At 46.0% G+C, this 56,953-nt stretch overlaps 2 protein-coding genes across 14 annotated transcripts; one reads left to right on the top strand and one right to left on the bottom strand.

Moving 5' to 3' along the window:
* The first annotated feature begins 566 nt into the window (after positions 1–566).
* CAPN10 (calpain 10) lies at positions 567–28,066 on the top strand. Of its 13 annotated transcripts, XR_006283743.1 has the most exons (16): positions 639–742; positions 3,419–3,495; positions 3,584–3,785; positions 5,793–5,924; positions 6,190–6,386; positions 9,546–9,763; positions 10,155–10,296; positions 12,523–12,689; positions 15,571–15,854; positions 17,865–18,067; positions 19,961–20,013; positions 20,131–20,216; positions 20,839–21,038; positions 21,479–21,524; positions 25,856–25,956; positions 27,208–28,066. XR_006283743.1 is itself a non-coding variant. In XM_027830770.3 (15 exons), the coding sequence occupies exons 3-15, from the start codon at positions 3,642–3,644 to the stop codon at positions 27,235–27,237; spliced, it is 1,902 nt and encodes a 633-aa protein (XP_027686571.2). In that variant the 5' UTR covers positions 641–742; positions 3,419–3,495; positions 3,584–3,641; the 3' UTR covers positions 27,238–28,066. The 13 variants fall into 13 exon arrangements, 11 of the variants coding, with proteins under 11 accessions (XP_043378318.1, XP_027686570.2, XP_037764585.1 ...); XR_003566012.3 differs by having other exon boundaries at positions 19,961–20,216; XM_027830770.3 differs by lacking the exon at positions 25,856–25,956 and having other exon boundaries at positions 641–742.
* Positions 28,067–29,355: 1,289 nt separating this feature from the next.
* LOC102935704 (cytochrome P450 2J5) lies at positions 29,356–56,086 on the bottom strand. Its single transcript, XM_007068622.4, is given in 10 exon segments — positions 29,356–29,534; positions 29,914–30,055; positions 33,178–33,365; positions 34,151–34,292; positions 35,703–35,879; positions 39,580–39,740; positions 46,754–46,903; positions 47,512–47,674; positions 55,843–56,049; positions 56,051–56,086. Coding segments are annotated over 10 exon segments (1,545 nt in total).
* Positions 56,087–56,953: the final 867 nt, after the last annotated feature.

Below are 56,953 nucleotides of genomic sequence, written 5' to 3'. Positions count from 1 at the left end.
TCGACAGCAGCTTCATCAGCCGAACGAAGGGCCCGAAGGTAGGGTGACCCGATGTCCTGGTTTTATAGGGACAGTCTCGCTAGGTGGGGATTTTTCTCATAGTGGCACTGATTGCCCCCCACCCTACCCTGGTTTTTCACATTTGCCGGCTGGCCACCCTCCCCGCAGGCCACCGTGAAGTCTGGGTAGCTGGCGCTCTGCGGCAGCGCCCGCCCTGGACCCATGGAGGCTGCATTGACAAGCAGGTCGTCGGGCGGCCCCCGCACGTGGAGGTCGGCTGCCTGTATTGCTTGGCCAATCTGGAATCTGTCCCGCAGGGTCCAAAGGTGACAGGCCCCTGGGCTGACTCTCCCCCAGCCTCCCCAAGGCCCAGGCTGTAGGACCCCCCCCCCCTTCCCCCGCACAAGGGCTCCCTGCAGGAGGAGCTGGACACGTTTCACACGAGGCAGCTGCAGAGGGCCGGGCCCTCAGCCCCCCCCCCCCGTACCCCACGTGACGGAAGGGGGTGGAGCGAGCGAGCCCGCTGGCAATGCATGCTGGGGGCTGTAGTCTTTCTGCCCCGCAGCGCATGCTGGGATCGGTAGTCAGCCGGCCCCCTCTTGGGGTGCTAGGATCAGGAGTCGCCCGCCTAGAGGGTTATAATTGGTCGTACGCTGTCACGTGCTCCGATCCTGGCTCCTGGTTGGCTGGTGGTCCAGTCGGCTGTCTCCGGCCCGGGGAGAGCGGACGGAATGTAGCCCAGGTAACGGGTCGGCAGCGGGTGGGTCCCGGGATAGCAGCTGAGAGCCCGGGGTGGGGCGCTGGGTTTGCGGGGTGGGAACCCTGAAGGGAGGGGATGTGAATGGTTTGCGGGGGGAGGGGTCGCGGGGGCAGGTGTCCGGGAGCGGCTGGGGGGGGGGGGGCGGGAGGGGTCGCGGGGGCAGGTGTCCGGGAGCGGCTGGGGGGAGGGGTCGCGGGGGCAGGTGTCTGGGAGCGGCTGGGGGGGGGAGGGGTCGCGGGGGCAGCTGTCTGGGAGCGGCTGTGGGGGGGGGAGGGGTCTCGGGGGCAGGTGTCTGGGAGCGGCTGTGGGGGGGGGAGGGGTCGCGGGGGCAGGTGTCTGGGAGCGGCTGTGGGGGGGGAGGGGTCGCGGGGGCAGGTGTCCGGGAGCGGCTCGGGGGGGGGGAGGGGTCGCGGGGGCAGGTGTCCGGGAGCGGCTCGGGGGGCAGGTGTCTGGGAGCGGCTGTGGGGGGGGGAGGGGTCTCGGGGGCAGGTGTCTGGGAGCGGCTGTGGGGGGGGGAGGGGTCGCGGGGGCAGGTGTCCGGGAGCGGCTGTGGGGGGGGGAGGGGTCGCGGGGGCAGGTGTCCGGGAGCGGCTGTGGGGGGGGGGAGGGGTCGCGGGGGCAGGTGTCCGGGAGCGGCTGTGGGGGGGGGAGGGGTCGCGGGGGCAGGTGTCCGGGAGCGGCTCGGGGGGGGGGAGGGGTCGCGGGGGCAGGTGTCCGGGAGCGGCTCGGGGGGGGGAGGGGTCGCGGGGGCAGGTGTCCGGGAGCGGCTCGGGGGGGGAGGGGTCGCGGGGGCAGGTGTCCGGGAGCGGCTCGGGGGGCAGGTGTCTGGGAGCGGCTGTGGGGGGGGAGGGGTCGCGGGGGCAGGTGTCTGGGAGCGGCTGGGGGGGGGGGGAGGGGTCGCGGGGGCAGGTGTCCGGGAGTGGCTGTGTGGAAGAGGGAGGGATTTGGGGAGGGGTCTAGGCAAGTACTGGGGGGGGTGAAGAATCTGGGTGGGAGGGACAGAGGGAGGGTTCTGAGAGGGGTGGGGGAAGGATCTGAGAGGGCAGGGTTCTGGGAGGGTAGTTGTGAGGGACACTGGGTAAGAAAAAACTAGGCCGGCAGGTCTCTGGGGAATGTGTGTGGATGGACTGGTCTGAGGGGGGATTGTGAAGGTTGGGGCTGGGTTGGCATGTTTGTTGGGGAAGGGTCTTGGAAGTTTTAGGAGAAAAACTCTGGGGAGGCGTCTGGCCAGGGATGTGCAGAGAGGAGGATTAACAGGGCATGACTGAGAGGGGAGTGGGTATTGCTCCAAATACTTTGTGAGATCATATCCTGAGCAGTAGCAGGTGTCTACTCACATTGAGGTTTACCTCGGTTTCATACTTCTCTCTGTCTGGCCTGTCATTTAATGGTGAGATTACTTATAAGAGATGAAGGTGTCAGGCTGCACTGGGATAACTTATTCCTGGGGGAATTTTGCGCCGCTGTGCGTGCGCAGAATTCATGTCGTCTCCCCCCCAGATTTCTTTGCTTCCCTGCAGAAAAATGACTTTCTGATAGGGAAGCAAAGGGAAGCTCCAAGAGCACATCACTCCCCAGCTGCACAGGTACATGGTTTCAGGCATCCGGAGCAGCCAGTGGAGAGGTAAATCACCGCAGGGCTGGGGACACCCCAACCAGTGGCTCTTACCCTGAGTTAGGATCAGCTGCTAGTCCCAGCTGTGCTGGAGGCAGGAGAGGGTGGAATTTCCTCTTCCCCTGCAAGGAGTGGCTGGGGCTGTGTCAGACCCATCCCCAGAAAGCTCAGCATCCTCCCCTGCTTCCTGCCTCCATCGTTCCTCAGCTGCTGGAGGAGAGGTCACTGTATGGGGAGCTGCTCCCCCATCCTCCCAACCCCAGACACCCATACCCGGGACTTCCCATACTCAGACACCCCCGCCAAGCCTCACCCCGTACACCCAGAACCTCCATACCTAAACCACACCCCACTGAACCTCAACCCCTGCACTCGGATCCCCCTGCACTCAGATCTGCTGCCTGCGGCCCCCCACCACTCCACCCAGACCAACCCCACTGAGCTCCCTGCACTCAAACCCCCGCCTTGATGAGCCCCCAGGCCACTGACTCCCAACTAGCTGCACCCAGACCAAGCCCCACTCCCCCAGCACTCAGATCCCCCTGCTGAGACCCCCATATCCAGACCCCTCCACTAAGGCCCAAACACTTTCACCTGGAAGCCCCTGCAGAGTCCCATTGCCCCTACATCCCAGCCTCTGTGCATCCAGATCCCCCCACACCTAGACTACCCACTGAGCCTCTCCACACTTGGATCCTGCCTGGTTGAGCCTGCCTGCCCCATACCTGGGCACCTGGCACAGAGGGGCAGGGCCCCAGGGTGTTTCTGGGGTAGGCCCAGGCCTTGTGCTCTGTCAGGGTCAGGTGCAGCCTCACCACTGAGTCCATGTCCCGAGGGTGGGGAGGCTGTAGGGTGATCTCCCACCTTTATACAGCCACTGGCCTGTGCTCCTCACTGCCATGCTGGAGCTTCTGCATTTATTTATTGACAAATACATTTTGCAGAATTTTAAAATACTGTGCACAGAATTTTTAATTTTTTGGCGCAGAATGTCCTCAGGAGTAATAACTACTCAGACAGTTTGATGTGTTCTTTTTTTGCAGTATTGGATTCTTCAGGGCCAACAACTGATTTTGAATAAAATTTCAGCTAATATGGTTCAAGCGATTAAGTGGAAACGGTTAGTGACTTTTCGCTTATGAGTTTATCAGCCTCACTCACCCACTCCCAAAGTTATGATTCCTGGTTCATTTTAATTTATATTATAGATTTCAGTTAGAGACGTAAAGTCTTGGAGTGGCCGACAGAGCTTCAGTTGTGTTGAAAATGCTGGGAGACAGAGGGCAGTCAGCTACAAAAGAAAATCTTTACAAAGACCCCACATTTCCAGCAAGCGACAGCTCCCTCTTTTTTAACTGTTCCACCCCACTCTCACAATTCAGAGGGGAGATTTCCTGGCTGAGACCTCAGGTGAGTTTTGAGATGGGATAGCTTAATGGTTTAGCAAAATTTGACTTTCCATTAACAAGGGGATGACTTAGTGTTCAGTTACTGTTTCTCGTTCTTTGTATGGTTCTGAAATACAAAAATGACAAAAGTGGTGTGCTGTGGTTGCTGGGCTAACTGTATCTTTGGCCACTTTGAGTGAGAGCCTTTAGTACTCTGTGTATCAAATGTGTTTACCCAGCAAGTCTGACTAAGTTTGACACCTGTGATTCTTCCCTTTAGGAATCTGTCACTAGTGGTGAATGTGATAATTTGATGGCCTTCTTAAAAAACAAAGTATTGTTTAATTTCCCCTTTTTTCTTCCTCTACACTTTATCCTAGATAATCTGATTTGCAAACACAAATTCAACTCTATCTCTATGCTAAAGACTCACAGGTATATCTCTCTACTCCAGATCAGTGCCCTTCGGTCCAGACTAAGATCTTGGCCTATCTCTCTGAAGTCTCCTTGTGGATGTCTAGCCATCAGTTCAAACTCAACATGGCTAAAACAGAGCTCTTAGTCTCCCCCCCCCCCCATCCCATCCTTTCTCAGTCAGTGTGGACATCACCACCATCCTGCCTGTCACTCAGGACCATAATTTGGGTAGCATCTTCAGGTTAGGCCTCTCTGTAGGTCTTCAAGTCAAGGCTATGTCTAAATCTTGCCCAATCTTTCTGTACAACATCTCAAACATACGGTCTTTCCTGTCCATCCACACAGCTGAACTCTCATGCAGGCTTTCATCAGCTCACATCTTGATTACAGCAACATCCTTTTCTATGGCCTTGACAAATGCTATCTTGCCCTGCCCGTATCCATTCAGAACACTGCTGCAAAGATTATTCTTCTTGTTTGTCACTTTGACGATGTCACCCTTCTCTTTGAATCCCTCCACTAGCTTCCCCTTCTCTGTCTCATCAAACATAAGTTACTTGTCTTCAGTTTCGAAGGCCTTCATGCCCTATCACCACCCTATTCCCCCACAATAATCTCTCATTCAGTATTGAAAAGTTGATGCCAATCTCCATAGCCCATTTGTTAAATTTTCAAACTAGCACCTTTATGCTTTCTCCTGTGCTTGCCTCCATGCTTGGAAGGAGCACACCATAAATACTGCAAAGCTATCTAATTACTTTTCTTTGCTGACAAAAACCTGACAAGCTGCTGGTGTGCTGAGACCACTATCTGTTGTGTCTCATTGTTTCCTTGTATTCCCTTGTCTTCTATATTCATCTGTTGTTTCTTGTATATTTAGAGTGTAAGCTCTTTGCAGCAGGGACTACCTTTTTGATCTTTGCTTGTACAGCATCTAGCACAATGGGATCCTGATCCATGACGGGGGCTTCTAGACCATATGGTAAAACAAATAACTAATAAGCATATTTCCCAGAGTAAAGTGTGGGGCTCAGCTAGCCAAGGAGAAAAGTAACAAAGCAGCAGCTCAGGGCTAATTCATTCAGTTTTCTGCCCGCTGTAAAGTTTACAAGAAAAAGTGTTTTGCGGTTTAGATCAATAGCTTGCTTAGCAATGGCAAACTGAGTTTTGCTTGGCCAGACAAGGGTGGGTTTTTTTTGTTCTGGGATGTTGAATTCTCTCATAGCTTGTATCTCATGCTGCCCTGCTAATGTACCTCAACCTTGCTTGTGAGTTGTGACCTGCACAACTACTAGGGAGTGGGTTATTTCTCTCTCTGTTCATTCACTTCTTGTCTCTTTGCTGAGATTATCAATAGTAATGTATTATTGATGATGGAATCTATCTACCAAGATCTGGGCTGAGACCCACCAGTCTTATTTCACATAGGTCACCTACTGAATAGTCATACTGTAACAACTCTCAATAAGTGGTAACCTGTGCTGTATTCAAACAAGAACGAAAGGTCCCTTATTGTGTTAATTGTCTTGTGAGCCATCCGATCCGACAAAACATAGCGTGTTTGGCTTAGACTGTCATACAGGATTTAACCTTAACGTTTGCTTTGTTTTAGGAAATTTGTTCTGCTCCTCAATTGTTTTCAGACAATCCACAGGAGGTGCAAGTGAAGCAAGGGATTTTGGGAGATTGTTGGTTCCTGTGTGCCTGTGTTGCTTTGCAGAAGAGTAAATACCTGCTAAGTAAGGTATAGAACAGCTTCTTGTAATGTTTCATGTCCTAGCAGATTCTCCTGTATGCTCCATTAATATTTTTTTCCCCTAGTCTTTTCCAACTCAGTGAAACTTCTAAGATGTACTCTGATGCTCTGTCTTTACTCTTTGATGTTATGACATATTATTTCTATCTACGCTATGATGTAGAATAGCTGGAATTGACCATGTTTTAAGTGGTGGTTTCTTCAAAAGAAAGTCCCTGTTTGTCTTGATTTTGCTAATATTGTCTTCTTCCAGGTAATCCCTCCAGGTCAGCCCAGCTGGACAGATGAGACGTACACAGGCTGTTTCACTTGTCAAGTCTGGCAGTTTGGACACTGGGTGGAGGTAACCATTGATGATCGCCTGCCTTGCCTTGGGGGTAAACTCTGTTTCTCCCAGTGTCAGACAGAAGATGTGTTTTGGCTTCCCTTACTGGAAAAGGTCTATGCCAAGTAAGTGAACTTCATTGGAGGAGGAGATTTAAATTGCAGTAATGACTAGCACATATTCTACATAGTGCTTTGTTTGATTGGATTTCATGCCATGTGGGCTTCCAGAGCCCTCTCTAGGACTTGAGCTCTTTATATCTGAAACCTGTATATAGACTGATAGTTTCCAGAGTTTTTCCTATATTGGATTCTGTAGAGGTCCAATGTTTATCCTGGATCACCCAGATACATTTCCGCCTTCATACAGGGTGAGATTTTCTTACTGAAAGGAATTGTGAAAAAAATAAGAGTTTTATAATGACGCAGCAGCTGCTAGACTGCAGTGATGCTCAGCTAGCTACTCGCTGCAGATCACCTAGCTCAGTAAGACTGAAATAAAGTTTTCCCTGGTGCATTATTTGAGAAGATTTTAAGAGAGACATCAATGGTCAGATCTTCAGCTGTTGAAAATCTATGTTGCTCCACTGAAATAATGAAGCTACACCAATTTATGTTAGTTGAGGCTCAGGCCCTGAATATTTCTTTCCTGCATACTTCTGCCTAACCATCCCTTGCCACTCATTTGCTGGTTTTATCAGGAGTTATGGACCCTGGAATATTATTATTGTTGTTGTTTTGTTTTATATCTGGCAGTGGGGCCATTGTTTTATAAAACAAGCACCAAAATACGATCTCAGCCCAGTATACAGTGTAGACCGACAAAGCAGTTCAGAGACCAAATGCTTTGGACAAGGACACCAAACAGTTACAAGATCTTAGAGAAGGGTTTGTTTAGCCCCCAGCAGAGGACAAACACCTTTTAAGGTGAAGTTATTCAGCTAGTAGTAGATATGCTGAAGTTAAGGTACATGTTTCTGTCAAGGCACCTTTGGCACATTAACTTTTTCTTCTTACTGTGGGTTTGCCAGGCAAATGTTGTTTTGACCATTTCTTACAGAAATTTTATGAATCTGGCTTAGTATTCTTTCAGTGTGTTCATTCACTCTGCTTTGTAGTTACCGCAAATAATAACACAACGTCCCTGACCCCACAAAATGAAACAGCTGGGAGAAAAAACTAGTTTGACTGTGTTTAGCAAACAAAGAATATATTAAGGGGAGGTATGTTAGAAATGTTATTTTTTAAACATTACTAGCTATATTGTGCTTCATGAAGGGTGATGAAAATTCAAAGATGAGATGCAAATGACAAGCAGCGAGCAGTTTCTATACAGGAAAGGATTGTATCAAGCTTTCCATAAGGCAGTGTGATATCTTATTTTTCTTTCCCTTTTCCCATCTAGTTGGAGTCAGGTAGCCTATCAGTGTTTCCAGGTTTGCTGGTCCAACGCTCACTCCATATCTACTTCATCCTCCCGTACACCGTCTATTGGCTGTTTTCTTGGTCATCCTCTTGTTCTCAGCCTGTGAACTCTAGTCCCAAATGTCTCCGGTTAGGGAGCTTATTCCTTCACTCACTTACTTCCCTGGTCCTTCTCATATGAACAGAGAGCAACAATACCCGTAGTCCAAAGTTGCAAACAATTTGATGTTTATTGGGGTGAACTTCCAGCAAGCATGATTCCAGTTTCCTTCCTTAGTGTCCCCCTTCCCAGCTCTGACACCACAGAGCCTTACACCTGTGTCCCTGTTCCCATTCCTGCCCTTAGCCAAACATGATTCCAATTTCCCTACCCCCATTCCCTGTTCCCATTTCCACCCCAAACACCCACTCACTTCGTGATTGACTGCAGACTATATAGTAAAACTTGAGTTCTGCTTAGCTATACCTTAACCGATCATTTTCCTGAAATTTAACTAACCAATCCTAACATATTGTAACATGATTATGTAACCAATTATATCCCACCACCTTAGTTTACACGCAGCAAAATTAATTATACAGCAGACAGAAACAATCACAGAACCAGACAGAGATTATACAGACAAACAATAGAAGAGTGGGAACTATAATGACAAAACAATACAGACGTGAGGATTTCACATCCCATTTATTGATAAGTGAGTTCTTGCCAGACAGGATGCTATCAAACTAAGTTTCCTTTTACATTTTCTAGGCACTTCTCTTTCTCTGGAGGTGATAGGCACTATCAGGACAGGATTGTATTCCGAACAGCCCAATAGCACCTTATTTCAATGTGACTAGTTTGGACTCCCTTATCCATCCTTCAAACATGCCCATACCGTCTCAGCTTCCTCTCCTGCAGCTTCTGTCTGATACCACAGACCTTAGTCTCACTCCTGATGTCATCATTCCACATGTGTTCCAGCAATGTCAGCTCTTTCACTGCCCTCAAACATCTCATTTCAATGGCTTCTCTTCGGTCACCCATTTCTCTGATCTGTAGAGAAGAGCTGATCTTACCAAACTTTTGTATAGTTGTCTCTTAAGTAGTCATAAATCACACCACTTATCTTTGTCAGTTTTGTCTCACGCGCAGTTCACTGTTGACTACTTTGTTTGCTGCTAACCAGCCACCAAAGTACTTGAATTCAGAAACCTGATTTAGTTGCTGGCCCTCAATGTTAATATTTATCTATTTTGGTCCCGGGTGAATTACCCACATGACTTCAGTCTTTTCTTTAGTCATTTTGGGGTCATAATTTGTTAGTTTCCTGTTCCAGGCATCAATTGCCTGGACCAAATCTTCTGCACTATCGGCCATGAGTGCAATATGGTCTCCATACATCAACTTTGGACCACCACCTATTTGGATTTTCTTACTTATGAAGTCCATCACAGTTATGGTCATCTTGGACTAGATGACCTTCTGGGGTCCCTTCCAACCCTGATATTCTATGATTCTATGAATACTAATAGTTTAAGCACTGATCCCTGGTGGAGCCCAACCTTCACCTCAAAACACTCTGTTACACCGAAGTGTGTCCACTTGTCATGAAACTGTCATACAAACCTGTCACCATCTGGACAAGGTCCTCTGGTACGTCACAGAATCTTAGGAGAGGCACCAGCAGTCACCTAGATACTTTGCTGAATACGTGAGGTGTCTGATTGCCTAAATATTCTATAGCTGCAGGGGCACCTTTTATGTCATACTAACATCGGGCTCCCAATGGGGACATATGTGTGATTAAAATAAAGCCAAAATGATGTTCATTTAAGTTTGAAATATGTGCCACTGTTTCTTTTTTGTTTTTATAGGGTGCATGGGTCTTATGAGCAGTTATGGGCAGGGCAGGTGGCAGATGCTTTAGTTGACTTGACTGGAGGTCTAGCTGAGAGATGGATCCTAAAAGACCCTGGAAGAAGCATGGAAAGAGAGAGGACTGGTAAAGTTTTGGAGAAGATGGTATTTAGGAGACTGATGAACCTGAAGGAACAATGTGTGATAAGTTGCTCAGTCCTCAGCTCCAGGCAAGGTAATATGAGTATTCCAGAGATTCTTAAATATGGCAGGTGTGTCTTTCTCTTCCCATAAAAGGGAAAAAGTAAGGGAAAGTAGTGCTTCAGCACCACTGGTCTGTGGATACTCAAAGCTAACTAGCATGTTTCTAGGGATTCTGGTGATCAGCATTTCTCTTCACTCTTCTAATCATAGATGTATAAACCAGGCAGTTATCTGTCTCTGTGTACAGGGTGGGTTGCATGTTCCTCCGTTGTGTTCACAGGCAGAGCAGTTGACTTGTAGCAACTTTCTTCAGTACAAAGTGAATCTTCTTCACAGGGGATAGAGAGTTTACTTCCTCTTGCCTTGAAAAAGAATGCTGGGTAGTTTTCTACCTCCTAACGATGGTTATCTTTCCTGTACAGGTGCCAGTGAACTGGGAGAATTTCATGCCTTTATTGTCTCAGATATGCTTCATCTCTCCAGAGTCTCGGGCAACGAAATCATCTTGCTACGGATACGAAACCCTTGGGGGAGGCGGTGTTGGAAAGGACGCTGGAGGGAAGGGTAAGTGGCTTGTTTTCATTTAGAATACTCTCTTTTTAAGGTTCTACCATAAAGATGAAGATATTTACTGTGTGTGAGCACAAAATGTGTGTGTATATTACAGAGTAGTATTCCTAATAGGCTACAACAGAGGAGAGTTGCAGAGTACGGTAGCCTTATTCCTCAGAACCTTTTTATGAGTTCAGCATACAACATTATGGTTCTTGTGGTCTTGATTTTTTGGGGTTTTGGGTCTGGCAATCCAGATTTCCAAATACATGATACATTGATAGGAAATATGTTTTTTGGGGGTGGGGATTTAATTGGGTTACAGATTGTTGTAATAAGCCATAAATGCAGTGTCAATTCAGTCTGTGATTTTTGGTATCTAGAAAATGTATGAATTTAAGCTCCAGGCTCATCTTTTGAAGGGATTGTGCAGGTTTCCTTTGAGGATGAGGACGGAGAGGTCAGATATAGAGTGATCGCTTTGTGAAAAGTGTTCACCCACAGGTGATATGGGGCTTGTCGTCTTTTATCATATTTCTGTATGAGTTCTTCTGAGAGCATAGTGGTGGTCTTATCTCACCTACGTCAGTGGTTTTCAACCTTTTTAAATTTGCGGAGCCCTACACGTATTTTGAGTGGAGTTGTGAACTCCTTTGGAAAGTCAGCCTGTGGTCTGTGGACCCCTCCTATAGACCTCTTAGAAGACTGAAAACTGACTGAACAGAATTCAACCATACATGTTGCACATGCTCAGCACGGCATTTGACACAGCATGAGAAAGGGTTCTAGACAGTGGACTTATATGGTAATGACAACACTTCCAGGTTTTGATCTGTAGGTGGGGATATTTACATACTTTTGATTGATCAGAAAAACAAAATGCCTTTTCTGGATCTGAAATTTTATTTTCATAAAAAGAAAAGGAGTACTCGTGGCACCTTAGAGACTAACAAATTTATTTGAGCATAGCTCACGAAAGCTTATGCTCAAATAAATTTGTTAGTCTCTAAGGTGCCACAGGTACTCCTTTTCTTTTTGCGAATACAGACTAACACGGCTGTTACTCTGAAACCTTTATTTTCATAGTCACCTTTTGTAGACCCCTTAGACATAGTCCGCAGACCATAGGTTGAAAACCACTGACCTAAATAGTTGTTGCCTGTAATCCACTTAACTCCCTGCCCCCAGATTCTTTTTCTTCTTTTTGTGACAGGAAAGGTATGTTATCGGGCCACTGGTCCCTTGAAATATGTATTAACTATTTATGCTAAACAATCTGTTCCATCTTGTTCTACCTTGTATTTAAAGGCGGTAGTCTGAGTACATTTCCCAGACCTGAAGAAGAGCTCTATGTAAGCTCAAAAGTTTCTCTCCCACCAACAGAAGTTGGTCCAGTAGAAGATATTTCCTCACTCACCTTGTCTCTAATATCCTGGGACCAACACAGCTACAACAACACTGCATAGAGAAAAAGACAGGCTGATTTAAAGATTAGTGTTGTGCTGGACACCGCATAAAACATAAAGGAAGACACACTCTCCTGGCCTCAAAGTACTTAAAGCTGTAGTACCCTGTTCTGTGAAGTGCAGAATGTTTTTCATTCTCAGTAAAATTAATGGGAGTTGAAGGTGCCCAGCAATTAGTAGGACCCTAAATAATTAGTCGTGGCTCACATCTTCAACTTGTAGTAACTTTGAAGCCAACATGCTAAAAAGGTCTTGCCCTACTGCTCTATGGAAATGGTGTGTCGCTGATGTAAGGGGCTCAGTAAGTGGCACCAGAAAAACCTTCCAAAACAGCCATATTTAATTTTATTTGTTTAACCACTTTCTTGTGTTTTGGAGTTGTGTTTTTCACTTCCTCTTTCCATCATGCACAAATTCTAACACCTGCTTTTTTTTTTTTAAACGATAAACAAAGGTACAAATACTTTGCACATTGTTCAGTATTCATTGCAAATAAACTATTTGTTTTACCTGGGAGTATGTTCCATAATCCCTTACTCTCTGGTGTAGCTGGTTTCTAGGTCTTCCTGCAAGGAGATTGCCTATCTATAATTTCTGTTTCCAGTCCCAATTGATTAATAACTAGAGGAAATGTTGTATGGATGAACACAACAGTAAAACGAAAAAATCTTTTTTTCCCTCACGAAGCAATTTTTGTAGAAGATTTTTGTAGAACTCTATTGGGAGTGTGAGCAAAGAGCCTAGACATTGACTTTTGTGCATTTATTTGCAGTGGTCAAGGGTGGAGCCAATTGGATCCAATAGTTGCTTCAGAATTGCTTTCCCAGATCCAGGAAGGAGAATTCTGGGTTGAGGAGGAGGAGTTTTTCAAGGAGTTTGATGAGATTACCATTGGGTTTCCAGTCACTGAAGAGGGACAGCTTCAGAGCCTCTATACAGGTACAATGTGGACAAAGGGACTATTGGTAACAAATCAGATTAGTTTAATGGGGAAGTCTGATTTGAATTAAAAAGGGCCAAAATTAGACTTGTTTAGCACTATATCAGGGGTGGGCAAACTTTTTGGCCCTAGGGCCACATCGGGTACAGAACTTGTATGGATGGCAGGGTAGGGAAGGCTGGGGGAGGCTATGCCTCCCCAAACAGTGAGGCGTGGCCTGGCCTCTGCCCCCATTCAGGCCCCCGAGAACTCCCACCCTCATCCAACCCCCCCGCTCCCAACCCCTGACTGCCCCCTGGGACTCCTGCATCCTATCCAAACACCCCTGCTCTCTGCCCCCTGACCACCCTCCCCCCCCAGATGCCCGTACCCTATCCAATCCCCCCTGCTCCCCACCGCCTGACCACCCCCAGGACCCCCGCCCCTATCCAACCCTCCCTGCTCTCCCTGCCCCACGTTACCTGTGGAGTGGGGGAAGGGGGGCTCGGTCCTTTTCCCTGTGTGTTTCCCCTGCTTGTTTGGCTGCTCTCCCTGGCAGTCGGGCAGGGCTCGCTCCCTGTCTGGGCTTGGCTGCTGGGGACAGGGGCCAAGCATGCTGGAGGTGGAGGGGGCCCCTGGCTTGCTCTCCCCCTGTCCCCAGCAGTGGGCCGAGGCCCCTTGATCCCTGCAACCCTCCCTGCTCCTCGCCTCCCCACCTGAACTCCCCCTGACCGTGCTGCCCTGGAGCACCAGGTCTGGCGACTCTATAGCCGGGCTGCCCGACCGGAGCTGCAGCCACGCTGCCCAGGTAACTGTGACTGCAAAGGAGGGAGGCAGGGGAGCAGAAGGAGAGGGGCCAAGGGCTAGCCTCCACCCCGCTCACCACGCTGCGGGGTAGTTAGGCTTGCAGAGGAGCCAGCCCGTCCTGACCCCACTCCCTGGCAGGAGCTCGGGGGCCACAGGGAAGGGTCCTGCGGGCCGGATGTGGCCCGCAGGCCGTAGTTTGCCCCCCTCTACACTAGACCTTTGTGGTTTCCAAAACGTTTTCCAAATTTTATTGAGTATGCCCTGAATGCGTACTCTGGGAGAGGTTGGAGAACAGAACTGGTGTCTACTGGGTAATTAAATTAAACTTCTTATTAACTTTTCTCTTTCTCTACATTTCTCTGATTTACTGGAAAAATCCTCTTCCTTATTTGCCAATAATTTTAAGAGTTGTAAGTGAAAATGCTTATGCAAAGCTCAGGGACTCACGTACTTTGAGGCTGTGGAGTTTGCTGCAGAGCTGACCTGCCTGATGTAGAATTATGCTCTGAAATCTCATCATTTAAAAAAATGTTTCTAGCCCTTATGGTTACAGTGCATACTCCATGCACTATTCCATGCAGCCCAGACATCAGGAGGTTTGGGAGTGATAGCTGGAGTCCAGCTTGCAGGCAGCGAAGGGGTAAAACAGAAGTGTAAGCTGTCAAGCTAGGTTGTCTGGAGAACAGTGCAGTAGCTGAGGCCTGGGGAGATAAGTTGCTCATGCCATCTACAAACTCTCACCTTCCCTGGCACACATGGGGAGAATCTGGTTCTGAATTGGGTCATCTGAACAGCACCAGAGGAACAGAAACCTGGGGAATGGAGCCAGATATCCTTAATCCTGCCTCAGTGTAGGAAGCTGGACTTGATGACTCCTCAAGGTCTCTTCTGCCCTTCATTTCTATGATTCTGTGCTTATTCCAGAGAAAGACCAGTAGGAGGCATTTTGGCCTTGATTTGGCAAAACACATAAACGTATTTGTAAGTAAATTCCTATTCACCAAAGTATTAAATCGTGTTTAAATGTGAAGTAGGTGCTTTGTGGAATACAGATTGTTTGCTACATTAAGTAGTGTAGCAAGTTCTCCTCCTCCTGCTCCTCCACACCCCCAGAGGTGTAGGTGTCGCAGTTACTCCTTCATCCCATCTCAAGATGATCTATGGAGAATTGGAATTCTGACCTACGCTTGCTGTAAAGTTCTTATCAGCCCATGTTTGCAGATGAGATGATCTCTATGTAGGTTATTTTATGGTCCTCGTTTGCTGCAGTATCAGACACAAAATATTTAAAACAGAAATACCAGTATTTTACTCTCTTCCTTCCCAAACTCTAGGCCCAGGATCGGCAACCTTTGGCACGTGGCCCATCAGGGAAAGCCGCTGGTGGGCCGGGACTGTTTGTTCACCTGCAGCGTTCACAGGTTCGGCCTGTCGCAGCTCCCACTGGCTGCGGTTCACCGTTCTAGGCCAAATGGGGGCTGTTGGAAGCGGTGTGGGCCAAGGGGTGTGCTGGCCGCCACTTCCCGCAGCCCCCATTGGCCTAGAATGGTGAACCGCAGCCAGTGGGAGTTGCGATTGGCCAAACCTGCGGATGCTGCAAGTGAACAAACTGTCCCAGCCCACCAGTGGCTTTCCCTGATGGGCCACATGCCAGAGGTTGCCAATCCCTGCTGTAGGCCTTTCCTGTGTCTGTTGCTGCTGGGAGGAAAGAAGGAGATTTCACAGGAGTTTTTAAGCCTTTTTTTTTTTTTTTTCAGACTAAAGAATTGTTTGCTATGTTTGCCCCCTTGGTCTGGGAGTTAGTCGTTTCCTGAAGAAAGTTTTATTGGGGAGCCCTGTAATGTTCTCTTCCAACTGGGAGACAAATTTGAGGTTTCAGACTTGTAGAAATAGTCTGCATATGATCTTTAAGGATAAAGTTCTTCAGCGTCCCACTCTGACTTGGATTTTATACCTCTTGGGATATCTTGGCCGTGAACATTAGCTCACAGAAAGTGGCACTGCCACAGGACTGCTTTCAGTCTGGAGACTCTTGAGCCACAAAAATGAATTGTTTCCAGTTGCTGATGTGTGGTACCGGTTTTTTTTTCTTAGAGAAAGTGCTGAGTCATACTCAGAATCTCTGTGGATCCTGGGTGAAAGGCCAGTCTGCAGGTGGTTGCCGTAACAACAACAGCTTCCCTATGAACCCCAAGTTCTGGCTGAGGATATGTGAGCAGAGTGAGGTGTGCATTGCTCTTCAGCAGAAACCCAGGAAGTATTGTGCTGATTGGGCTGGAAGAACTCAGAATCTGACCCACTTAGCAGAGAAAGGTCCATCTCTGACTGAAGGCATTCAAGGGCAGAATTACCAGGCTGTGGGACTGCATGTCTGGAAGGTAATTGGGGGTAACTTTTCAAACTTCTAGTTGGGCCAAGAAGAAAAGTTTCCAGAAAAACAGGAGTATCTGACATAGTCATTCATTTGTTACTGCAATGCCATGAGTCCATTGTTCATGGAAGTCAGGGTGTAAAAGACCTTTTAGATGAGCCTTCCCATCTCACAGGGTCATTGAAGGATCGTTGCCTATAGTACATATACCAGGGCTTTATTCAGTTTATTTTTAAACATTCTAAGCAATGAAGCTTCCACTACTTCTCTTTGGAGACTGTTCACACAGTCAGTTACATTGCAGTATTAGAAAGATTTGCCTGATAATTTTTCCCTTTCTTAATGTTAACTCCTTTCTCTTAGTTCAACCCCCTTGTACTATCCTAAGAAGTTCTTCTCTCGCTTTGGTGTCTACACTCTTCACATGTTTGTATACTGTTATGTCCCTTCCTTAATTATCACCTCTTATATATGTATTAATCTTTTAAAATCTCTGTTAAACTTTTTCTCATAAGTCAGTCCTTTCACCAACCTACTTGTTTTTGTTGCTTTTCTCTGGGTTCTTTCTAGTTTGTTAAACTCTGTCTAATAATGTGTGTACCCAGAATACAACACAATGTGCATAGGAAAAAAACTAATTTCAGAAATGCCTAGTGCAACTGAAAATAATTCTACTCATTTGTAGATACAATTTTGTGCAACTCTATTTTTGCATACTCAAGCTATCATCGAGGTGTTCAAAAACTTCAGAAATGTGTGTTTATGCTTGCAGTTGCACAGTGATCAGTGCCCCTGGGTTCATTAATATAATTTCACCTCCAAGTTTAATTTGCACTATGAAAATATCTTCTAACAACTTTTTTCTTCTTAATTACTTTTGTAAACAAGAACATAATTAGTAGTGGATGAAGGCTTATTTTACTGATGCTCGGGCCAAACGCTTTAACTCAAAATATGAACAGTATTTTTCTCCTAATCTCCTTTCATTCCCCACAGATCTCTGTTACACTTGTTGTACCTAAAATATTGTGAAAGAATTAAAATGTTTGCCCTTCGCTGAAAACGTTTAATTTCAGCTGAAATGTGGCAGACAGGTTTTCAGTCTGGGCCTGGTTTGCTCCAGCCTGTTCCTTTTTTTTGTTTTGAAGAGAGCAAATTAAAACAAATTGTTTTCACTTTTTTTGATAACAGTTGCTCACTTTTACAAAATGTGCTCAGAGTCTGGTAGGTGCTGAGCTTTAACCTGCCCTGAGACTACATGAGATTTCCAAAAAAGAATTGGTTTGAAAAAGTAGCTATTGTACATGAGCAAGGTTCAGCACCACTGAACTTTGTATGAAAAATGAGAGCTTCCCATGGTTTATGATCTGACCATGTTGGCTTCTGGGTAAATCTAATCTGAATGAAAACACAACAGTGTATCAGAATTTTGTGTTTCCTTTGGGCAAAATTCTGCCCTGAGGCATGCTACTTCGGTTCTGCATGGGGCTGGTTTGTAACTGATGCCCCCAAGAGCAATTCTAGCTGGGACAGAATTCTTCCTGGGAATGCCCAGGATAAATATGCCAGAGGAATGTTCTGTGACCTTTTGAGATGTATAATGTGCTATATGTGTGGTCTGCTCCATTGGCTGATGCATAGATGGTGGACCATTTCCCTATACTCATCTCACGCTTTCTTGCCCACTTACTGGCATTAACTTCCACAGGGAAGCTATGTGGGAGAAGGGACTACAGTCCCCAGTGAAATTCTGTCCAGCACTGCTCCAGGGCACAAGAAGGGGGAAGCAGCTTTCATTTTCCCACCCCGAATTGCTCACCCTCATGAGTGCGATCCTGAATCTGACCCTTCGAGACAGGTTTGGAAATAATACCTGCATGGTCTGCCAGATGGCAAAGCACACACTTGTGGTACTATGGATTTGGAGTTTGTTGACTGAATATTTGACCCCATTTAACTTTGCTATAATCTTGTCAACTTTCCTACAATGCTATGCTACATTATGTGTCTATTTTAGGTGGAGAAGAGGCGCTTTAACCTACCAAAGACCCTCTCTGCTCCTCCAGTTGTAGGTACCATTTGTCATTCTTATGACAGAGAAGTACATCTGCGCTGTGACCTTGCCCCTGGTTATTACCTTATTGTCCCTAGCACCTTTCTGAAGAATGCAGAGAGCGACTTCCTGCTTCGTGTATTCTCAACAGGAAGAATCTGCCTCAGGTATGGTCAAAAAGGAGGAGAAGTAGCAAATCCCACAAAAACCCTGTTCACAGTTTATGTAAAGCCTTATGCCCTTTACGAGGGCTTGCTGTGACCTGAACTATGGTTAGGAGAGGTACATGTAAAGAAGGTGCTAAATCTTTTGAGTTCAGGTAATTAGTGTGGCTGTATAATGGGCACCTCTTCTGGCTCTTTGAATGGGGTCTCGGAGATGCTTGAAGTCCTTCCTATAGTACAGGGGTGGGTAACCTCCAGCCCGCTGCTTCATTTCGTCTGGCCTGCGGCAAGTCTCTGTGCCATGGGCCGAAAGCCCCGAGCCTTGGCGCCCCCCTGCCCCCACTGGCCTGAAGCCATGAGCGCTGGATCACCGGCATGTCCTTGTGGCCCCTAGGTGGAGGGGCGATCAGGGCAGCTCTGCATGCTGCCCCTGCCCCCAGTGCTGGCTCCGCAGCTCCCATTGGCCAGGAACTGTGGCCAATGGGCGCTGGTCGCGTGCACTGCACTGAGCCGCCTGGCCCCTCTGCCTAGGGGCCGGACATGCCAGCTGCTTCCGGGAGCAGTGCAGAGCCCGGGTAGGCAGGGAGCCAGCTTTGCTCCTGCTGCGCCACCAACCAGGAGCCTCCTGAGGTAAGCGCTCCCCCGACTGGAGCCCACACCCCAAACCCGCTCCTACACGCCAACCTTCTGCCCCAGGTCAGGCCCTGCTCCCGCACCCTAACTCCCTCCCAGAGCCCACGCCCTAAACCCCTGCCGCAGCCCTGAGCCCGCTCCTGCACTTCAAACCCCTTTGCCCCTCCTGGAGCCCCCTCCTGCACCCCAAACCCTTCAGCCCTCCAGCCAGAGCCCTCACCCCCTCCCGCAACCCAAACCCCTCATTTCTGGCCCCATCCCAAAGCCTAGGGGAAGCCACGAGACTCGGTGCCACCCCCCACGGGGCTAGAGCTGCGACTACTTGCTTGAGCCTCTGCTCCCACCCCAGAGCTGTGTGTGGCCCCTGACTGATTTTTTCTGTGGGTCAGTGGTCCCTGATAAAAAAAAGATTCCCCACCCCTGCTATAGTACCTCAAGGGACCTGGGGGGTGGTCATCTAAATCCTTTTTTGATCCAAGAGAGCCCCAGTGTCTGGAAGAAGTGCACACTGTTCAGAGGTGAACTGGTGTAGTTCTTTGCGGTGTGTACATTGTGGAGAATATACTTCATACAAGGTGTGGTGTGTTTTATACAAGAATGTTACTGCTGCACAATTACTGCAGGCATCAGTACATTTTGGATGTTGCACAGGTCTGTGATGTGCTCACTTCATCCAGGGTAGATGTTTCCTGGAGCTCTGTGGGTGGTGGGGAAGGCCTCAGAGAGCTACATTGTTTTCATATTTCTTTCTTTTCCTCCTTGCCTTATTTGCGGGGGCGGGGGACCCTAGGGAAATTAAATGCAAAAATGTAAATTCATGGAACATTAAGGTTAAGAAACTAAATGCATCAATGTTAGGAAATTCAAAAGATAAATTTAATCAATAAACTAATGCAGCATGTTGTATTTTCTATTGCTATGTCTTAAATACATATTTTAATGTGTTTATACTTTAAATTTATATTGTGCAATGTGGCGAGATTCAAGGTGCTGTAGAGATCTTAATTTTTACTTTATTTATTTTCTCTGTTCCACAAATGTTCAGGTTTTGCATTTAATTATACTTATATGTGGCAATGATTGGCATTGAATTGACAGTTAATGGGAATGCTTGACTGGTAAGAGTTTGCATTTCTTGACACTTATTTCATTACTAGTATTTGTCCATATTTTGACAGCTGAGCACTAAGGATGGTGAATTGCAGTCATGGAAACCTTTCACCTTTTGTACACTACTTTCCCTTTCTTTCTTACATTTGATAGTGAGATAAAACCACCACCCACTGATGCTGCCCTCTGTGAAGAGCTCCCACCAGGTGAATGGGAGACAGTGCAGCTACAGGGATGCTGGAAAAATGGCCAAAGTGCTGGAGGTAGCAGGAACTTCCACTCCTTCCATACCAATCCCTGCTTTCCCCTCTCCGTCCCTGCAGGAACAGAAGAGCGCAGCATGAAAGTCACCCTCCGCCAGCACTGTCAAGATAGCAAGTGTCGTCCAATAGGGTTTCATATCTTCCAGGTATGATTTACCCCAGTCAGTCAGATTAGTTGATTCTTGTAAATGAAACAAATCCATCACTTATTCAGGTGCCTCTTACCTTGGAGAATGGAAATGCACCCTATAAATGATTATATTTGGGCCAATACAAGTAGACATTTGAGCTGTATTAGTTCACAGGTACAGTAGGTATAACAATGCATGAGTGGATAGCACAGCAACCAAATTTCTGGTTCCACTGAACCCTTGTCATATTCCGGTTTAGAAGTCATGCAGCAGCCAGTATTTATAGATTTTTCTGAATGTTTGAAGGGTTTTATTTAACACTAAGACTATAGCCAGGTAACTCAATATTAAATGATACGCTTTTTTTAAAAATGAGCTGATTTTTTTTTCATTTTAACACAGATGCAAATGATTGGGCATGCTTGGTGACTAAGACCCAAGCTTGGTAGTTGGGCTTGACTCTCTCCTGCCCTTCTCCCCTAACAATTTTTTTTCCCCCCTGACAACTGATAAGTGACCCTGAGCGAACCGTGATCACTCTATGAAATAGGGCGTGTATTTGGAGGAGTGGGTTATTTGTGGACCACACTGATTTGTTTTAAAGGTGTGAGATCTGAAATTATTTTAATCTCTTCAGGTGCCTAACAACAGTTGGAAACCACAGAGTTGTTCTTTTCTGCACTTGGAGCCATTGGTTAGCTGTGTACCTCATTGCTACTCACAGGAAGTGAGCCAACTGTGCAGACTCTCTGCAGGGAATTATGTAATTGTACCTTCAACGTACTTGCCTAATACTGAAGGCAATTTCACAGTGGTCATAACAACTAAAATAGACAGGTAAAAATATATAGGTATCTGTTTGGGTTTACACTGTTTCTAAATTCACATGTAACAGAGCATAGGACAACACTACACAATAATTTATAATAGTAATGTTTCCATATTTATTATAACGTCTTTGTACCACTACCACAGGGTAACTGGGATGACTAGCCCTTTAAGGGAAGTAGGGCTGGCTCCATCTGTGCCATAATTACCAGCCCGCAATCTGAGGGGGTGATACTAATGGGATCAGATGTTAACCTGATGAACAATTGGTCGTCAGAAAGAGGAACTAAAGGAAGTAGGTTAGGCCTGTGGGAGGCTCTGATCGAAGGTCTGCAGGAAGTAGGGAGGTTAAGTCTTGAGAGAGACAGGTAGAGTTCCCTGGGAGATGAGACAGTAGGAAACTATTTATGCTTTGCACTGAAGTAATATTTTCTTTCCTTTTCAAATAGGAAACGCATTCAGAGCCAGGAGACCCTTGGACAAATATTGCAAGAAGTAGGTGGCATTTGAATTTCAGTGGCACTGAGATTGAGGTACACTGGAAGTCAGAGAGGCAAACACATAAGCATTAGCTAATGATTTGTACCAGGGACTGGGAGACAAGAATTTGAAAGTTCTAATTCCACTCCGTTGCTAACTGTTTGTTCTTGGGCACATCAGTGAACCTCTCTTTTCGTTTTTCCAGTCTGCAAAGTAGCAATTATACTATAACTCTTTGTCTTCTCTCATGCTGCCTCGTACACAGGGAATCCCCTCTCTGAAATGATCTATAAAGCCAAACTGACTCCTTCAAATCCATCCTCAATACCCACCTCTGCTGTAAAGCCTGTGAGAAGCTGGTGGACTAATAGCTGTGATGGGCTTATGGCAATAATTGACACTTATATTTGCATTTTAAAAGTTATTAATATTCATAGAATCATAGAATATCAGGGTTGGAAGGGACCTCAGGAGGTCATCTAGTCCAACCCCCTGCTCAAAGCAGGACCAGTCCCCAACTAAATCATCCCAGCCAGGGCTTTGTCAAGCCTGACCTTAAAAATATCTAAGGAAGGAGATTCCACCACCTCCCTAGGTAACGCATTCCAGTGTTTCACCACCCTCCTAGTGAAAAAGTTTTTCCTAATATCCAACCTAAACCTCCCCCACTGCAACTTGAGACCATTACTCCTTGTTCTGTCATCTGGTGCCACTGAGAACAGTCTAGATCCATCCTCTTTGGAACCCCCTTTCAGGTAGTTGAAAGCAGCTATCAAATCCCCCCTCATTCTTCTCTTCTGCAGACTAATTAATCTCAGTCCCCTCAGCCTCTCCTCATAAATCGTGTGCTCCAGACCCCTAATCATTTTTGGTGGCCTTCTCTGGACTCTTCCCAGTTTTTCCACATCCTTCTTGTAGTGTGGGGCCCAAAACTGGACACTCCAGATGAGGCCTCACCAACGTTGAACAGAGGGGAACGATCACGTCTCTCAGTCTGCTGGCAGTGCCCCTACATATACATCCCAAAATGCCATTGGCCTTGGCAACAAGGGCACACTGTTGACTCATATCCAGCTTCTCGTCCACTGTAACCCCTAGGTCCTTTTCTGCAGAACTGCTGCCGAGCCATTTGGTCCCTAGTCTGTAGCGGTGCATGGGGTTCTTCTGTCCTAAATGCAGGACTCTGCACTTGTCCTTGTTGAACCTCATCAGATTTCTTTTAGCCCAATCCTCTAATTTGTCTAGGTCCCTCTGTATCCTATCCCTACCCTCCAGCGTTTCTACCTCTCCTCCCAGTTTAGTGTCATCTGCAAACTTGCTGAGGGTGCAATCCACATCATCCTCCAGATCATTTATGAAGATATTGAACAAAACTGGCCCGAGGACCGACCCTTGGGGCACTCCACTTGATACCGGCTGCCAACTAGACACGGAGCCGTTGATCACTACCCGTTGAGCCCGACAATCTAGCCAACTTTCTGTCAACCTTATAGTCCATTCATCCAGCCCATACTTCTTTAACTTGCTGGCAAGAATACTGTGGGAGACCATGTCAAAAGCTTTGCTAAAGTCCAGGAACATGTTCACCGCTTTCCCCTCATCCACAGAGCCAGTTATCTCATCATAGAAGGCAATTAGATTAGTCAAGCATGACTTGCCCTTGGTGAATCCATGCTGACTGTTCCTGATCACTTTCCTCTCCTCTAAGTGCTTCAGAATTGATTCCTTGAGGACCTGCTCCATGATTTTTCCAGGGACTGAGGTGAGGCTGACTGGCCTGTAGTTCCCAGGATCCTCCTCCTTCCCTTTTTTAAAGATGGGCACTACATTAGCCTTTTTCCAGTCGTCCGGGACTTCCCCGGATCGCCATGAGTTTTCAAAGATAATGGCCAATGGCTCTGCAATCACATCCGCCCACTCCTTTAGCACTCTCGGATGCAACGCATCTGGCCCCATGGACTTGTGCTCGTCCAGCTTTTCTAAATAGTCCCGAACCACTTCTTTCTTCACAGAGGGCTGGTCACCTCCTCCCCATGCTGTGCTGCCCAGTGCAGCAGTCTGGGAGCTGACTTTGTTCGTGAAGACAGAGGCAAAAAAAGCATTGAGTACATTAGCTTTTTCCACATCCTCTGTCACTAGGTTGCCTCCCTCATTCAGTAAGGGGCCCACACTTTCCTTGACTTTCTTCTTGTTGCTAACATACCTGAAGAAACCCTTCTTGTTACTCTTAACATCTCTTGCTAGCTGCAACTCCAGGTGTGATCTGGCCTTCCTGATTTCACTCCTGCATCCACGAGCAATATTTTTATACTCTTCCCTGGTCATTTGTCCAATCTTCCACTTCTTGTAAGCTTCTTTTTTGTGTTCAAGATCAGCAAGGATTTCGCTGTTAAGCCAAGCTGGTCGCCTGCCATATTTACTATTCTTTCTACACATCGGGATGGTTTGTCCCTGTAACGTCAATAAAGATTCTTTAAAATACAGCCAGCTCTCCTGGACTCCTTTCCCCCTCATGTTATTCTCCCAGGGGATCCTGCCCATCAGTTCCCTGAGGGGGTCAAAGTCTGCTTTTCTGAAGTCCAGGGTCTGTATTCTGCTGCTCTCCTTTCTTCTCTGTGTCAGGATCCTGAACTCAACCATCTCATGGTCACTGCCTCCCAGGTTCCCATCCACTTTAGCTTCCTCTACTAATTCTTCCCGGTTTGTGAGCAGCAGGTCAAGAAGAGCTCTGCCCCTAGTTGGTTCCTCCAGCACTTGCACCAGGAAATTGTCCCATACCCTTTCTATTGTCCATTGGATTGTCTGTGCACCCCTGTATTGCTCTCCCAGCAGATATCAGGGTGATTGAAGTCTCCCATGAGAACCAGGGCAATGCAATCTAGTAACTTCTGTGAGTTGCCGGAAGAAAGCCTCATCCACTTCATCCCCCTGGTCCGGTGGTCTATAGTAGACTCCCACCATGACATCACCCTTGTTGCTCACACTTCTAAACTTAATCCAGAGACGCTCAGGTTTTTCTGCAGTTTCATACTTGAGCTCTGAGCAGTCATACTGCTCCCTTATATGCAGTGCAACTCCCCCACCTTTTCTGCCATGCCTGTCCTTCCTGAACAGTTTATATCCATCCATGACAGTACTCCAGTCATGTGAGTTATCCCACCAAGTCTCTGTTATTCCAATCACATCATAATTCCTTGACTGTGCCAGGACTTCCAGTTCTCCCTGCTTGTTTCCCAGGCTTCTTGCATTTGTGTATAGGCACTTGAGATAACTCGCTGATCATCCCTCTTTCTCAGTATGAGGCAGGAGCGCTGCCCTCTCACGTGCTCCTGCTTCCTCCCGGTATCCCACTTCCCCACTTACCTGAGGGCTTTGGTCTCCTTCCCCTGGTGAACCTAGTTTAAAGCCCTCCTCACTAGGTTAGCCAGCCTGCTTGCGAAGATGCTCTTCCCTCTCTTCGTTAGGTGGAGCCCATCTCTGCCTAGCACTCCTCCTTTTTGGAACACCATCCCATGGTCAAAGAATCCAAAGCCTTCTCTCCGACACCACCTGCATAGCCATTTTTTGACTTCCACGATTCGACGGTCTCTACCCAGGCCTTTTCCTTCCATGGGGAGGATGGACGAGAAGACCACTTGCGCCTCAAACTCCTTTATCCTTCTTCCCAGAGCCATGTAGTCCGCAGTGATCCGCTCAAGGTCATTCTTGGCAGTATCATTGGTGCCCACATGGAGAAGCAGGAAGGGGTAGCGATCTGAGGGCTTGATGAGTCTCGGTAGTCTCTCCGTCACATCGTGAATCCTAGCTATATTAATAGTGTGTGTGTGTGTGTATATATATTTTTTTTAACTGTATTCTCCTTTTGTGTCTCCATCACTCTTATTGTTTTATTTATATATTCAGTCCTTTTCCTCACACAATGGGCTCTGATCTGTATTGGGGTCTTTAGGCACTACTGCAATATTTAGAAATTAATACTAATCATATGGGAAAAAAAGAGTGGGGAAAACCTGGAAATGATTGCCCTGCATGCCTTAGTAGGTCTACATTTGTGTTTGCTTGTACACACAATATGCTATAATGATAATTCACATTGGGCTGTGAGCTGTTTTGGTCAAGTTAATGCAACATGTTTAACGTTTCACTGATTATTTTTTTTCTCCACTACACATGCGCACAATGTTGTTGCAGGGTTGGGCATGAGTTCTGAGTTCCTGACACTTAAGATACTTTTATTTTAGGGGGGAAAAGATCCAAAAATATTATTTTTTGCGACTGTGTTAAAATAAAATCTTACTTGCATTTTAAATCAGAGGGTGTTCTTCATAACACTGTTTACTTATTAGGCAAGACAAATACCAACCTGATAAAATCTCCCAGAGGGAAAGAGGCCAATTACACACAGAATAAACAAGCAAATAAAAAAACAACCACATCACCACACCAGGTATCAGTTGGCTTACTAATTTTCCTGCTCTAGGTTATGTTGACCAGTGATTATACTTTGTCCTCAAAACCACACAACAAACTAAGTCTGGACTTTTATTTCACAGAAATTGGAGATGGAAACATATATGTACATTTCTAATGGTGGCCTTGCTTTAGAATCTAGGAGCTGTAACACCTAATTAATAATAGCATTATTTCCATTCCTTGTTCATTCATTTCTTTCTTAGATGTGGTTCTTGCCTGTCTCTAGGGCAAATGTTAATAGGCCCCTCCCTCAGTAACAACAGCCTATCTAGTGAGATTATTTTTACACTATTCTCTAAGGGTAGTAAGACTTGGGCCTACCCTGCTGTCCAGTGGTAGGGTAAAATGCCAGTGGCACTCCCCTGAGAATACCTTGCTTCAAACCTCCTGAGAATTTCAGTTTGGAGATGACAGCCGCAATCTCCTCATTGATTGCAGCTAAGATACAGAAAGAGAGAATCTCTGAGTTTTTAAGAAATCCTAGCTGGTGAAGGTTATAAAGACTATAACCTAGAAGCAGTTCAGGTTTTTGAAGGGGAACCGGTGGAGAGCATGGACCACTTTGGTGATGTGGTTTTGTTAGTCTGCCTTACATAGAAGTGGGCTGCTGTGTATTAAAGCTTCTGTGTGCCCTTCCTGGTCTGTGCCAGGTGTAGTACACTGCAGTAGTTTATCCTGAAGGAGATGGAAACGTGGCTGACTGCGCTGGGTCTATATCTCAAAGAAAAAGGTGCAGTCTCCCTGTTAATCAAATATTAAAGCACTTTTGGTTACAGCTGCTGTTTGGTTGAGTAGGAGTGGTGACGAGTCCACTTAGAACCATGAGACTATGCAGTGCTTTCCCCTTTCCTACCAGCCCCACTACTTGCTTTTCATTCAGGTAGTTGTGTGTCTCGGGCACTGGGACAAGTGGATAATGGCACTGAGAGAGAGATGTAGAGCGGGTGCGAGTGATATACTGTATTGTATATTCCTAGGGTTCTGTCCAGTCTAGTTCCAGATTACTGAAGTTATGGGATTTGCATCACTTCCTTGAGACTATTTAAGTGTATCAATTAACAGGAAGAGAATGTGTAATAATACATGGCCTTAATTCCTGAATTTTCCTTTTCTCTGTCTAGCTAAGGCATATCTGCCAATCTTTTTCACCCTGAGACTGATAACATGTTACAAAACTACAGGTTTTAACCTATGAAATAGCTTCAATTCAGCCTCTTTTTTGCAGGTCTCCTTTACAGCTGTGATGAAAAGGTAATTTGGAATTCTCGCGTCAACATCATAACAGTAGAGAGACTGGAAAAGCCTGACCTCTGGCTATTTTCAATTTGAAGTGAATTAACCAGAAAATACCCTGGTCCCAGTGGTTTTCCATTCAGACTGACTTCCAGCCTGGTGACGTCCTCTCTGAAAAGATACCTCCTTGATCATATGCATCCTGATGAGCATTCTTCCCCTCCATATGTTTTACTACCAGCAACATACAAATGAACTTCATGCTATACCTCAGTTCTTCAAAAATATGGACAAAGGATATGTGCACATGTTTTAACTCAAGCTGTAGTTTTAAAATTAAAACAGGAAAAAAAATGTGACCTATGTGTACATAATGAAAGAACGTTTGGTGAAGAGTACCCAAGTTTACAGAACAACCTCAGGAGACCAGGGGAGGAAAGGAGGAGTGTAGGGGAAAGAAACTGGAGTCCCTTTTTCAGGAAGGAAAGACTAGGATCCAACAAAGTACACTGGAACAGGTATAGACCAGATCTATATCTACCACTGCCAGTCTTATTACTGAGCACTTTATCATGGGCCCTGCTACTATGAATGTTTGTCATGAAACTGTAACTTTGGAAAAGATAAGTTTAGGGGAGTTTGTCTTGCACCATGTGAACACCTGGAAGGGAAGGAAGAAATAACTTATGCAAAGCTGTTGGTTTGAAACTCCATATAAGACAGTATTTTTGTTACTAGTAACCAGAATGTTGTTTTCTTAATTCCTGTTAAAATATTTCTTACTCAAGTGTGGGTTTTTTAGATATTGTATTTTCTTTAATAAATGTAAGGTGATGTTAAAGAGTTTAAAAGGTCTTCTGTTAATATCATTGATAGTTTCAATCTCTTTGTGTTTCTTTAAGCTTTATTTGTTGTGTTGTGGGAAGCTTTGCAATTTTTTGCAGTCTCCAGGTTTCCGTTAAGTGGGAGTTGAAAAGCAGACCTAGAGGGCCCAGTTCTCCTCTGACGTTGACTTTACAGCAGCTTTACATGCACAATGATACTTTCAGCGTCAAAATTCACTCCAGAATCTTTTACGCTTTTCCCTATTGAACTTCAGAAACTGAAGAAAACTAGGCTGCACGCAGCTGATTTGGAAACGGAACCTTTTCAGAAGTGGAATCAACAGAGCGCGATACGTTTGGTTGAGATTAGTGGGATGGTGATGCAATAAATGGTAGTACCAAGTGCACCAAACCCTTAATTTTCATAGAATAGTGTTATATCTAGGGGTTGATCCTAAGAAATGGTGGTAATTTGATCTAATTTCTTCAGTTCTCAACTGCTCAGTGCCCTCACTTTAAGTAACCAGTAGTAGAATGTTGTTCCATTAACTTCTCAAAAGAGGATGGAGTTGTAAAGGGAAACGAGGGATTCTTAAGAAGAAAAAGAGCAGGTTCCTGGAGATGCCATGATTGATATAACAAAACAGATGCATAAGCATCTTGTCAAGAGACAGTAACATTTAATGAGGAAACCAGGAGAAGAAGGCGAACAAAAAGAATCTGTAACACTACAGTGACATGTCACATTGCCAAATCCAAAGGGACGTTCAAAAGAATGGTGGTTGTGAGAGGAAATGAGGCCCTAAAACTGCAGACGTCTGCATGCTTAACTTTACTACTGTGAATAGTCCTCCCAGAGAGAGTAAAGGAAGGGGGACCCAAAGTACATTGATAGCCTTTGGATAAAAACATGTGAAATGAACTTTGAAGGAGAGAAGAGAGGTTTTGTGAACACAGAAGAGTGAATGGTACACACTGAAGTTCAATTAAAATAATGCATCTTTATTATATCTGGACAATTGTGCAGCCGTGGTGGGACTACAGCTAGTTCATCAGTATCTCTACTGTGTAGAAATAGTTTAGATAATTCTTTCCAATAGGTGTTACCTTGCACTTTTGTACACTGAAGATCGCTTGATCTTTGGCAAATGCATTTATTTTTTAAAAGTTAAAATTTAATAAGTCTGTGTTCCTAAATAAAACTATCTCCATCCACTGTCACAATACTGAATTATCAAATAAGACTAATGAGATAAAGTACAAGATTGATATTAAAATCCCTGACAGAATCACCTCCATTTATGGTTTGTTTCAGACTAGCGTGGAACCACATGGAGCTTATATGGATGTGGCTGCAATATAGCCCCTAAAATATAGTTCAGATTGACTTCCTTCACTCCCTCTGGAAGCTGGAATGTGAACACCCGCAGCAGGTTGACAAAGAAGATGAAGAGCTCAGTTCTTGCCATCTGTTCCCCCAAACACACCCGATGCCCTACGGAAGGAACAAGAGAAGGGCATTACTCCTACAAATGATTGCACAGAGTGAGTCAGAGAAAAGTGAATTTCCAAACAAAATTCTGCTGAGTCTCTTGGACTCTAAGGTGAGAAGTTGCCTCAGGGGGACATAATCTGTATACTTTTCTTTACCTGAGAGATGCTAGATATATATCTGGCTTTGGGTATGTCTATGCTTCGAGCCGGGGATGTAATTCACAGGCAGGTCATGGAGACATGCCCATGCTAGATCACTAGAAATAAAGCATGGCTGCCACTGTGGGACCGGCGGGAAGGGCTAGCTGCCCCATGTATGTAGCTAGCATCTCACGTGCTTACGTACTTGGAGCAAGCAGATTTAGATGCCAATGAAATACCTGCTGAGAAAGGTATGAATGCTTCATTGTTTACAAAGTTGCCATCTGAATCGAGAAAGTGACTCGGGTTGAACTTCCATGGGGTCTCCCAGTGTTCAGAATCGTATACAGCAGAGTGTAAGTTTGGCAATACAATTGTGCCCTGAAAAAGAAGCAAAACTTAATTGTCTTCTATTTGTGAATTAGTCTTTGTTAGCTAAGCATTAAAAACAGGAGCAGGTTCTCAGCTTGTGTAAATCAGTGTGGCTTCATTGACATCAACAAGTCTATGCCCTTTTACAGCAGCTGTGTGGCTCAGACTGTCTAGCCTCATTTCTCTGCTTATCCGCGTGGTGCACCAGGGTCACATCTGATAGTACTGTACTCAAATGTTCTGTTACAAATTGCCCTCTTTTTCCTTTTATCACATTCTCTCCTTCTCCTCTGTTACTGACACAGAGGTTTCTCATCTGCCCTCCTTTAATCCATCTGTCCCAGCAACCCGATCCTACCCTACCTCCCTTCACCCCATTCACCCTCTTCCTTGCTCTCTCTTAACCACTCACTCCTCTCAATAAATGCATGCTTTTCTCTTCCCTATCATGAAAAAAATCTAACCTTGACCCCACTTACTTCCCTGTCCCTTTCCCCTCCACACATAGAATATGTCTTCTGTAACTACTGCTTTGAGTTCCTCTCCATCCAGTTCTACATCTGAGATAGCTTTTCTAACATTTCTTCATGGATGTCCAGCTGGAACCTTGAATTCAACATGGTCAAAACTGAGTTTTGGCCTTCTTCTTTCTCCATTTACTCCATCACTGTGGATAACACCACCACCACCCTCCCAGTTGTTGCAAGACCATAATTTGGATGTTCTCATCAACTTGGCCTTCTCTCCAAACTCACAAATCTAGACTGCAGCCAAATCTTGCTGCTGCCACCAATGTAATATTTCAAAGATTTGGCCTTGTCTGTGTCCAGACTGTCATCTAATCTCATCATTTTATGCCATGAGCCTTATAATCTCTTCTTCTCTGGCCTTGATGCCAGCTACATTGTCTCTCTCAAGTGTATTCAAAATTCTGCTACTAGGATTGCATTCATGGCTTGTCACTCTAACCACATCAACCATCTCTTTCCATTTCTTTGCTGGGTCCGTCTATCACACCACATCAGACACTAGCTCCTTGTCTTTGCATTTCTGGCCCTTCACCAGTGAGCCCCATGCTATCGGTAAGATCTACTGGCACATTGAACAGTTGGCTCCTGCCTTCGCTTGGTATTGACGGCAGCCCTAATCATCATCTCCCTCAGACGCCTCCAGGCTTTCTCCCGTGATCCTCTCATATGTGTGGGGAAAATGCCCAATCAAATTCATAAAGCACACCACCATCTCTCTTCCCCCACCTTAAAACCTTCTTGATGCCTACAGGCCTAGACTACTTCTGCAAAGCTATGGTCATTTTTCAACTCCCAACCTACTTCCACGCTATTTGCCTGTTCTGTCCATCTGTTCTGTCCTGTCTCATGTATAGACGGAAAGTGTTTGGGGGCAGGGACTGTCGTCTTTGCTATTTTTTCTGAAGTTCTTACCACAATGGGGCCCTGATCCTTAATTAGGATAGCGAGGCATGAGTGTAACATGAATACTTAGGGCTGGTCTACGCTACACAGTTAGGTGGATGGAAGGCACTTTACATTGACCTAATTATGTCAGTGTACACACCACAGCTTTGTCCCACTGATGTAAGTGCCCTGCTACACCGACATAATAACTCCACCTCCACGAGAGGCATAGGACTTACGTTGGTGTAGTTATGACAACACAGTGTCTGTGTAGCCACAGCAGCTGTTGGCTGTCTTGTCAATTTTACAGCTCCATGCTGGAGCAGTGAAATTGACAAGAAAGCTGGGTAGCTGGAGCCCGGCTGGGCTGTTGCACGGCGGCTTCCCGCTCAGGGAGCCGAGAAGCCCGGGCAGCTGCCCCCTGCACCCAGCTGTGAGCGGGGAGGCACGAACCCTGGGTGGCTGGGTGGCTCGCAGGTGGGAGTGGGGAACCAAGAGCCTGGGGGTGGCGGGGAGCAGCTGGGCTCCCAGTGGGGAGCTGCAGGGAGCTGCGAGCCCTGGCTCTTAGCCTCCCTACGCTGCCCCTCTTCAGTCAATGGAAGTGCTTCTAGTGAGGACGCATGCCACCAACAGAAGGAGGGTAGTGTGGACATCAGCCACCGCAGTAATTACAACTGTAAATCTGTAGTGTAGACTGTAGGCCAGGGGTGAGCAAACTTTTTGCCCCTAGGGCCACATCGGGTACAAAAATTGTATGGAGGGCCAGGTAGGGAAGGCTGGGGGAGGCTATGCATGGCCTGGCCCCTGCCCCCATTCCAGCCCCCTGGAACTCCCAACTCCCCCTGCTCCCCACCCCTGACTGCCCCCTGGGACTCCTGCATCTTATCCAAACACCCCTGCTCTCTGCCCCCTGATCATCCCCCCGGGACGCCCGTCCCCTGTCCAATCCTCCCTGCTCCCCACCCCCTGACCACCCCCGGGACCTCCGCCCCATCCAATCTCCCCTGCTCCCCACCCTGTGACTGACCCCCTGAAGCCCCCCTGCCCCCTATCCAACCCTCCCTGCTCTCCCTGCCCCACCTTATCTGTGGGGTGGGGGAAATGGGGCTCAGTCCTTTCCCTGTGTGTTTCCCCTGCTTGTTTGGCTGCTCTCTCTGGCAGTCGGGCAGGGCTCGCTCCCTGTCTGGGCTTGGCTGCTGGGGACAGGGGCCAAGCATGCTGGAGATGGAGGGGGGCCCTGGCTTGCTCTGCCACTGTCCCTGGCAGCAGGGCCCAGGCCCCTTGACCGCCCTCTTGCAACTCCCCCTGCTCCTCGCCCCCTCCCCCCCCGTAACTACCCCTGGCCACGCTATAGCCGTGCTGCCCGGCTGGAGCTGCAGCCACGCTGCCCAGGCGTTGGGGGAACTGTGACTGTGAGGGAGGGAAGAGGGGAGGGACCAGGGGCTAGCCTCTCGCCCGCTCACCACGCTGCAGGGGAATTGGGCTGGCTCCTCTGCAAGCCTGTCCTGACCCCGTTCCCTGGCAGGGGCCAGAGGGAAGGGTCCTGAGGGCCGGATATGGCCTGCGGGCCGTAGTTTGCCCCCCTCTGCTGTAGGCTGTAACAGTGTCTGTAAGTCGACCTAACATAGGTTGATATATGTCTCTAGTGTAGACGTGCCTTTAGTAATAATGATGCAAAAGAAGCAGGGGTTATTAACATGGGGAATACTGTTGTACCTTTTCAACGGGAAACCCCAGCACCGTTGTATCCTTCACGCACTGCCGAGGGCTCCCGACAGCAGTAATGTTGCTGCAGCGCAAGATCTCATGAATCACAGCGTTTGTGTAAGGCAGTTTCTTCCGGTCCTCATAGTGGATTAGTTGGGAAGGTTCCAGAACCGTGTCTAGTTCCTTCTGGACTCTCTCTACAAAGAAATACTTGGTTTTACTTATAACCGGTGAATATTTTTCATCCCTTTTTCTGGTTTTCTTTTTAATACGCCCATCTCTTTACAAAGCTGTGTTAACTTGCTGTGTGTCCCTTGACTGGACCTACACAATCCAGGGTTTTGTAAAATAAGAATACGTTGCCGTGAGATGCTTTGGAGTGTGGTTTGATCCCTGCATTGGTTTGAAGTTGATCTTTAGAGAGGGGGAGTGTTTCCCCAGAACTCATGGTAATTTCTCAAATGGTACTTCTCTTTCAAATTAATCTTTACAGAAGTGCCTGCGTATTTCCGTCTAGATGAAATGAGGGACATCGACATATTGCCATTATATTCACCATATCTTTTGACAGGAAAGTTATAAATACATGTCAGATTAGGTAAATTTTTAAGTGCTGTTCACTGTTTCTACTTTGGCAATGAGAAAGTATTAGTGAGAGAAAATATGCTTGTTTTACTTGTGAAATTGCCCCTTTAGCCTGCTGTCTCCCCTCGCTATTGTCTTAGTATGAAGTGGGAGACAAATAGCCTGCTGGTGTTGCATTTCAGGCAGCTGGTGGGGTGACAGCATATTTCTATTTCCTTTCATGATATTTCATAGATTAAATTCTCCTTTCTGAGCTGTTAGATATTAACAGCTAAGCACTGATGTTCATTGCTGGCAGGTCACTGTATCTTGCAGCACCCTGTTAATCTGAGCTAATATTTGTTTAGTAATTATTGGCAAACTTTAATGTGTGTCCCTTTGATGCGCATTCACTCACCTTGGATATCTGGGTATTGCAGCATATAGAGGAGTGCCCAGCACAGGGTGATAGTTGTGGTTTCTGTCCCTCCCAGCAAAAGATCAGCCACAGTCTGAACCATGTTATCTTCATTAAAGGTGGAGGTGGGGTCATCTTTGGTCTGAAGGTGACATTCACAAGATTGGAAAGCAGAAGGTTCTACAGGAGTACGGTTGAATCATAGAATATCAGGGTTGGAAGGGACCTCAGGAGGTCATCTAGTCCAACCCCCTGCTCAAAGCAGGACCAATCCCCAATCAAATCATCCCAGCCAAGGCTTTGTCAAGCCTGACCTTAAAAACTTCCAAGGAAGGAGATTCTACCACCTCCCTAGGTAACGCATTCCAGTGTTTCACCACCCTCTTAGTGAAAAAGTTTTTCCTAATATCCAACCTAAACCTCCCCCACTGCAACTTGAGACCATTACTCCTTGTCCTGTCCTCTTCTACCACTGAGAATAGTCTAGAACCATCCTCTCTGGAACCACCTCTCAGGTAGTTGAAAGCAGCTATCAAATCCCCCCTCATTCTTCTCTTCCGCAGACTAAACAATCCCAGTTCCCTCAGCCTCTCCTCATAAGTCATGTGTTCCAGACCCCTAATAATTTTTGTTGCCCTTCGCTGGACTCTCTCCAATTTATCCACGTCCTTCTTGTAGTGTGGGGCCCAAAACTGGACCCAGTACTCCAGATGAGGCCTCACCAATGTGATTGTGTAGTAATTGTAGACCAATTGACTGTGTAGTAATTAACACATTTTTCACAGGTCGGCTGGCCCTTCTAAAGGGACGTATCTCTCAGCCCATCTGTGACACAGCTAATTATCCTCCCCTGGTGGAGAGAAGGAAGCAAGTCATGTGACAGGCAGGTGTGTGACTAAATTGAACCTCTGGGGAGGTAGAAAAACAGAGGTTGGTGGATGGCCAAATGGTTGGGGGCGACAGAGTGAAGCTGCAGGGAGCGTGTTTGCCTCCTGTAGTGATTCCTGGGAAGGGATTTGGGGGCTGGGTAGAAAGACCCATCTGGACGATTTTGTTTTCCTTTCGGGGAGAGACCAAGAAGGGGACCAGGCCTGGCGTCTGCTCCAGTGGCTTAGAGAACAGAGGAAGAGACAGTACCTCAGCGAAAAGGGGCTCTGCCCAGCTTACGGCTGAGTGGGAAAGCTTTTGTGTTTGTTCTGGAACTTCGTTAAAATCAGCCCAAAGAGGTGCTGCTGCTGCTGGACTTGGGAAAGCCTCTTTTGAGTGTGAGGAACCAAGAGCGGAAACTGAGGCTGGGTACTGCAGCACCACCCCTAGCCACAAGGGGGCGCAGGGGAGGCAGCTGACACGGTTGCAGTGTTTCTTGATGAAAACGTCTCGTGAAATGCCCAACAAATGGGGGGGGGAACAAAAACGCTTCTGAAGTCCCAAATTACAGGAAGATTTGAAATATTAATCTATAAAATTATTTAGCAATCCTTCAACTAAGTCTCTCTGCAGTGGACAGTGAGGCTAAGGAGAAGCTAGTGTTATACAGAGTACAGGCACTTACTTTTTCTATCTGAGCCAGGTAGAAGTCAATGAGATCCTGTGGATCATCTTCTTTCCATCTCTCCTTATGACTTCGGACTTCGTTCTTAACTAAATTATGCATAAAATCGGTGTACACAAACACTTCCTGGTGAGGTCCTGGGAGATGATGCATAAACCATGGGAAAGCATCATACATCTATGGGTAAAACATAGAGGAGATGATGTGAGTTCTTTGATATAAGCAAGTGAACCTGAGGAAGTTTAAAGTGTCATGAAAACTTAAATAAAAGTATGAAGGGACTGGACGGTTTACATTTCTAGTAGGAATATGAAACCTTTTAACCTCTGCTTTAAGTCAGTTCTGATCTGGACTAAACTGATGTTCTGTTCTACATACATTTTTGTACTGTGCTTATTCATGGTAGTATCTGAGTGCTCTCCAGTGTTCATTAAACAACGTGTCTGCACACCTATCATGGAGTTTGTTCGCTCATTCTCTCCCCAGAGCATGTGCATTGGAGAGTCTTGTTTCAGAAGGGTGTTTTTAATATAAATATACCTGTTGCTCTGTGTTTAGGTAAGAGAAGGCAAGGTTAAAGAAATGCACCTTGCATTAGGTGTGGAAAGTAGTTAGGTCTGTCATGGTCCTTAGTGCCTGGGGGAATTCAATCCACAGTCTTGGATCACCCCCAGAAGTTGAGCGTTCCTTTGTGCCAGAGGGGCACAATTGCTGACCACGGTCTTTTTCCTGGAGCTTTGGACTGTTTTTAAGTTATGTCTACACTGCAATAAAACACCCTTGGCTCATCGCTATCAGCTAATTCGGGCTTGCGGGGCTCAGGCTGCCGGGCTGTAAAATTGCAGTGCAGCTATTGGGGCTCGAGCTGGAGCCTGGGCTCTGGGTCTCTCCCCCATTGCAGGGTCTGAGAGCCTGGGCTCCAGACCAAACATCTAGACTGCAATATTATAGCCCCGCAGTCTGAGCCCCACAAGCCTGACTCAGCTGACGGGCTAGCTTCGGCTGTTTTATTGCAGTGTAGACAGACCCACAGACACCATGAGCCCAGGCCATGGAGCATGTTGACCAGAAGCTGCAGAGAGGTGACATCTGCTCAGTGACATGTGTGTAATGAGCTGGTGGTAGTACCGCAAGTCTAGTTACTAGGGAGCAGGCGCAGTGCCTATGCTATTGTCACCCTGTTTAACTTCCTCGCTAAAGAGACTGAAGACTGAGTGGGTTTCGAGGCTGAATTCCTAGATGTGTTCCCTCCAAAACAGAGATGAGATGCACCGTTAGGAAGTCATTTGTGGGAAGCTTTCTTTTGCATTGCTTATGCTGTGCCTCTTCTGTGGATAGAGGATTTTGGTCTCTAGGGCTGTAAGCAGAGCAACTTCTGCAGAGTTCACTTACATTTATGTTTTAATTTCTGAAGCACCCCTACTTGAAGGCCTCAGGGTACCCAAAAATACTATCAGTGAATACTAGAATGCCAGAAAGGCAACATAGCCCAATAAACAGATAAACTTCAGATATGTTTAAAATAGGGCTGTCAAGTGATTAAAAAAATTAATCGTGATTAATTGTGTGATTAATCACAGTGTTAAACCATAATAGAATACCATTTATTTTAATATTTTGGATGTTTTCTACATTTTCGAAGATATTGATTTCAGTTACAACACAGAATACAAAGTGTACAGTGCTCACTTTATATTTATTTTTGATTACAAGTATTTGCACTGTAAAAAAAAATAGTATGTTTCAATTCACCTAATACAAGTACTGTAGGGAAATCTCTTTATCATGAAAGTTGAACTTGCAAATGTAGAATTATGTACAAAAAACTTGCATTCAAAACCAAAACAATGTAAAATTTTAGAGCCTGCAAATCCACTCAGTCCTACTTCTCATTCAGCCAATCGCTCAGACAAACAAGTTTGTTCACATTTGCTGGAGATAATGCTGCCCGCTTCTTGTTTATAATGTCACCAGAAAGTGAGAACAGGCATTCGCATGGCACTGTTGTAGCCAGCATCACAAGATATTTACGTGCCAGATGCACTAAAGATTCATATATCCCTTCATGCTTCAACCACCATTCCAGGGGACATGTGTTCATGCTGATGACGGGTTCTGCTCTATACCAATCCAAGGCAGTGTGGACCAACACATGTTCATTTTCATTATCTGAGTTAGATGCCACTAGCAGAAGGTTGATTTTCTTTTTTGGTGGTTCGGGTTCTGTAGTTTCCACATCGGAGTGTTGCTGTTTTAAGACTTCTGAAAGCATGCTCCAAACCTTTTGCCTCTCGGATTTTGGAAGGCACTTCAGATTCTTAAACCTTGAGTCGAGTGCTGTAGCGATCTTTAGAAATCTCACATTGGTACCTTCTTTGCGTTTTCTGAAATCTGCAGTGAAAGTGTTCTTAAAATGAGCAACATGTGCTGGGTCATCATCCGAGACTGCTATATCACGAAATATATGGCAGAATGCGGGTAAAACAGAGTAGAGGCCATACAATTCTCCCCCAAGAAGTTCAGTCACAAATTTAATTAACACGTTATTTTTTTAACGAGCGTCATCGGCATGGAAGCATGTCCTCTGGAATGGTGGTCGAAACATGAAGGGGAATATGAATGTTTAGCATATCTGGCATGTTAATACCTTGCAATGCCAGCTACAAAAGTGCCATGTGAACACCTGTTCTCACTTTCTGGTGACGTAAATAAGAAGCAGGCAGCATTATCTCCTGTAAGTGTAACAAACTTGTTTGTCTTTGGCGATTGGCTGAACAAGAAATAGGACTGAGTGGACTTGTAGGCTCTGAAGTTTTACGTTGTTTTGTTTTTGAGTGAAGTTATGTAACAAAAAAAAAAATCTACATTTGTAAGCTGCACTTTCATGATAAAGAGATTGCACTCCAGTACTTGTATTTTTCAATTCACTTCATACTATTTCTTTTGTTTATCATTTTTACAGTGCAAATATTTGTAATAAAAAATAATATACACCTTGATTTCAATTACAACCCAGATACAATATATATGAAAATGTAAAAAAACATCCAAAATATTTAATAAATTTCAATTGGTATTCTATTGTTTAACGATGAGATTTAAAACTGCGATTAATTGCGATTAATTTTTTTGAGTTAATCGCGTGAGTTAACTGCGATTAATCGACAGCCCTAGTTTAAAAATATGCTTTAGTCATGATGAAATTCTATGGCCTCTGTATCATACAAGAGGTCAGACAAGATGATTTGATGGCCCCTTCTGGCCTTAAAAGGAGAAGAAAAAGCACCATCCATACAGAATATATGTGCAGATTAATTTAAACAAATTCTGAGAGAGAATGCAGTATAGAACATACATTTAGGATTTGTAGATCAGATCTTGAGCGAGACTGATCAGAAATCTGCTCAAAATGACAGGGCTTCAAAGTTTTGGATTTTATTAACTGTACTTTTATGTCTCAGTTTCCAAGTACAAAATCAGCATTCCAAGAGTGTTAGGTTTAGTGCTAGCATTTAGAAATCTGGTTCAAGACACACACGTTTATGTAAACGTTTCTTGGTTTTGAAACACATTAAATGATTTGGAAATCTGCTGCCAAAAGAAATAATGATTTGTACTAATAACTCAAGTCTTGGGCCACATGATTTACTGATGGTGTCCTATAAATAAGACATGAGATCTATGACGTGTGTATTTATTGCTTCATAAGCAAAAATCCTGCATAATACTTTTTGGAAATTACATCCTGTGGTAGATGTCCATCTCTCTGTACTATGTATATACAGTAACCATTCAGTAACCATTAACCACTTTGGTTTTCCTGGTGAAGCATAGATAAACTTTACAGTGATAAGAACCGGAATAACTGTATGCTCACCCTGCCCCAGATAGTGGCCTGGAAGAAGATCACAAAATAGATGGCTTTGATGAGCCGGTTGAAGGAATCATCCTCACTGGAGAAGCGATGGCCAAAAACCACAGTGCAAATCACATTTGCGACAGCATGGACGATGTGGGTATGGGGGTCGAAGGATTTCCCTGAAAATACGGCAGGTGTTACTTAGAACCACTGAATGGACTGTGGTGAGGAGTGTTAAGGAGGACCATGAAGGAATCTGCACAATAGTACTAGCAGTTGTACAATGTAAAGGAGATTGAATTACTTTTAGATAAGTGAGACATTTTACAAAGGAGTGAATTCTATTTAATGTAAACTAAACAGATGAACTAGAACCTGGAGAGGACTTCCTTTTTCTAAAAGAACTGAAGATATTTGTGAAGAGATTCTTGGAATTTATTTATGTTAGTCCTTGTCCTTTACAATGGAATGATGCTACTGAATATAATACGTTTGGAGGAAACAACCCTTGCATCTATGTTTCCCTGTTTGGTCTGTGGCCTGTTTTGTGTGGAATTACTGCATTTTTTTCTCCCCTCTGTGCTGTGCACTGAAATAAGAGCATAAGTCCTCAAGCTTCTAGGCAGGAGTTTTAATTTTTCCTTTCTACTGACAAAGTTTTAGTTTCTTCCAAACTTTGAAATGACATCAAGTTTGGAATGTCTTTTCTCCCGTGAAAAGTTCCAGGACTGTTTACAGGCACTAACTGTGCAACATCAGCATTACAAGGCCTTTTAACATAAAGTGTGTTTTCATGTATCACTCTTAACATGTTCAAGGGTTTTTTCAAAAGATTAGGCACCTTGTACATTTTTACAGTTCTTGATAACATATTAGTTAAAAAAATAACCATTAGCAATAACAACAAATCTATTGCAAGTGTCCATTTACAATTATTCTTGTCATGCCACACCTTTGGCTTAATACCATTGGGGTTTGGGCCTTTTAGGGTCACCCTATGGCTTCCCGTTGCAAAATCAAGTTTTCTTTTTTCTTCCTGTCCTGAAGGATCAAATCCTGATTTCTCTTGCTTAACAGAATTCACTGGCTGGTTGGGTGTGATCTCTTTGCTAACAGCTATTAGCAAGTCTTTCTTCTCCCTGTCAGCAGGTAATTTGCATCAACACAGGCAGGAACCTGTTTACAGGTTTTCAGATCCTTTACTCTACCAATTTCAAGGCTGGACTCTGTCTTACAGAGGCCTGGTCTACACTACGAGTTGAGGTCGAATTTAGCAGCGTTATCTCGATTTCACCCTGCACCCGTCCACACGACGAAGCCATTTTTTTTTTTTTTACTTAAAGGACTCTTAAAATCTATTTCTTTACTCCACCCCCAACAAGGGGATTAGCGCTGAAATCATCCTTGCTGGGTCAAATTTGGGGTACTGTGGACGCAATTTGACAGTATTGGCCTCTAGGAGTTATCCCAGAGTGCTCAGCTGTGACCGCTCTGGACAGTGCTCTCAACTCAGATGCACTGGCCAGGTAGACAGGAAAAGGCCCGTGAACTTTTGAATCTCATTTCCTGTTTGGCCAGCGTGGCGAGCTCACCTGCACAGGTCACCATGCAGAGCTCATCATCACAGGAGACCATGCAGTCCCAGAATCACCAAAGAGCTCCAACATGGACCGAACAGAAGGTACGGGATCTGATTGCTGTATGGTGAGATGAATCCATGCTGGCAGAACTCCATTCGAAAAGACAAAATGCCAAAATATTTGAAAAAATGTCCAATGGCATGAAGGACAGAGGCTATCCCCGATAATGTCACGGCAAACCTGGTGGCTGAACTTTGTGACTTTGTCCTCACCCATAACTATTTCACATTTGGGACAATGTATACCTTCAAATCAGCGGCACTGCTATGGGTACCCGCATGCCCCACAGTATGCCAATATTTTTATGGCTGACTTAGAACAACGCTTCCTCAGCTCTCGTCCCCTAATGCCCCTACTCTACTTGCGCTATATTGATGACATCTTCATCATCTGGACCCATGGAAAAGAAGTCCTTGAGGAATTCCACCATGATTTCAACAATTTCCATCCCACCATCAACCTCAGGCTGGACCAGTCCACACAAGAGATCCACTTCCTGGACACTACAGTGCTAATAAGCAATGGTCACATAAACACCACCCTATACCGGAAACCTACTGACCGCTATTCCTACCTACATGCCTCCAGCTTTCACCCAGACCACACCACACGATCCATTGTCTACAGCCAAGCTCTACGATACAACCGCATCTGCTCCAACCCCTCAGACAGAGACAAACACCTACAAGATCTCTATCAAGCATTCTTACAACTACAGTACCCACCTGCTGAAGTGAAGAAACAGATTGACAGAGCCAGAAGAGTACCCAGAAGTCACCTACTACAGGACAGGCCCAACAAAGATAATAACAGAACACCACTAGCCATCACCTTCAGCCCCCAACTAAAACCTCTCCAATGCATCATCAAGGATCTACAACCTATCCTGAAGGACAACCCATCACTCTCACAGATCTTGGGAGACAGGCCAGTCCTTGCCTACAGACAGCCCCCCAACCTGAAGCAAATACTCACCAGCAACCACACACCACACAACAGAACCACTAACCCAGGAACCTATCCTTGCAACAAAGCCCGTTGCCAACTGTGTCCACATATCTATTCAGGGGACACCATCACAGGACCTAGTCACATCAGCCACACTATCAGAGGCTCGTTCCCCTGCACATCTACCAATGTGATATATGCCATCATGTGCCAGCAATGCCCCTCTGCCATGTACATTGGTCAAACTGGACAGTCTCTACGTAAAAGAATAAATGGACACAAATCAGACGTCAAGAATTATAACATTCATAAACCAGTCGGAGAACACTTCAATCTCTCTGGTCACTCGATTTCAGACCTAAAGGTTGCAATATTAGAACAAAAAGACTTCAAAAACAGACTCCAACGAGAGACTGCTGAATTGGAATTAATTTGCAAACTGGATACAATTAACTTAGGCTTGAATAGAGACTGGGACTTTGTCATTACACAAAGTAAAACTATTTCCCTGTGTTTATTTCCCCCACCCCCCCACTGCTCCTCGGACATTCCTGTTAACTGCTGGAAATGGCCCACCTTGATTATCACTACAAAAGGTTTTCTCCCCCCTGCTCTCCTGCTGGTAATAGCTCATCTTAAGTGATCACTCTCCTTACAGTGTGTATGATAACACCCATTTTTTCATGTTCTGTGTGTATATAAATCTCCTCACTGTATTTTCCACTGAATGCATCCGATGAAGTGAGCTGTAGCTCACGAAAGCTTATGCTCAAATAAATTGGTTAGTCTTTAAGGTGCCACTAGTACTCCTTTTCTTTTTGCAAATACAGATTAACACGGCTGCTACTCTGAAACCTTTACAGACAAAGAAGAGCTGGAGAAACCTTCCGCTTTAACAGACACACAGCTTGGGATCTCATTCCCCTTGTCCCAGCACACACAGCTGTTCACAGACAACTGTTTGGAGGCTGGGGTAGCTCCCTCCATAGGCAAGCCATTACCCCTGACAGACACAGGCACATTTCCTTCACTGTCACAATTCTCCACACAGGTAAGGTACAAGGGACGCTCATCTTCCACTATCCTTGCCTTTCCAAACTGCTGACTGGATAAAGCCATCAGCTCACAAGTCTGTCTAGGCTCATCCAAACTTTCTTTGTCCTCCTCTCCCATCAAAAATCTACCCTTTTCTTCCTCAGCTAGGGCTTTAACCTGACCATCCACTTTAATCTGCTCCTGAGAAACATTTTCTTGACCAATGAGTTCTTTCTGTGCTTGATCTAATTCCAGATTCACTTCTGAGATCTTAGACATTCAGAAACTGCATTCATGGACAAACAGCTTTCTTCCACGGACAAACAGCTATTTCCCACCAGGCTAGAATCCCCCTCTCCCTGGCCATAGCAAAACTGGTTAAACACAGAAAACTGCTGAGAGTAATATATAGTATACCAATATTGTTATAAACTGGACTTCCAAGAGGATACAATTTTAGCTGTTCTTCCATTGCTTTTTTGACTTGGAGCTGAGGTCTGGCCATCTCCTGTTGCATCTGATGAGTCTCCTGTTGCATCTGGCGAACCCTCTCGTCAGCAGCCAGCCGTTCAATACGCTCCCTACGAGCCCTTTCCTCTCTTATAGTAGCTTCTCTTTCCAATTCAGCATTCTTTTGCTTTTCCAGCCGTCGAATGTCTGCTAGTTTCTGTTCATGCTCAAGGTGCAGTTTACTTGCTGCCTTTTGCATTCTAATTGCTTCTGCAGCTTCTGTAGTATCGGGTAAGGGCTGTGCTCCTGCCTTCTGATCACTGGCCATTAACAGCTCTCTCAGTTCTTGATTTGTAGCTTTCTTTTTAAAGCTTATCCCCTTTTCTGAACACAAAACTTCCAGGGCTTTTTTGTCAAGGCCCTCATATGCTCTCTGCTCACCCATTGCAACTGCTCCTTAACCAACCAGACTCTCAGTACCAAAATTCAAATTTGGATAGCATGGGGTTTTGATCCAAAGCTTAATTGCCTTGGTTCACAACTATGCTACTGTAACAATGCTGCCTTTGGTGAGACACTTCTGAGAGTATCAATTCAGGACAAATTGCTTAGAGCAGAGCAGAGCAGGGCAGTTACAGCCCAAGGCTGGGGTTCCTTTGCACACCAAACCAGCCAAACAGAGAAGACTTCGGTTTTACCCCACTGGCTAACCATAAGTCATACAAGCAATTCCCTTAGACACTCCAGTTTCCCAGTATCACCACCGGTGCCATTCGTTATGGGGACGAATGATTATGAAAACGAATGCCCCAGTAAAAGAAAAAATGGTTCTCCCAATCCCAAAGGACCAAGCCCCAGACCCAGATCAATATACAAATCAGATCTTATCCACAAATCACACTGTTGCCAATCCTTCAGAATCTAAAATCTAAAGGTTTATTCATAAAAAGAAAGAAATATAGATGAGAGCTAGAATGGGTTAAATGGAATCAATGACATACAGTCATGGCAAAGTTCTTGGTTCAGGCCTGTAGCAGTGATAGAATAAACTGCAGGTTTAAATCAAATCTTTGGAGAACATCCACAGCTGGGATGGGTCATTCAGTCCTTTGTTCAGAGCTTCAGTTTGCAGGAAGGTTCCTCCAGAAGTAAGAAGCAGGATTGAAGACAAGATGCAGCAGCCTTTTATAGTCTCTTGCCATGTGGTCTCTGCTTTCTTTGTCCCAAACACAAGCTGCCCAGCCATGGCTTGAAAGCGTCAGAGCTCTGTCCATAGGCAGGTCCCTGCACACCTTGCTGAGTCACAAGGCGTGTCTGCCTTCTCTCAATGGGTCAGCTGTAGAGCTGATGGTCCTTAATGGGCCATCAAGCAGGCTAGGCAGCGCTGATACCAACTTGTCTGGGGTGTCCCCCAGAAGCATAGCACAAGTTTGCAATACAGACAGTATAGAGCCAATACTTACTTATAACTTTAAATACAAAATGATATCTGCATACAGACAGCATAATCATAACCAGCAAATCATAACCTTGTCTGAGACACCTTATCTGACCCCCTTTATACAAGATTTGGTGCCACCACAGGACCTTGGTTATAACAATGATCTATACGGTCCCCGTTCATATTAATAATGTCACACAAGTATTCACATTTCCTAAGCTATCATTAAAAGGTAAGGTATATTATTCATTTCAAATATATCTGGCTTCAATCTAAATTGATATCACATACTACAAAACTGCATTACAATAATGTTGTTTAGGTGGCAAAGAAAAGTGCTCAAAAGTTAGCAAATGCTAGATTAAAAATTGTCTGGGCAATGTTAATTTTGCTGTCTTGTGCATCCAGAGTGAAAAAAAGTCCTCAGGGTCTGTGTGTATGAATGAATGAACAGGTAATAAAAGGTTATAATGAATTTTCACAAGAGGGAAAAATTCAGGTTCCAGCGGCAATCTTCATTCTGGTATTTCGTCTCTTTCAAGTGCTTGACTTTGCAACCTAAATGACTATGATTCTAACGTGGTTTTCTATGTGTAATTCCCGGGGGGGGCGGTTCCAAAGGGAAAAGGCAAGCTATATTTTGTGCACCAATAACAGCTCCACCCGCTCCTCCCATACATCATCAGGGTTTGTACCCTGAACCTGCAGCATTGCAACAGAGACTGCTGCCTCTGGAGCGACAGGACTGTTTAAAAAACAACAAGGAGTCTGGTGGCACCTTAAAGACTAACGGATTTATTTGGGCATAAGCTTTCATGGGTAAAACACCACTTCTTCAGATCAAGAAGTGGTGTTTTACCCACGAAAGCTTATGCCCAAATAAAGCTGTTAGTCTTTAAGGTGCCACCGGACTCCTTGTTGTTTTTGTGGATACAGACTAACACGGCTACCCCCTGATACTTAGGACTATTTAGGCATTCCCCGTACAGCATGGGGTGCTACTGCTTTGGTGGTGTAGACCTAATTTTTTTGAATATTTATGTTCAGTTATTATTCTCTTGGCATTCTGCCACAATGTTACTGAACAACACAAGCGAGGGAAGATGGTGATTTTCAGTGGCTTATATTTCATCCAGGCCTGCATGAAATTTCATGGGAAAAGGGAAAGACATGTTTCTAGCCTGAGGGCCCATTCCCAGCTGAATTTCAAAGGTCTCCTGCAAGCAATGGAGTTGTAAAGCCTCACACAAAAAGGTCACAAGAATTTTGTGTAATGGAAAGTGTTAAGTGATTCTAAAGATAGGGATTGTTCCAGCTCCCTGTTTTTTCAATAGGACAGTGATATGAATGAGAAATAAAAATTGGTTTCGGTGTATTTATTTTTAAAACCCGTTAAATGTCTATCTGTACACTCAAACCTGAGCACTCCTCCTAAAGTGCTTCGTTCACTTAGGCAATTAAGAACAGGTGGACTTGTGGCACCTTCGAGACTAACAAATTTATTTGAGCATAAGCTTTCGTGAGCAACAGCTCAATTAAGAAACCCATAACAGTCCCCACCAGCGTGAGCATCTCTGTGTCATTCAAGAACAGAAGTGCTGTTAGACTTGTTATCACTCCCACAGCCTGTCTTATATATAGGGAACAGCTCTAAATTACTATCTTTCAAAGAATTTACCTTTCTGACTCGCAAAGACCTCCACCAGGTGTCTGGTCTCCTCTTGTATTCGGTGCTCCAGGCTTTTCTTACCCAGTTCCAGGCGCCTTAGAAACGTCATACCAAAGCGTCTCTGCTGCTTCCAGGTGTGACCGCTTGTCAGGAAAATACCTGAGGACAATAGAAACACCATTATGCTCTTGCTAGGAAGGAAACCCTTTTATATCGGAAGGCAAGTTTAAATTAAGATGCATTTTTCTAATAAGAGGAAACAATGACATGCTTTACAGACTTTGAGCTGTGATCTGTTACTTGGGTTTCTATCACCATTAGTATAACTATATATCTTGTTATAGTCACATCCCTGGAAACTCCATGGGGGCAGCTTTTGGAGAGTATAGAATAACTCATCTATTGGTGTGTCAGATGTGCTTATAGGCAAACCTTTGAATACATGTCTGTTGTGGGGGTTTTGTATATGGAGACATTGTCTCTTTAAAATTAAGCCATATTAAGGCCAACTTGGTGGGCAAATTTTTCTCCAAATCCTAAGAAGAATTAAAGAAGAAAAGCATAGCCAGTGGTGTGTTATGTAAGTGGTACAGGATTTGCCTTTTTTGGTCTGTTTTTCTTTTTTAATATTGCAGTTCTGCGTGGAGCCCTGCTATCCAACTGCATAAGTACCATGTGGCAAGACAGTATCTGGGAAGAATTCTCTGCCTTAGAATGCCACCTTTATACTTCAATATTATTCCTTGCAAAAGAGTAATATCTTTTACCTTTTTCTCCCATCAGATCCCTATAGAAGGGGGTGAGAGGCCGTCCAGAAATCTCTTCTGAATGGGAGATAAGGCCATCTTTTAGTGCTTTGTAGCCATTCAATACAATCACAGGTGTCTGCCCCATCCACACTGTGTAAATGTTGCCATAGATGTTGGTTAACTGGAGAGTTGATAACCATAAGTCAGAAAAATTGAAAGCAACAGGCAGATCTATTAAAAGGCTTCTTTCGGATGTTTTCTATAACTCTGACTAAACCCATTTGCCTCTGACTGAATTGGATTAGAGTTTACAACAGAATTTACTTTCTAACGTAACACACTTTGGGTATGGAATGCCAGTCCTACTTCATTTTATGCAACATGGACGCTGAACATTAGAACATCATTCAACAGGAGGGAAAAGGCGACAAAAGGAGAACCAGAGAACTTTGACTAAAATATTACATCAGCTCAAAGTTAAAGTGAATAAACAGACACTTGTTATTTTTTCTTTTTTTTTTGTATTTGTTTTTTCCTTTTTGTTTTCATTTATTGCGAATTATTGTATGTGTTTGTTTCTCTCAATGTCAATGTAGGAAGAAAACTATTTTTGCACTCTACGTTTCTTTTCTTACTGCTTCCCTGTGATTTTTCTTATCTTCCTTCTCATTGCCTTTTCTCGGGTCAGACTTATATTTTCTCCTGAAACAGAGTCTGAAGTGAATTTCTTACTATTGTAATTATTTAAACTGTTTCTCAAGAGAATGGCACTTCAGCAAAACAGGAGTACAGTTTTTCCTACTCCATCTTAAAACCAATTGTCTGGGTTATTGCAAAATTTTGTTTTAGGGTGTACAGTTGGCCATGCTATGGAGATCAAAGTTCTCACAGTCTGGAGACATTTCACTGATATGAGTGTTGTGATAGACCCAGGCCAGTTGGGTACAGCAGAATAGCAGAAGGCAGATATTAACAGTTTTCTGTTCCTTAACTGACCAGAGCAGGGGCTAGGCTCCTGGCTAATGAGAACACCTGACTCCAATTAACCTGCAAAGAATCAGGTGAGGCCATTAAGCTAATGTGACCACCTGACTCTAATTAAGGCCCCCCTGGTACTACAAAAGGGCTCACTCCAGTCAAGCAGAGGAAAGCCAGGGAGCGGAAGTGTGGCTGAATGGCTGGTTTATGAAGACACCCTCAAGTCACTGGTAAGGGAGCCCTAAGGTAAAGGTGAAGAAGGGAGAAGCAGGAGAGCTGTGGAGAAGTGGCCCAGGGAAATCTAGCAACTCTGGCAGTGAAAGGCTGGCTGCCAACAGCTGCTACCATTGGGGTCCCTGGACCGGAACCTGGAGTAAAGCGCGGGCCCGGGTTCCCCCCAACCCACCACAACAGAAACACCTCCTGGGAGGGGAAGACAGGCCCCTGTCAGGACAGGAGGCTGAACTGTTTTGGCATGAGGCCGTAGGAGCAACAGAGACTGTGGGAGTTCTCTCACCGACCTCCTTGCTGGCTTATGATGAAAAGGGCTTAGTAGACTGCATCTCTGGCCCTCGAGAGAGAAGGGCTACGTGGAGGGTTGCAGTGAGCCTCCGAAGCTAGCATAAACTGCCTGGAAGCGCGGGACCTACGGGGACAAGGTCGGAGCTCTGCCACAGCTGGTGTGAGAAGTGGGATACTGATTGTTCACAGTGTGTGGCGGAACAAAGAGGGTTTGTTTGTTTTTTAAAAAGTGCACTAGGGTTTATGGTTTGGGGTTTTTGTTTGTACCACAATGGAGGAGGTGGTGAGAGCGCTGGTGCAAGCCACGGCGGCCCAGCAGGAGGCCACCCGGGCTCAGGCGATGGCGCAACAGGAGTCCATGAGGCTACAGTAGGAAACCAACCAATTATTAATGAGCCAGGTGACCCAAGGTCAAGCCCTCCTGTGCGAGGTAATGGACCAGCTGACTATCCTCACCACCCAGGCCCGGCAGTCCGATGGGACCCGAACCCTGAGGGCCACCGGTTGTCTGCCAAAGATGACAGCAGAGGATGACGTAGAGGCATATCTCCTCTCATTTGAAAGGTCTGCTCAGTGTGAGGCGTGGCCCCAGGAGCAGTGGGCCAGCATTCTCGCCCCTTTTTTGTGTGGAGAGGCCCAGAAGGCCTACTTTGATCTGCCCACCAAGGACACTGCTGACTATTCCCGGCTGAGGGCAGAGATCCTAGGATGATCAGGGGTGACGGCAGTGGTACGGGCCCAGAGGTTCCAGGAGTGGAAATACAGGGAGAATAAACCTCCGAGGTCCCAACTATTCGATCTCATACACCTCGTTCGGAAGTGGCTACGGCCCAAGGCATGCAGCCCGGAGGAGATTTTGGAGACTTTGATAATGGACCATTACATGTGGGGACTGCCGCCAGATCTCCGCAAATGGGTATGCCAGAATGATCCATCCACCTACGATGAAATGAGCACTTTGGTGGAAAGACGGATGACAGTCAGGGAATTGACCCAACTCCCCAAGGAAGGCCCCTCCTGAAGCAAACACTTGACCCTGACCCTGGAGGGTCGGGTGGCCAAATCCCCAGGGAGTCCTAGGTGGAAGAAGAGGGGGACCGAAAACCAGCCAGGAACCCAGAAGGAAGGAAAAGGCCTGAGTGGGGGGAACCCTGGGACTGAAGCCCCTAACCCATGTGACGGGGGAATGACTGGAAGTAATTATAAGTGTGACGGGTGCAGGGAGTTGGGGCACATAGCGGTCCAACGCCCCAATCTCGTAGCGCCCATGCAGTGGAACCTGGGGGACGGGACAGACCCGTACAGCCTACTCAATATTGTAGGTTGCACCCCACCTAAATATACAAGGCCGGTAAAGTTGAATGGGGTAGAAACCATGGCACTCAGCACTCCCTGAGTCTACATCACCCTAATTTCAGGTAAGTTAGTGAAGTGCAGCCAGTTAATGCAGGCTAAGCGTATGGGGGTAACCTGTGTCCATGGGACTGTTAGTTACTACCCCATCACACCAGTGAAAATTGAAATTCAGGGAAATGTCACGGCGTGAAAGCAGGGGTAGTCCCAAACCTCCTGTAGTCCATGCTCATAGGTAGAGATTTCCCTGGGTTTGGAAACTTGCTTCTACCAGAGGGACTGGAGGGAGGGGAGCTCCCCGAACTTCAGGAGGCAAATGTCACCTCCCATTTTTCGCAGAAATGTCCCAGGAGCTATCCCCTGTCCCGGGGAAAGGCAGGAAGACCAAGAGAGAAAGGAGGGTGGCCAAGCCCTTGGGTACCCGAATCCGGATACAAGGACCGAGGGCTGCCTGTGTAGGCAGATGTACCTGGACAACCCCGCAAGACAGGAGGGGTCAGAGACCGCTTCCAGCCCCAACCTCACCGATCCAGCTGAGAGGGCAGAGACAGATCCCTCAGAGCTTGGGCTGATAAGCCCCGGGAGAGAGACTTTTGGACGGGACCAGGTGGAAGACCCAAGGTACGAGAACGCCAGGAAGGAGGTGGCTGAGATAGATGGGGTACCTATAGAGGGGAAAGACCTGGGGGCCAGGGCCTTATTTTGTGATCAAGAGGAATCTCCTATACCGGGTTGTGCAAATGCAGGAGCAAGACGTACACCAGCTCCTAGTACCCCGGAAACACCAGAAGGCAATATTAAGCCTCACTCACAGTCACCTTTTTGGAGGGCACCTGGGAGTGGAGAAAACCCAGGTGTGATTCTTACGCAGGTTCTTCTGGGCGGGGGTACATAAAGACGTCCGGCGGTACTGTGCCTCTTGCCCCGAATGTCAACTGCACAGCCCTCGTCCACATCTAAGAGCTCCTCTGGTTCCCCTGCCGATCATCGAAGTTCTGTTCAAGCGGATTGCCATGGGGCTGCTAGAGAAAACGACCTGAGGCCACCAGTATGGCTTATCATCCTAGACTATGCAACCAGATACCCAGAAGCTTACAAAACACAGTTTCCAAGAGCATTACCAAAGAATTAGTGGCAATCTTTGCCCGAGTAGGGCTACCAAAAGAAATCCTCACAGGCCTGGGAACACCATTCATGTCTAAGTTGATGAAGGACCTGTGTTCCCTGCTCCATGTCGAGACCCTGCAGACCTCAGTTGACCATCCACAAACCGATGGTCTGGTGGAAAGATTTAACCAGACCCTCAAGGCCATGATAGGAAAGGTGGTAAGCAAGGATAGAAAAGATTGGGACAACCTACTACTGTACCTCATGATCGCCATCCGTGAGGTCCCCCAAGCTTCCACCGGATTCTCTCCCTTTGAGCTGTTGTATGGACGCAACCCCCGAGACACCCTGGACCTAGCCAAGGAAATTTGGGAGGAGGAACCCAGTGAGGGAAAGAACGTAATAGATCATGTGCTATGGATGAGGGACCGGATAGCCTGGGTCACGCCCATAGTGAGGGAGCACCTAGAGAAGGCCCAAGAGGCCCAGAGATCCTACTACAACCATCAAGCCAAGGTTCGTCAGTTTCAACCCGGTGACCCGTGTAGTAGTACTGGTACCCACGGCAGAAAGTAAGCTGTTGGCCCAGTGGCAAGGGCCCTACAAAATAGTCGAACCCATAGGGGAAGTAAATTACAAGGTGCGACAACCAGGACATCAAAAACTAGAGCAGATATACCAGGTCAACCTTCTGAAACCCTGGCATGCGCGAGAGGCATGCACAGTGGTTTGGGAAGAGTTGTATCTAGGGAACAAAAAGAAAAGGAGTACTTGTGGCACCTTAGAGACTAACCAATTTATTTGAGCATGAGCTTTCGTGAGCTACAGCTCACTTCATCGGATGCATACTGTGGAAACTGCAGAAGACATTATATACACAGACACCAGGAAACAATACCTCCTCCCACCCCACTCTCCTGCTGGTAATAGCTTATCTAAAGTGATCATCAAGTTGGGCCATTTCCAGCACAAATCCAGGTTTTCTCACCCTCCGCCCCCCCCCCCCCCCCCCAAACTCACTCTCCTGCTGGTAATAGCCCATTCAAAGTGACCACTCTCTTCACAATGTGTATGATAATCAAGGTGGGCCATTTCCTGCACAAATCCAGGTTCTCTCACCCCCTCACCCCCCTCCAAAAACCACATACACAAACTCACTCTCCTGTTGGTAATAGCCTATCCAAAGTGAACACTCTCCTTACAACGTGCATGAAAATCAAGGTGGGCCATTTCCAGCACAAATACAGGTTTTCTCACCCCCCCCCCCCTTTTTCCAAAAAAACACACACACACAAACTCACTCTCCTGCTGGTAATAGCTTATCCAAAGTGACCACTCTCCCTACAATGTGCATGATAATCAAGGTGGGCCATTTCTAGCACAAATCCAGGTTTTCTCACCCCCACCCCCCCCAACACACACACAAACTCACTCTCCTGCTGGCAATAGCTCATCCAAACTGAGCACTCTCCCCACATTTATGCTGGCCCACCTTGATTGTCATGCACATTGTGGGGAGAGTTTGTGTGTGGCCCAACTTGATGATCACTTTAGATAAGCTATTACCAGCAGGAGAGTGGGGTGGGAGGAGGTATTGTTTCATGGTGTCTGTGTATATAATCTCGCCCAATATCAAGAGGTATTCTCGACAAAGCCAGGTCACACAACCGGGACATATCACCATGTCATCACGAACCCTGGGGCCAGAGTAACTATGAGGCCCTACCTGGTGCCAGCAGCCAAAAGGGAGGAAATAAAAGCAGAAGTCAGGAAAACGCTGGAGGTGGGGATCATCGAAGAATCCCACAGTCAGTGATCCAGACCAATAGTGTTGGTGCCCAAACCTGATGGCACCAAGAGGTTCTGCAACAACTTCCGTCGACTAAACAAGATATCCCAGTTTGATGCCTACCCTATACTCCGCATCGACAAACTAGTGGACCGTCTGGGGAATGCCCAGTACTTGACAACCCTGGACTTGACAAAGGGGTACTGGCAGATTCCCCTAGTCGAAGATGCAAAGGAAAAGACGGCGTTTTCTACACCAGAGGGTCTCTTCCAATATACAGGCCTCCCTTTTGGACTATATGGGGCCCCAGCTACCTTTCAGCACCTCATGGACAAGTTATTACGCCCCCATGCCAGTTATGCTGTGGCCTACTTGGATGACATGGTGATTCATACCCCAGATTGGGAAACCCACTTGAAGGTGGGGGCGGTCCTTGATACCTTCAGGCGAGCTGGCCTTACGGCGAACTCTGTTAAGTGCGCCGTAGGGTTCATGGAGGCCAAATATCTTGGCTATGTGGTAGGGAAAAGGTCTGGTAAAACCCCAACTGAATAAGTTAGAGGCCATCCAAAATTGGCCACGGCCAAGTCATAAGAAGCAGGTCCGAGCATTCCTAGGGGTGGTGGGGTATTACCGGCTTTTCATCCCCCATTTTGCCACAACGGACTTAGTGAAGGCCCATGGTCCTGATCCAGTCAGATGGTCCGGTGCAGCAGAGAGGGCATTTGCGGACCTACAGACTGCCCTCTGCAGTAACCCCATATTGATAGCCCCGGATTTCACCAACGAATTCATCCTACAGAAAGATGCATCTGAGGTGGGGCTAGGGGCCGTCCTGTCACAGATGGTTGGGGAAGAGGACCACCCAATTCTGTACCTCATAGGAAACTCCTTCCGAGGGAACAAAAATACACAGTGAGAGAGAGAGAGTGCCTCGCCGTAAAATGGGCCATGGAAACGTTGCGTTATTACCTGTTGGGGAGCAGATTTATCCTTGTGACCGACCATGCCCCTCTTCAATGGGTGCAACGGAACAAGGAAAAGAACACGAGGGTAACCAGGTGGTTCTTATCCCTCCAACCTTTCCAGTTCCACATACAGCGCAGAGCAGGGAGTCGCCATGGCAACGCCGATGGCTTATCACGCGCACACTGTCTGGCGTCCCAAGCTGCCCAACCCCTTGGTGTTGAGCAGTGGGGAGGGATATGTGATAGACCCAGGCCAGTTGGGCACAGCAGAGTAGCAGAAGGCAGATATACTGGCCACTGGATTAACTGTTTTCTGTTCCCTGACTGACCAGAGCAGGGGCTAGGCTCCTGGCTAATGAGAACACCTGACTCTAATTAACCTGCAAAGAGTCAGGTGAGGCCATTAAGCTAATGTGACCACCTGACTCTAATTAAGGCCCCTCTGATACTACAAAAGGGCTCACTCCAGTCAGGCAGAGGAAAGCCGGGGAGAGGAAGTGCGGCTGAAGGGCTGGTTCATGAAGACACGCTCAAGTCATTGGTAAGGGAGCCCTAAGGTAAGGGTGAAGAAGGGAGAAGCAGGAGAGCTGTGGAGAAGTGGCCCAGGGAAATCTAGCAACTCTGGCAGTGAAAGGTTGGCTGCCAAGAGAAGCTACCATTAGGGTCCCTGGGCCAGGACCCAGAGTAGAGGGTGGGCCCAGATTCCCCCCAACCCACCACAACAGAAACACCTCCTGGGAGGGGAAGACAGGCCCCTGTCAGGACAGGAGGCTGAACTGTTTTGGTATAAGGCTGTAGGAGCAACAGAGACTGTGGGAATTCTCTCACCGACCTCCATTGCTGGCTTATGATGAAAAAGGCTCAGTAGACTGCATCCCTGGCCCTAGAGAGAGAAGGGCGACATCAAGGCTCACTGCAACCCTCCGAAGCTAGCATAAACCACCTGGAAGCGTGGGACCCACGGGGACAAGGTCGGAGCTCTGCCACAGTGTCAATATATCATAGTGCCTCCTGCAAGAAAAGTCCTGCCATGGATGCCTTATAGAATGAGATACCCACAATATATAGAGAGCAGAGAGTGAGTCCAAACCGTCAGTAGAATATAATGAGTTGCTTTTTAGAAGAAGGCTGAGTCTTCTGTATCTATTACCTAGTACCACTCGCAGTCTGGAAGAAATACCAGAGAAGCGACGAGCTGTTCAGCCTCTGGCAAAACAGGATATCTAAATGGTCTCGGAACTGCTTTGGAAACAATAGGGCCTGATCCAAAATCCAGCGAAGGCAATGGAAAGACTCCCATTGATATCAGTGGGTTTTGGTTCAGGGTCTCAGTATTATTCACACACTGGACTTGTGATAATAAAGTCTGTACGTTATAAATATGCCTATTTGGACATTCTTAGCGAGAGAACAGCAAAAGCAAAGAAGAAAAATAGCAATTGAAAGTGATTATTCTTTTTTCCCAGTAGTGCAGTTCCCCACGTCGCGTGTGTTTGGGTAATAATTAAGTCAGGTTGGGGAATACCCTATAATTGATTAGGTAACTCCTGTGCAATGCCAATTTTAAATCCACCTGAATCATTCCAAGCTTCTCTATTTCAGCCAAGTACAGAATTCTGCTAAAATAAATACCTTAACAAGATTTTCTCGGTGAAGTTTAAAGTCCAGCAGCCATAAGTTGCCAATAATGGGTAGGGGAGTTGGTCCAGGAGGAAACCGTCTACGTGTCCATTGCAACTTCAGAAACTGTGCAATCAGGAGACACACAATCAGAGCCACTGAAACCTCAATTATCCCCAACATCTCACCGTGCTGCGTTATCAATTTCCTATCTGCCGGGGGTACTGTCTCTCTGAAAATTGTCCTGGAGCTGCATACACTGAGCTCAGTTTCTGTTAGGTTCTAGTTCTTTGCTAAGCGCATTTGCCCTTTCTAGTCATCTCTCGCTCTCTCTATTGTTTCCTCTCTTTGATACACTCTACACTTGCCAAACTAACGCGTTTTTAGTAAACTTTGAAATAGGCGATCCATTTCAGTTAGCCAAACCACTCCCACCCTGTTCTGTGATCTCCCAGTGTGACCTATCTCTCTTTTCAGTGAGAAACTCTCCTATTAGGATGGATACTGGGGCTACATGCTATTGGCTCTGAAATTGTGATCCATCGGCATCTGGACTCTCATATAAGGGTGACAGGTTTCAGAGTAGCAGCCGTGTTAGTCTGTATTCACAAAAAGAAAAGGAGGACTAGTGGCACCTTAGACTAATTGGTTAGTCTCTAAGGTGCCACTAGTACTCTATTTCTTTTTATATAATGGTGACGTTTCTCTTTGTTCCCAGCAGCTAAAATGCATTAAAAACAGCTAAGAATGTTATCTTTATCATATTATTTTTCTATGAAGTGATTGCTATAATTGCAAATGGGAGGGAAGGCATCCACAAGATACTGTATAAGGTTAATTAATACCTTGTTTAGCAAAGCAATCACACCAAAACAAGCTAATATGACTGAATATATAAGGAAAATAATTTGAAGACAGAAAATAGTTTGAAGATAAAATATATGATATTAAGCTGAAACCACTATGAAGGGGGCCTCTGAATAGTAAGGGTATAAAATGATTCTCTTCACTGGAGCGTTTTGTTACTGGGCATGCCAGAACAGTGCAAATGGGCAAGACTGCAAGAAAGAATCTGCTCACTGTACAGAAAGCCTGGAGTTGGAGAAATGCACAGTTCAAATAT

This window comes from Chelonia mydas, chromosome 9, assembly GCF_015237465.2.
Source record: "Chelonia mydas isolate rCheMyd1 chromosome 9, rCheMyd1.pri.v2, whole genome shotgun sequence".
In the NCBI taxonomy this organism is placed as follows: Eukaryota; Metazoa; Chordata; order Testudines; family Cheloniidae; genus Chelonia; species Chelonia mydas.
This window is presented reverse-complemented; position numbering and strand designations above follow the sequence as displayed.

Bases quoted from the DNA above. Each gene is read 5' to 3' on its own strand.
- CAPN10 (XM_007068621.4), top strand. From the start codon at position 3,642: ATGCTGGGAGACAGAGGGCAGTCAGCTACAAAAGAAAATCTTTACAAA. The intron at 3,786-5,792 runs GTGAGTTTTGAG...GCTTTGTTTTAG, and splicing joins TTTCCTGGCTGAGACCTCAG to GAAATTTGTTCTGCTCCTCA. The intron at 21,039-21,478 runs GTAAAAATATAT...CTTTTCAAATAG, and splicing joins ATAACAACTAAAATAGACAG to GAAACGCATTCAGAGCCAGG.